This window comes from Ixodes scapularis, unplaced genomic scaffold (genome assembly GCF_016920785.2).
Source record: "Ixodes scapularis isolate PalLabHiFi unplaced genomic scaffold, ASM1692078v2 PGA_scaffold10__122_contigs__length_95168666, whole genome shotgun sequence".
NCBI lineage: Eukaryota > Metazoa > Arthropoda > Arachnida > Ixodida > Ixodidae > Ixodes > Ixodes scapularis.
Genome location: NW_024609836.1, coordinates 63,844,737 through 63,916,036, shown reverse-complemented (window position 1 = coordinate 63,916,036; position 71,300 = coordinate 63,844,737). Strand labels below are relative to the sequence as shown.

Genomic DNA, 71,300 nt, shown 5'->3' with positions numbered 1-71,300 from the left:
CGAACTCGAAATATTAGCCGTTTCGCTCAGCCATTGGGAGAATGGACATATCTTTACCGTTTTTCTTTTTTTTTTTTGTGGTTACAGACGCCGTTAGCTCCGCTCCATGGTATAGTTAATGCTGTCCCATTAAAACTGTCTGCCGACCAGTGATTTTTCTACACACCCCCTCGGGGGTGTACATCGCCCCCCCCCCCCCCCCCCCCCCCCCCACACACACACACACGCACACTTGTTTTTCTGGAGGCCTCTTAATAGACCGATCTCACCAGCCAGTTTGGCTACGCCACCGCTGCGGCAATGCAGTGAGGGAACCTTAGTCTTTCTGCACGTGCGACAATCCCCGCCGGATCTCTGCGCGTGTGGAGCACGAGACGACACGAGCCCTCGTATGCATGGCCGTCTGCCTCCTGTAAACTAAAGGTATGGCGGCTCCACGCATGCGCCGAACGCCTAGTGAGATTGGTCTATTCCACTGATCTCCACTAGAGGGGGCTGGATAGAGCAGTGCTCGAAGCGGAGACTCGAGGCCTGGTGGGCAGTACATTGCTGCAACTAGTGGATACACTCCGCTTTCTAACCTTTTTTTAACTTTTTTATTAATTTTTTTTGGCGTGTCTTTTTAGTAGACGCCCGATTCAAAGAGAATCGTCACATAAATACAATACAATACAATACAGCAAATAGGTATGAAGCCACCGGAAGTAAGCGGCTTGTCCCGGAAGTGAGCGCTTGGCAGGCTTTGCAACCCTTCCCAGTCTTGGTTCGAATAAAGTCACTGGATAAAGGTTCGAAAAGCGTCGACGGCGCTAGATTTTCACTTCTCACCTCAAGAGAGCCTGCTTGTTGTGTAGTACGAGCGCATGCAGACCCGAGAAGTATCATGGGAAGCCATTCATTGTAAACACAATTTTGAGATTCTAGTTGATCAAGTGTGCCTATGTCCCAAGTTCAAATGCCTCATTTTCGTGATTTAATTCGGAGCATGATTATTAAAACCCACTCAAAGACCAAAGACCCCAAAAACCAAAGACCAAAGACCCCCCCCAAAAAAAAAATTAGGCAATGTTTTAATTTCTGGGAAAACCCCCGCTACAGACGTGTTCCAAGCATTCATATGTACGAAGAAAGCATCTTTCAAACATTTCTGAGGCGTGTACGCAGGGATTTCTGTCATTGTGTCTAAAGCGAACACAGTTTTTTAATGATGCATGAGCAGTGCACTTGCGGATTCAGGGAGACGCGTATAGAAGATGACGCCACTGACACATTGCATGTTTTTCTTTTTGAAACGTCCCATCGTGTAAAGCAGCGTTAATAAAACCAATTGCGTCTAGGATTTTTTAGAAACATTTGAATGCGAAGAAATAGATTTGAGGCGCGTAAAGTCTTCTCTGGGAGGCACCTGCCACATGTCCTCAAGTTCGGTCTCGCGAATGGTGTTGGTGGCCATGACCTTCGTCGTTTCGGGTAAAGCAAGGAAAGCTAAACCGATCAGAGAAAATATCAACGCGCTTACCGCCATGGCGAGAGCTCGATTAATCGGCGGGTTGGGCCCCCTGATCAAGAGCAATAGCACGACTCCGCTTCTACCGAACATGGAGCTTAAAGAAAAGCTCGTGGCTCGTAGCACGGTGGGGAATGTCTCCAACAAATAAACGTACAGCGCCACTGAAATCATGTCCAGAACAATTCCCTTAATGATAATAGTGACAATTGGCTGGATGCTGTCGTCCTTTTGCCAAACAAGCCAAGCCTGAAAGGCTAGCACGACCGACATGTGTAACATTGTGACGGAAAGTACCTGGCGCCGGCTCATGTAGTGTAGGACGTACAAGAAAGCTGTCGAAACGGGTAGCCGCGCAACTATTAGGGTTATATGCCCCGTCCGGTTTTCTACCAAGGTCTTGTCAAAATAGGTGTCGTAGTAGTGAAGAATCGTGATGAGCGTACACGAAAAAAGGATGACGGATCGGAAACGCAGAGAGCTGTTCAGCGCAAGGTCAAGGGGGCTCGATTGATGAACGTTCGTTTGCGTGTTGCCCCTCCGCAACGTCTCGTACTTGATCTTGTTCATCTTGACCTTCACCTCGTCCAGGGGATAGCCATTGACCCTGGCAGCGGACATCACGGCGCGCTCGGTGCCTTCGACGTCGCCCAAGCCCAGCAGCCAACAAGGAGACTCTTCAATGGCGTAGGAAGCGAACAGGAGGAAGCATGTCGGCACCATAAGTATCGCCTGAGCCATCCTCCAGTGTCCAGCTACCGCCAGTAAGAGGAAATGGAACAGTGGCAGCGCCGCACATGTGCATGAGACGGCAAAGGCGCAGAAGACGACGCGATGCGTTGTCTTCGTCACCTCAAACAGCAGAACGGACGCCAAGCTCATAACCGTCAAAGATACCGTCGATGTCAGAAAGCGCAAGATGATAAATGTAAGAACCGTGTTGGAGAAGATTGTGGCCGTGCCGGAGGCGACTTGAAGTAAGAGCGCGACCATGAAGACAGGTTTGCGGCCAAGGCTGTCCCCGAAGCACCCGACCACGCTCCCGGCGATGGCTCCTCCGTAGTATACGAGCGAATGGAGCAAAAGGAGCCGGCGTCTGTGGCAAACCAGGTTCCACTCGCTGACGATGGACTTCCCCGTTGTCGCCAGGTCGTAGTCCCACTCGTCGCAGAAGACCACGGTCCGGTTCTCCGTGGCATTTCCCGCGTCCAGTAGAGGCTCGTAGCGGGTGCATTTGCTGAACGTACCGTCCGGTTCCACGGGGATACTCTGGTTCTTCCAGACGTCGGTCTGCATGAAAGCAAGCTCCGGCGGTGGTCTGCACCAGTGTTCCACGGGCCGTGCGAATACCACAGCAGCGAGACCGTTGCTTACTGAGATGAAGATGGAAAGCGTGGCGCACAGCAGTGCCAGCCGCTGGAAAGTGCCGTGTCCGAAAACAAGCGCTGTGTCCAATGGGGCAATTGGGGCGCAGCCGGTGCGGTCTCGGGTCGGAAGAGAAGAAGCCTTCATGTTGCGATGCGTCTGGCAAAGCGTAGAGTCGAATGAAGAACACGCGATCTGAAAGGGCTCGCGACGCTCGCTCCCTGGCATGCTTCTGGCGCTCGAGCTCTGCTTCAGAGCCACTTCAGAGCACTATTGCCAGTATAGACGCCTTGCACACGCGCCAGATTATATGCGATACTGCTGACGTCTTGTTTTACCGAGATTGTGAGCCACTGAAACGGGCGTTGATGAGCCTCCACAAATACTAGTGCTGGGAAGAAGGGCGCAGTATGATCTGTAATGGCAATAACCTTGCCTCTTATAGTAATGATGAAGTGAAGCAGAATGTATAAGAGGAAACAAAACCTGAACGTCGGGTATGGCGGCGCCCATGCAGACATGCTGCGAAGCGTCTATATCGTGCGTGCTTAGTGACGCGACCGGCAGTGAATCTTTCTATTGGTACAATAAAGTAGAATATAAAATATTCTAGTTCACTCAATTGCGAGCATGGCTTCTCACTGGTTCCCCATGCGTGGAAGCATGTGCAGCGTGTGCGTTAACGCAGCTTTGGCAAGTTTGAAATTGTACGCACTTGCCCGCACGAGCAGCGAAATGGCGGAGGTAAGGTGCAGTTGTCTATCAGCGACGAGAATCAGCGTTGCCAGATGGTCCCACAAAAAACCGCCAAACGACTGGGAGGTATAGGAGGTATAGCCCGAATATAGCCAGAGCCGTAAAAAAAATATAGCCCAAATAGCTAAAACTAAAAACAATGTTTTTAGTTTTTCAATTTTTTCAGCAATTATTTTTCACACTCATAGATACACGTTACAATCTTTGTTTCAACCCTCAGATGCACCACCTTTTGAATACATTATGTTACTTGTGAATTTCTCAAAAAAAGCTTCGGAATGATGAAAATTTTTACAAAACTGTCTCTTCCTTCGTAAATTTTCAGAAGTACAAAACACACAAAGACAACTGTATTGTGAAGCCCAGGGGATATGATCATACAGTAAAAGAACGATATACAGAAGGAGAGCAGTCAGAACATTAGATGTTTCAAACCAGAACCCCCATATATCAGGTCCTTACCAATATCCCGCCCGTCTCTTTCTCTTTGTGAAGAATATTAGTGTCACCCCTTCATGTTCACGCTATTTCTGATTTTGTTGTCCTTTCTTAGGGTGGGCAGCACTGGAAGGTAGTCCATTTGCTGAACGTGCCGTCCGGTTTCACGGGGATGCTCTGATTTTTCCAGACGTCGGTCGGCATGTAAGCTAGCTCCGACGGTGGTCTGCACCAGTGTTCCATGGGCCGCTTTAATACCACGGTAATGAGACTGTCGCTTACTGTGATGAAGATGGAAAGCGTGGCACACAGCAGTTCCAGTTGTTGGAAAGTGTCATGTCCTAAAATAAGCGCTGCGTCCAATGGGGCAGTTGGGGCGCTGGCGGTGCGGGCTCGGGTCAGAAGAAAAGAGGCCTTCATCCTGAGACGCCTCTGGGCAAAGCGTAGAGTCGAATAAACAACACGCGATCTCAAAATGATCGTCACGCTCGTTCCCTGGCATGCTTCTGGCGCTCGAACTCGAGCCAGTATGGACACTTTGCACGCGCGCCAAATTATATCCGCCATTGCTGACCTCTTGTTTTACCGATATATTGAGCCAATGAAACAGGCGGTTACGAGCCTCCACAAATGCTAATGCTGGGAGAAGGACAGGGTAGAATCTATAATGCCAATAACCTGGCCCGCTATGGTAACAATGAAGTGAAGCAAATGGAAGAAGGGAAAACATAAGCTGAAGGGCGCTTATGGCTGCGCCCATTCAGGGCTGCTGCGAAGCGTCTCTCTCGTTCTTCCTCAATGAGGCGACCGGAAGTGAATCTTCCTATTGGTGCAGTCAACTAGAATATAATGTATTATATTTCACTCTACTACTGGCGACAAGATCTTTCGGCTTTCGGAGGAAGGAAGTTCCCAAGGAAGGAACAGTAAATTTTATAGATCCAGCATTTTTCACTTTCTCGCCTGTTTCGGGGGGTTATGAACCCAAAAGCCAATGGCAGAATATGGAAACCCTTCCGGCGCTGGACCAAAACATGCCTTGGTCAGCGGGACAAAACCACCAACACAAAAGACCGGAAAAAATACGTCGTCAGACACGGCCGCACCGACAGCCAGGAGAAAGGCCGGTCCAGACACTTGCGCTTGAGTCCGTTTGACTGCGTCTCGTCGAGAACCGACTGCGAGTCGCCGGCACATCTGTGCTTCGTATGAAGCGTGGAATCCAATTCAAGAAATTGTATTGGCACGCGATATAAGCAGCAGGGATGTCCTGGTTTCTCGCAGCCGCAAGGCAGTGAAACGTAGTCAAACGCAACTGTCTGAACCAGGCTTAAGCCTAATGGCGGTAGCTCGCGTAATGACAGCAAATACTGGGAACAACTCACTCTTCGCCTATATCTCCATACTATATAAAAATTATTTTTTTCTCCTCAGGGGCCTTTTAAAAGAGAAAAAAAAAAGGAAAAATGAAAGACCGTGCATGTGTTTCATCCGGCTGACTATCGCTCGTGGTCCACATTCTGAAAAAAAGACGTACCCGCTTAACGAGTAGCAGGGTACTTTAAAAATTACCGCTCTGTAACATTCATATTGCTCAAAAAGTATAATGCCTCTTCACAATAATGGGATCTTATCTAAAGACGGTCCAGCGACGCCGCAGTTACACAGCCACCAAGGCCGTAATCCACTGTCGCACTGTTAATACCACGATCTACTGTATTGCTGACCTGCCCACAGACGAATGTGCCAGCGCACACCTCGTAGAATATGGCCGCGGCCACGCGGTGCTTCACGCTATGACTTCGCGTTGCTGCATAAAGGCTTCTAAGGTGAAAGTCATATGTTCCATTACGCGAAAAGGCGGCGTCGGCGTTGTGCCCGAAGGATGGCCGTAAAAATACGTCATCAAGCACGCGCCGCTCAAGGTCAAAGCGGACGCGCCTCAGAAATGAAAGATAAAGAAATGCACAGCAACGCAGATGCTTCGTCGCGGAAGCCGTGAAGCCGGCGGTGGTGCTCTAGATCAAAGCGAACGCGCCTCATAAATAAAACACAAAGAAAGCACAGCAGCGCAGAGGCTTTGTCAAGGAAGTCGTGAAGTCGGCGGGGGCATCGCACCTGAGCAGTGGGGAAGGGTGGTGCCCCCGCGGGAGCGCCGTGTGCAAAAGGAAGTCATGGCGCGCTGCGTGTAAGAATGCTTTCGCATTCCTACAGGTAAGCACTCTTAAATGTCTTCGCCGTGTTTCCACCAGGAGAATACAAGAACTCTACCCGGCGACTTCACGATTTTTTCACGACTTCACTTTTTTTTTTTCAAGACTTCACGACTTCACTTTTTTTTTTTTCTAAGGTAGCCGCATATCAGTCGAAGGCGTGGCGGCCTTAACTGGTCTTGACCTGCGGGCCTCGCGCGTTCGAGTCGCCAGTCGGTGGTCGCGGGACAGATTCATCACTATAGAGGCGCCGGTTGCCACCACATTTTACGGGTGATCTAAGAACGCGCCTTATTTCAAAGTTAGAGCAAAGAGCAGCCGGAGTTAAAAAATTAGAGCCGTTTACAATTCCCTGTGACGCCGGATTAGTGCCCAGCGTTTGAGGAGGAGGATGGTAGTATACACTCAAAGAAAAAAAGATGGTCTCAAAAGACTAACGGCAGCATTTGGTCCTCTGAACTCCCATTTGCTCCCCGAACAGACCATCTGGTTTGAGCTATGTACCGTGCGCAAATGCTGAGGACTAACTGCACTCGACCGGGACTAACCGAAAGGCGCGCAGGAGCAAACGCAGTCGCGGGAGCAAAAGCGCGCGCGAGAGCAAAAGACGGGTGGACAAGATGGCGGCGTCTGCTGCATCGGCGATGGCCAGCGTTACCGACGCACTTACTGTTTCGGAACGCAGAGGGAGGTATCCACAGACAATCGTATCATCGAAAATTGCAGTAGGGCGATGTTTAAGAGTTGGAACTAACTTTATAGCGATCGTAGCCTCTGTTCCAGCACGTCGTGGAAGCCGACGCTGACCGAGCGCCGCCATTGTTGATGCATTGGCCATGCGGCTTTTGACCGTTGTCGTGGCGTCCTTCCCCTTTGCATGCTCCGAAACGTGCTTTGCAAGCGTTTGTATTTCCTTTTTGGTTTAACTGGGATGAAAATAGCCGCGTAGAACGTTTTAAAAACGTTTGCAAAGACAAAAAGTTAATTCTGTTTTCTTATTTTTTTTGTATTCTATGCAACCTGCTGTTTGTTGTTGTGGTTGTTTTTTTTTCGCAAGAGACGATACGGTTGCCATGGAGACGCGAAAGCGCCAAGTGGGTCAGTCAATGCGGGGAAGCGAGGACAAGGCTGCTGGGAGCCTATGGGGACACCGTTTTATAGACTGTCGCATACAATTACTGTGTGTACCGTTACTTCTTAGTAAGAGTTACACTCATTGAAAAGTTTAGCAACAATATTGGGAAACAATATTGGTGCTAAAGCAGCACCATACTTGTAACATCGCTCACGGTTTATATGGTCACTGACAAAACGATCCTTTCATATGATCAGTATAAAACGCGCATGAGCAGCCTTTGGGGTCGCGATTAAATAGAGTGTGCCGACAAAGGAAACCAAATTGAATTAGTGTGCCATATTGTGTGTGTTGTGTGTGTGTCATCTGTGTTCTAATTCTTTTTCTATGCTAAAATGTATAATACGTGTGCAAGAATACATGTGCAAATGTGAAATAAGCGTTGTTCATATGTGAATGTATTGAGCGTGAAAAAGATCTACCCCAGCGATAACATTATTTTTTTACCAATATTGAATTTGACGTTGACTAGCGCCACTTAGGTGTGTAAGGGCACAATTTAGTAATAAATGAGCTAAAGGCGCAACATTTAATCCCAGTGGCCTAAATGCAAGGGTGCTAATGTTAGTCCTGGGGGTTCATTTTTGAGGGACTAACGGTAAGGGAGCAAAGTTTGCTCCCGTTACCGTTGCTCCCCTAGGGGAGCAATGGTTGTGTCAGCGCATTTGCTCTCGTGAGGGAGAAAGTCACGCTCTCTTTTCTCTTAGAGTGTATAGTGAGGCATAGGTGACTCCTTAAGATCACGTGGCCTCAGGGGGTCGTGTGATGTCAGGGGGGTCACGTGACCTCGGGGAGAAGAGGGTCACGTGACCTCGGGGGGTCGCGTGCCCTCAGGGGGGTTCACATGACCTCAGGGGGTCACGTGACTTCGGGGGTTCACGTGATCTCCGGGAAGCTCACGTGACCTCGGGGGATCACGTGCTCTCACAAGGGTCACGTGATCTCGGGGGGCGTCACGTGATCTCGGGGGACGGGAGGTCATGTGACCTCAGATGGTCATGTGACCTCGGGGGGTCACGTGACTTCAGGGGGTCACGTGGCCTCAGACAGCGACGCCGACGGCGATGCCGCTCAAGCCGGAAACGGGCCCTTAAAGCGTGTTTCACATGCAGCGGCTTCGGCCCTAGAGCGGCGCGATTTCTACCGTCGCAGCGCTCTGGCCAGCACCAGCGGTTCAGCGGCCCAAGCGCCGCGACGGCAGAAATCGCGCCGCTTTAGGGCCAAAATCGCTGCATGTGAAACACGCTTAAGAGCTGCGCTCTAAAACGCCCTTGCGCTTCCCTACCCGACAAACGCGCTCTTTTAGTCCAAACATGAGAGCGAGCCATGCTACAAGCTTCTGCTACACAAGCCTGTGGCGCCACGATACGGTAGGTGTTCCCCAGGAGAGATATCGCCAGCCGCACGCCGTGCGGACTGCGCTCTGGACAGTTTGGGAACCGCGTTTTGGGTCACTGGCAAGCCAGAGACAGTTCTTTAGCGAGTGTCCCCAACAGCAAAACGACGCACTATATCGGCGACATAGGGAGCCATTCTGTAAGAAGGTCCGGACTACAGTAGGTCGTGGTTAATGCATACTACAATAGTCAGTCTGCAGACACTGCCTGAAGGGTGTTCATTTCTTGTTCGAAGTTCCTGTCATGATGCTCATACCAAACCATTCCGAGGACAGCAAAGCACTTCTTATGAGTTGTGAATGCGAAAGCATGAATGACGTTCTTCCTCTCCCTTAATTCGTCTGGAGTGTACTGGCGTGGAGGGCCACGTTTCGTTATTGCCGAGGTTGCAGTCGCCGACGATGTAGTTGCCTCAGGCGGCGCCATGTTCCTCAGCGTCGAGAGGAGCAGGACCGACTTGCTAGAAACAGCGTCTCAGCTGAGAGCAAAGGAAAGAAAGCACTGCCAAAGTTAGACCACGATCTGAGCGGGACTCTTGTCGAGTCTCAAGACGCTCGCGCACCCCAGCCTTTGCAGTGCCTTCTTTCACGGAGGCTGTGTTACAAAATTACTCGATCCGACTCTGGAGCAAACGTTCCGTACCGCGTCGTTTCAAAACCTATTCACGCTTACTCGATGACGTCCGAACTCGCGTTCAGAAACGGGTTGCTTACTCCGGAGTAATTATACTCATGCTGCCCTCCTCGATCGGTGGGAAACGTCAAGTCAAATCGAGTAAATACGTCACGTGATCTGTTCGCCGTCTACTCGCCGTCTGCTTTCTGCCCCAATAGCCGCCAAAGCTTGTTTGTTCCCTTGGCTTTGGAGGCAGACGTTCGAAAGGACAAAAAAATGAGGCGCCGCCATTTATGTGGGGTTATTGAGATTCGTTGTTTCCAACGCAGGAATTGACTGCACCGCATGCTGAACGTCCGCCTTCCTCGAGAAAATATACTTCTTGTCATTAAAGAATTTTAGCAGGTCGTTTCCACGCGAACGGTTCGCCCTCGCACGCATCGGCGACGCCACTGCGCATGCGCGCGCGAGTCGTTCGGGGCGTCGGGAGGCTCTTCTCTTCGTTTCTCCCATTCCGGCCGCCGGAGTCGTCACCGCAACGCAGCCAGCAACCGTTCACGACTCGTGTGAAAAAAAAGATGGCGGTCGGTTCGGCGACTGAGTTCGCCGACACGGACAGCGGGTGGCGATTTTCCATTCTGTTACTATGCTTCATTGAAAAGTCTAAACCAAATCATTTCGAAGACTGCTCAGAATGGTAAGCGATCGTGAATGCTGTGAACTGCGCATGCTAGTAAATATTTGCGATCTGCGGGCAGACTATCTGCCGTGGCGACCGCGGGCAGACGAGATGATTTGGTTCGATGGCACACAACGTGAACCATCGTTCAAGTTCAAGATGAAGGAGACACAGCACATGCCTTTACGCTCGTCCAGATACTTTTTACTCTACTAGCTTCGCCGTTCTTGAAATTCCGACCGGCGAATGTTACGTCGGCCGTCTTGTTTACATCAGGCGTACGCCGGAAACAGGAGCCGCCACGGACTCACACGTTGCAGAATGTTTCACATGTTTACTAGAAGATGTCGCCACCGTTAAGCACTATCATCATCAGCGTTTACACGGTTCCGCCAATCTCACGATTCGCTAAAATATGTCAAATTGCACGTACGGTCTCGCGGAACGGACCAGCTGCACCGTTCGTGATTTCGGGACCGTATGCTCGAAAAACGACTCGCTAAAACTTCCTATTATCAGAGTGCGAACCTAAACAGGAACTTTTCCGCATCCTCGCCCACGGCGTTGGAGGGAACTCTGTATTCTTACGTTCGATGCTGAAAACGTTCGGACACAGTAAAGGATGCGGAAGTATTTTTGATTTCCCAGAGTTTGTGCAATGAGAGGATCACGCTTGTAAAGCAGTGAAGGCTTTGAAGATATTTATATCATGATCAGTCAACGACCCACCCCATCTGCCTCGTTAAGAAATTGCCAGTAGTGGTTTGGAAGCTCGCTCAATGATTTTGTAATCATATTCGCGTCAAGGCGAACGTAAGTTACATATTCTTGTTGAGAAAGCCCCCTTCGTTGAACTGCTACACTGTGTGGAAGCAATTTCTGCAAACCTTATTGGTGCAAATTAGGGCTGGGCAATTGATCGATTAACCTTCCGATTAATCGATTAATGCTTTAATCGCGATCAATTTTTTTAACCAGTTAATCGGTTAAAATGAGGCGAACAAAAGTAAATAAATATACGTTTTTTTCCTTTCTCCTGCTGCCGTTCCCTCTAAAACGAACATACAAACTTGCTCCTTGTTCACCTCGTAGGTAACACCCAACAAACAAATCATTCGTCGTGAGTCACGCGGGATTGGAAGAAAAAAGCGAAAACTGAAGCAGAATGAAAGCAGGCTTTACGGAAGTCCGGTGACCTCGGTCATGAATTTGGACGTTATAGCTACGCGCTCTTTTTGAGCACACGCAGCAGCTTTTTTTTTTTTTTTTTTTGAAGGCACGCAAGCATGTTGGCTTACGGGTTTGCAGCGACAAAGCTAGAGCTCTTCCGAAGGCTGCCTTGATCCCCATTGTGGGTTATGCTCCGTCCTTGCGGTCGCTACAACGTGACCTCGCTCGTCTCTCCGCTCGTTCAGCGTGGTGCAAAGCCGGCCGTGGTCGTGGCTTGCTTCAGTATTCGACCCTGTCTTTTATTTGTGTGGTTGGAATTTCTCTCTCGGCGTCGCTTTTGCCTCTTGACGCAACGAGCTTGGCGGACCTGCACTGCCCGTGGCAAAGTGCTTCCAGATGTTCCCCCGTTCTCTCGTCGTCTTTGACGAGTTGGCGCCGCGCGCAGCCGGATGGGCTCGTTTCCCTTTTCCCCGTAAAAAGGGGCCTTTCCTTCGCCGGGGGTTTTCTGTTTGTTGAAAGCTTCAAGGACGTCGTGGAATTAGAGCGTGCGGGTAAAGGGTGTCGTCCCAATCCGGCTGACGCCTCAATTCGGCTATTGCCTCAATTCGGCTAGAAGTTTCAATTCGGCTGGAAGTTCCAGTTCGGCTACATCCTCAATTCGGCTAGAAGTTTCAATTCGGCTGGACGCTTCAGTTTGGCTAAATCTTCAGTTCGGCTACAAGTTTCAATTCGGCTGCATGCTTCAGTTCGGCTAGATCCTTGCTTCAATTCGGCTGGACGTTCCAAGTTGATCAAGCTAGGCATCCAAGCATAAGGTGCCCCCAATTTTTTTAGAGAGACGTTAACTATATCTCCATCTTGCCTTAACATTGCAACGTGCAAGCTCAGATCAATAAGTTCAAGCAGCTACGAAGGCTTTGGGCACAGAAACATTTGTGTTTGTGTTGTTTGTTCTGTGAAGCTGCTGTGCAAACACCAGGTCTCTGCTTCAAAGAAATTTATTCACTTGCCCAAAGAATGGATTACAGCAGACCAAAGATTGCTTCTTCCAGTGCTGGCCACTGCTCACGTGAAAGGGACAGGACTCCTTGGCAGCTCCTACGTCGAACTGAGTTGAAGAAAAAAAGAAGATACCTGCATCAGTTATGAGACAAAACAATATGGTAGGGGCTCAATCCAGTGATTTACATCTTCAGGAGGCTAAGGAGAATGTAACAGTATACCTGTAATTTTTTTTCAAGGTCACAAATTTGCCTCAAAATTGGCTAAACACACCAGTAGCTATGACTGACCTCGTAACCAAAACCTTACGTCCGCAAAAAATTGTTTGGCGACATTGAATTTTTAAATTCGGTCCTCATCATATTTTCAAAGTGAAAGTTTCTACTGGCAGTATTAAAAATATGGAGGCTCGGGCAAGCTGGTGTTGCATACTCCTCTACAGCGCGAAAAATTCGCAACCAAGCACAAGCACACACAAAAGGAAAAGACATTCATGAAGCTCTGACTTGCAACTCAGTCTTGTATTATTTCTTCTCTGCCTGCGCCTGTCTTTTTAAACAATAAGATTTTTTTTTGTTGTTATTTTTGGTTTTATCTGGATGCAAGATAATCTAATTCTTTTTTGTAATAAATCTGGACAAGGTTTAGTGACAGTTTTCTTCTAACCTCGAAATCTTTTCAGCTTCAATAACTTCCCTAATTAGTTGGTTATTATTTTTACTTATTACGGGGCAATGTTTTTAGTTCTGCTTGACATCTGCAATCTTGGTAATGTATGCCTTAGTGTCCAGAAGTGATTCTGTTTATGTTGTAGTCGTGTTCCCCTTGTCTATGTGACATCAGTATTTGTGACGTCGGGGTGGGGAGGGGTTGGGTTTTGGCAGTAGAACTTGTTTCCAACTGATTAGAAGAATTTCGATGGCAACAAACAAAAGCCTGCGGAACCCCAACAATAGCTCAGCAGCACGAAAGAAATATGTTCCATTCTGTTCTCTGATGTCGTTGTGCTAGCCATGCTCCAAACAAGAGTTTCGAACAAACCATTTGGGCTTCGTAACGTGAAGAGGGCTACAGTTTCTATCATGAAGGAAGCCATTAGCCCGCAGATTTTGTGGGACGAGCGAAGGCGGCGGAACTTTCTAGATTTCAAACTTCACCCCGCACAGCCATGCAGCACCGCACGTTCCCGTGGCACCTACGGCTGCGAGTAGCAAGTATGTCGGGGAGCCTTTAAAAAGGTGGGTAAAACAAAGTTTTTCAGTGACCGAATCGAGGAGACTGATAGCTTAATGTACCGACACTTGGATAAGTAACCCTGTTGTTGTTTACGGGTTTTATGGCGCAAGAGCTCCGACGGCCATACTGCGCCAAACTTGGTAGGATAAGTAACCCTGGTTTGCAAGTTTTGTCGTGGGAGAGTTGGTATTAACTGGGGTGTACTGCGAGTTGTAGAGGATCTAGAGTCACACCGCCATATTCAGCTCAAGAAACCTCGTCTAGGCACAGGCAACTCCTTCCGCAATCATTGAGACTATAAGTTAATTAATACACTTGTGTCTGGTTATTTTTTCTGTTTCTTTTGACTTTCTGAGAATCGAGAAACTCAGCAAGCAAATTTAATATCTAAATTATTCTGAAAAACTGAGAATTTAATCAAAACAAGCTCTGAGAAACATCAAATTTTCCACAAAGGTAAACTCCAGAAAACACCCTCCAATGCCGCAAAGGATTACATTCTTTTCCCCTGTCTTTCTTCTCCGACATTGTTTCCCTGCTTTTATCAGTCTCGGGTTTTCTAGATTATGATCGACAAAGGATTAATTCTGGAAACACGGAATGCCGCTTATAGTGATGCTGCTATATGTCACGCTAGGGCTAGCCAGGCAGGCTCTGGTGCAGCTTGGTTATGACCTTCCTCGCAAAGGGAAGTTTTGGCATTGCATACGAGGCGATACTTGCCCAAGTCTAGAGGTTACCTTGGCAAGGTTATGGAAGCACCCATGCTCACAAGTACGGTAACTGCCCAGGTCACCTTGGAAGGTCTCAGCACACGGCAGGCACCACCGTCTGTCGTAGGTATGATGTGCTGCAATGTCTGATGACACAAACTGCAGCAAAACAAAACATATTTTCCTGTGAAACAGTATCCATAGCTGCAATCTCCGTACCAGCACACTGCATGACTAGCTAATCTCATTGTGCACTTCTTTCTACATTAGAAGCACAGTTTAGCCTGAAGGCGTCGGCACATTTCGGTTCCACGTATAAAGTCACTCATACAGATTTACGTCAAACAAACATATTTCGCCACGTCTGTGGCTGTGGCAGAAAATACTAAGAAAGGCGAGATAAATCTATGATTGCATGCTTGAAATGGTCAGAAACGGGAGGAAAAAGCCCCGAGACACTTTCCTCCCATTTCTCCTCCTGTGAACAGCAAGGTCGAGGGAGCACACCAGTGGTGCAATCGGTGGTTTGTACGCGGTGCTCGAACGCGATTAATTTACGATGTTTGGATACCATCATTTCAGCCATGTTGCGATTACATCGATACCTTAAAAACTGTCAAACGCTGATTGAAAAAAAATTGTACCGGCTCATTCACGACTTTCTTAGCTTTGGTTGCTCCCATTACGGAATAAAGGGTTTGTTCACCAAATAAACAACGCACTCCCGAGCTTCACCCAGTTTGTCACTGAAGGCTTTGTTCGTGTTTGAAGCTAGATCTTTGCTCAAAAAGCACTTCGAAATTACAAACAAATCTACGACTCTCAGCAACCCTCGTCTCATTGAACCGCAGCGCAGTTTTCGCCCAAAGGAGCCGCAAGTAACGACTCTTGAGAACAAAATAATTATCTATAAAAGCAATGCATGGTTCCGGCATTTGAGCACAAGGTATTTGATGTCTTTCGGAGAACGCTACAAAAGCTTAGTATTCCAACAAGAGCTTAAACGTAAAAAAATTTCAGTTTTCCTCGTATCTGCCTGAACTGGGCAGAGCCACCCGAACGATTCGACGTATGCAACATCCAAAACATGTGTCGCAAACTGCTGTGTGCAGCACGCCGGAGCAGCCATCTTTCCGACTGTTTGCAAGCTGGCTCACATCGTTTCGATGACCTGTGTCTTGCGTTTAACGTTTCGATGGCAGCCTTTCAATTTTAAGAACAAAGCGTCAAGTTCTAGCCTGGCTGTCAGTAACACTGTTGCTCAATGCGACAGTGTTCGCATTGAGCACACAGTTGCTCAATGCGAAGTGCAAATAAGTACGCCCATGACATGCTGGAAAGGACAGCCTGGCGCCTAGGCAGTACGGCCACGCAGTCCCAATCAAAGCTCGCAGGATGCTGTACATAGACTGCGCGACACTGTTAAGCACTAGACACAACAAAGAAATAAATGCACCTTGATCCTACGAGAAAACTCTGATGACACAGAGTATAGTAAGACTTGCGAAGCTTGTAACTGGGTTCATGAGCTTTTAATCACTCCCGCGACACACACCTGCACACAATGTGTCATCCGAATTTACCCATTGGATCAAGGTACATTAAATTTTTTTCCGCTGCCAAATGGAAGGGAAGGTGCGACAACATTATCCTTTTGTCTTACCCTAGCATGAACTAGGTGGTAATGGTACAATTACAAGCGAGTTGCTTTCACTGCTGTCCCTCCTGCTCGAGCTCTCGTACAACCAAACCGCAATTAAACGCAAGGCGCTTGCCCGCACTTGTAGCCACTCTGGCTAGTCCATGCTAAGACGCGACAAAGCATGGCAGGAAGCCTGCCACTACAGCACGTCGGCCGCCGGGCATGACTGGTGAGTGCAAGCGCCACGCGAGTCACATGAATGTTCTGCAATAGCTGCGTGACTTAAAAGAACCCAGATGAAACGCCGTTCGTTGTGCCATTCAGTGGTGCAGGGGTAGAACATCGGGCTCCTAATCAAAAGGCTGTGGGCTCGATCCCCCTATAGGGGAGACATATCATTGATCTTCTTTCATTAAGTGAACCCTATCTTTGCTTTTATTCTCTGTTCTTCTCATTCGACGTGCTTCCGTGACCGAATGGGTAATCCATGTTGATCTACAACAACTGGATCGGTCGTTGCATGCTCTCAACCCTAGATATATAACACAGAGCTGCAAACAAAATCACAAAATTTTCAAGAGCCGCAGAGGGAGGGAGGAGGGGGGGGGGGGGGGGGGGGGGGCCGCGGCAGGTTTTTTGTTTAGAGCAATAAACGAAACTCAAACTAATTTCGGTCTATCTTATATGAGTGAAAAGCAGTCCAATTGTGCGTAAGGCAGCAGTAGCACATTTAAAACGCGTTTCATTTCTCTTTTTGGGGAAGTGCACCGGGAGAGAGGGGGGGGTGGGGGAGAGAGAGGAGGGATAAGGGAGGGAGCGGCGAGCCGCACTTTAACACGCGGAGAGCCGCAGCTTGGCCACCCCTCTACTAGGGCATCGCCATGCAGGTTCTCAAGGAGCTTGGGAACGGCCTTTCCCTCTAAATTAATTCCTGGCATTGTATACTAGGCGATACCTGCTGTAGTCTATGGGTTACCTTTGCAGGGAGATGGAGGCATCGATGATCACACGTACGGCAATTGCCCATGTCACACATCATCAAGGAAGGTCTTCATGAAGCAGGCAACTTGTCCTGTCGATGGAGACCCAAACATATCCTGCATATGTGGGTAAAGTGCCTAAAATTTAATTTAATTACAACTACAACTACTTCTCTCCAAAAGCATCATGCCATCAAAGCTTGCCGCTTTCCATAGATGGACTCGCTAGCACAGCCTGGCCTTTTTCGGTCGGCCAGGGTGTCGAGAGTGTTTTGTAGCGACCCGCCACACGCCCTCAAAGTTGAACTTGTGTGTTACGTACTCAAATTTCGGAAGAGAAGCCTACTACCAAGTATGAGAGAATTGTAGCAGGGGATCATGATGTTAGCTCCGTAGCCCCCGCAACCCAACCTCCATTATCGCCAGCCCCTTTGCCGTCTACTTCATCGCCCATCATGACTACCCGTCATCCCTTGTGGTTGACGCTTGTTCGTAGGGAAGGACTGGCTGGCACTGCTGGGCTCTGCGCCGCTACTCATCCCAATTCCCAAATGGAGACTGCAGCTGACCGATGACATCTGTCGTCTGCTTCCTTTCTTCGGTACTTTGCTTCGGTTAAGGAACTGTTTTTTGCAGATAGTATAACGTGTTGAAATCGCTTACCTACTAATTTCAACGGCAATTCATCTTGGAAGTGCCCGCGCAAAGCTGGTGTCGCGATGTGTGGTGATATCAAACGCAGAGAGTGCCTGAAGAATTTTGAGGTTGCTCAAACGATTTGTGGATTTGTTTGGACGCACTTTATGACAAACAAATCAGCGGCAAGCGGCTCATAGTCACATCTTCTAAATTGCTGATTGCGACACTTCCCTGATGACTTGCTAAGTGCTTGGATATGGTAAAAAAACTTCGAGTGAAACCTATTCCTTCAGACTACGGATACGGAAGGCTCCGCTTCTCAGGGCGCGATGACCCAGGTCCCCTCTACAGCCCATCGAGACTTTGGACGGCGCTCGAATGCGTGCTCAGAGTGCAGTCCAGTGTTACTTTACTGCCATCGGACGGCACTCAGATACAACCTGGATTAAAACAGTTCGCTTTTATTGTTATTGCGGTCACTGTGTAGGTCACTCACTGAGGTGAAGAGGAGGTGAGACGGGGTCCAGTCACCGCCGCGATCAACGACCGAAATCCAACGGTTCCGCAACTTGCTGACCCTTGTAAAACCAGGAGAACTGCCCACAAATTCACTTTACTGCGAATTGTATTATGCTGTGGGACTGAACGGTGAAATGTAATGCCTGCGAAAAAATAATCTCAACGGTCCTTGTAGTCGCACACACTGCAAAGCCCCATCCTGGCCCCTCCGACGCGCGATGCCACATACTTTCGATTCCTAGAGTTCGCCTGTTCATCGCAGTTCGCCCAGTCTGCCGCTCACGGCAGCGCTCGCTATATCCCTTCCGTTCTGATAAAACCCACTTGACAGAACGAGTGAACGGGTGTGGTTTCGGAAAACGTAGTGTCTAGAAAACTGTCCGACGGCACTCTTGCAGAGCGTTCAAATGCCATTTGACGGTACTCCACTCGCGCGTGGCGTCCGAAAGTCTCGTATAAAACGAGTTCTCAAAACGACTTTTACAAAGGGGAGTGTGGCGTATTGGTAAGATGTGTCACATAAGCACGTGATCCCGGGTTCGATCCCCACTGCGGGCTTACTTTATTGTTTTTGTTTTCTCTAACATTTTATTTTGCCGACGCATTTGGCGATATGTACATTTATTTTTTTACCATTAACACAGGAAAAAAACGAATGTTGTCGCCGAAATTTCGCTGAACGAAATAGCATGGTACTTGGTTTCCGAAGGTGCATCGGGGAAAGCGGGGCTTGGTTTGGACGCCGCGAAGTGGCGTGTACGACAGGGCCAAATGGGTCAATAGCTTTGTAATTAGCAGCCGCATACTGTCGCCGCGAAGCGGCGTGAACGCAGGCGGGGGTGTGTGTTAACGAGCTACCCAGTGATACACGCGCCGTCCGACTCCCGGACGGCACTTGCAGGCGCGATCGGAGTGCCGTTGGGCGGCACTGTAGACACAGCCTTCGGAAAGTGCTTTGTGGCCCCTTCCCGAACTTGCGCTACCATGCTTTCGTGGATACTCACCCTTGATGAACGAACTGTGAAGTGGGACCGGTCAGTGATGCGGTATTACTTTCGCTGCAATCGGAGGCGTTCATTTGAACCGCTCGTGCCGTCGGGCGGCACTGTAGACACAGCCTTCGGAAAGTGCTTTGTGGCCCCTTCCCGAACTTGCGCTACCATGCTTTCGTGGATACTCACCCTTGATGAACGAACTGTGAAGTGGGACCGGTCAGTAATGCGGTATTACTTTCGCTGCAATCGGAGGCGTTGATTTGAACCGCTCGTTCTCGAAATAGGAGCCTTGTCTTGAACAAAACTATCCAATAACTCAAAGGCCGCAACCACGTCGCACACAACTCTCTACCTGCCCCACATGCGTTGCGCCATCTTGGGTCCCAGTGTTGCCAGGTGAGGAAAAAAAAATCAGTGGATACTAGATAGAACTCAATCGAACTCCCTAAAATCAGTTAATAAAATTATACACTTTTTTTACTCCGAGACTAATCTTTTAGCAAATATCATAAGCTATAAAACAGCAGTTTAGATAAAACTGTATTCCCAAATTGAGCTATAATTAGTATTATTTTTATTGCGTCACTCTGCTGCAATGTCCGACAGAAATGTTTTAACGTCCAAAAGTCGGTTTGATTGTATCAACTATTCCGATGACTTGACTCAACGCTGCAATACAAAAACCCAAACTCCTCTGCGTGAAAACGGAACTACGTGGATGCGAGTTGCAAAACCTCTTCGTGGTCTGGAAACACTGTACGGGCGGCCGTCTTGAGTTTCGTTTTCTCCGCATTTCCTTCTAGGGCATGGACGCTCCGCCACTGAGTGCGATTCGGAAATTTTATTGTTTTCTGACTTACGACCGATCACCCAACGTGGCCGAAGAGCTAGGCCGTCATGCGCTTCATCTCTGAGGGCACTCTTTTTTCGATGCGAACACCGATGAAATCGTACTGTTTAGCGGTAGACTGTCTACCGTGTTACATGCGACTCAATTTTTTTTTTTTATTATTATTGACAAAAGTGTTTTATTATTATTATTTTTTTTTTTTTAGAAAGCTCTGTGTTTCAATGGAAACTGTGCCCTGGGAAATATTTTTCAGACGTTGCAAGAGCTAAATTGGTTTCAGATAGGAAAAATTGGGTTGTGTGTGTGTTTATACAGCCTAGAACTTGGTCTGCCTCACAGGGACGACGAGTCTCCCAGCTGTAGAAGAGCAATTTAGCCAGTGCAGTACAATCGCTAGCCTGGGGTCTTGAACGTGCACCACGCAGTAGTGATACACGACCGCACGCCGGTACGATGCTCATCCAAAAGGTAGCAGTTACCTCAAGCACAGTTGACGGATGTTTCGCTATTATTGAAGATTTGTTCAACCCTGGCAGGATAACTGCATTGACTTTCTCAAGACTAAACAACTTTTTTTTTCACCTCGGCTGCGAAAAAAAAAAAAAAAACGATGTAAAAAAATGAGTGTGAAATGAGGTTGGCACCACCCGTGTTGCTCCACTCGACGTCCGCCACGTAAGTTTTCGCCGCCGCGGCCGTCGAATTTTTAGCCACTGCGATAGCAAAATCCCTTCTCCATGAATGGTGAGCAAACAGACACGTAGTCTGTGTCTGTTATGTTTTCTATTCAAGAATATTTCAACAACAAACTTCTGTTTTGTTTTAGATGTGTTTTACAAACCTCGTTTACCGACGCCAGACAAAGTGTATGGAAATCGCTGCAAAGCAACGAGGTTGTTTTAATGGTCCAGGCTAAGGTGACGGAGGCTGATGGCGCGTGCTCCATTTTGGTTTTCTTAGTTGAAATATTTTTATATTTTTATCCAGTAGCGCGCGTGTATAGAGGCTGTTCTGTCGCTTTATGTAGGCACGCTCGCGTCCTCGCCAGACGACATGGCGCCGCTTTAAGTTCCATCGCCGCTCCGCCATCATTACTAAAGTCCCTCTATCCTGGGAAAAGTGGTGGCATTCATTGCTGTTGAAATGCTCGAGACACGTGACACGCGCCCCTTCTGGGAAGAACATGGCGTCTGAAATCTCTCTCAGTGCTGCGCTGTGCCGCCATGATCTTCCCAAGACCTGCACGTTGCACTTGCCTCGTGCATCGACGCGCTATGCGCTACTTCTAAAATATGAAGGGGCTTTTATCATTACTAAAGACCCTTCATGTTAAAAAAAAGTAGCGCAAGATGCGTCGATACACGCGGCACGTGCAACGTGCAGCCCTTGGGAAGATCATGGCGGCACAGCGCAGCACTGAGCTAGATTTTAGACGACATGTTCTTCACAGAAGGGGCGCGTGGCACGTGTCTCGAGCATTTCCACAACATTGAATGGCACCACTTTTCCCAGGATAGAGGGTAGGGTGCCTTCATACAGTTTCGCCACGTCTGTCTTAGGGTGGCGGCATCTCGGCCATTTCTATGCCCAGAATGCGTGCGCTTCAATCTCGTTCGCAGCGAGCGCTTATCCCTGCCCTGCGCTTTGGCGCAATTTTAAAGGGGCGATGCAACGATATTCAATTGGAATGTTTTTCACTTTACACGAGCTCACTGGCACAAGTGGGACTCAAGGATACTCGCACGCAACGCCACTGACCAAAAACACCTTTGTAGCGCTGTAATTTCGAGGAAAAAACCGAGCGTTTTCATTCATTCTCTCCTTCGCAAAACCTGATGACGTAGCTGGGCGGTGGCAGTCCCACCCAGTGACGATATTTGAATGCGGCTCATAGATTGGACCCGAGCATTGCGTGGGCACTTGATTTGGGCTCGAGAAGCTCGAGCTCGAAAAGCATTAGCTCGAGAAGAATTTGGGTAATATCCTGCGTCCAATCGCTGCAATGACGACAACAGCCTAACCATAACAATGTCTGGAACTCAGCGCGTGTCCTGTGCCTTGCCAACCCCAGCGCACGGCTATGATCAACATTGGCGGCATATAATAGGCTCCAGATCACGTGGCCGCGTGTTATGGTTGCGAGTTGAGGGGGTGAACGGAGCTCGTTTTTCCTTATTTTTTTTTTTCTACGACTTCGATTGCGTGTGGTGAAAGACGAACGGGTATTTCACGGGTCATTAACGTTAGGGATCCGTTTTAAGCGGTATTTGCGCAAATACAAAAATCGTTGCATCGCCCCTTTAAGGTCATTCGGCATGCGCAGGCAGTTTTCAATACAACAATGAGTGTCTTCGCCCTATGACAAACGCACATTGAGGCACCCTAATAGAGGGGTGGTTCGAGCTCCCTCTAGCCGGACAAAGGCGCCCCGCAAAAGATTGCAGCACTGATCTCTAATCGATGACATAGCAGAACTAATAGAGCAACGCTGCTGAGCAGGCAAAAGGCAAAAGTACAAGACAGCGAGATTGAAAATCTTTGAAGCGGATCCGTTCACCAATCATAATTAATCGAGCCGCGCTCAAATTTGATGTCACGTGCAGTTGTTGATCATGAGTCAGACCCACGGGTCAGACCACTGATCAGTGATGAGCTAATGTTCCTTGGTATTCTGTAACCCGTAAAAAAAACGTACTCCCCCCCCCCCCCCCCCTCCGCCCTCCTTCCGCCGCCACTTAATGCTGGATGTAGCTCGTTTCTGGACTGCGAGTGCCGCAAGTTACAAATACAGTCGGCAGAGTCAAGTAAAACGCTGCTGTAGAGGCACACACACCTTCACGCACATTGTACTAGTAAAACACATCCACATGACGTCGAATCTTGATCGGTATGCAAGCGTACGAAGGCACAGAGACGTAGCACTTCGGCGTGACAAGGAAATTTTGATTACGTCGCGAGACCGGTGAAACTTGCTCTCGACGAATTGTGCCTTTTTCGTGCGGCCCTGCACCTTCGTAAAATTTTCCACGTGTTCTCAACAGTAAGTCTCAACGCTTACGCAGGGTCTTGGAAAACCTATTTTGCGAATGACGACGAACGAGTAGAAAACGTTTCTCCAGCACGCTGACGGCTGCCTTTGTAACGCTAGCAAAACCGCAATTTGTTTATTTGCAAGATGGCCGCCCGGTGACTTCACTAGCACTTCAGCGACCAAGCGGGTATGCGCGATCAACAATAGACCTATCGCCAAATTACCCAAGCATCAAGGAGAATGCAGGGATTGGTGTTCCACGCGCCGCACGTGCTGGCCTCACATTAGTAACTTTCCAAAGCAGATGTCTAAAACAAATTGCATCTTACACGCGCGTTCGTCAACGCTTTATTTTGCTTATTTACTTCGAATCTTTTACACGGGGAAGGCATAGGCGTGCGGCGCCTGGAACACCAATCCCTGCATTCTTCTTGATGCTTGGGTAATTTAGTATTAGGTATATTTTCATAGAGATCAATACTGCAAACGTCCCATCTTTTGCGGGGCTCCTTTGTCTGGTCAGAGGGAGTGATGGCGGAGCGGCGGCCGTGTTGTCTGGCGAGGGCGTGAGCGTGCCAATATAAAGCGGCACTACAGCGTCTCCCACGCGCGCTAATGAATAAAAATATTTAAACCAAGAAAACAAAAATGGAGCACGCGCCATCAGCCCCCGTTCGAAATTCTATACTTGGTGTCAATAATTTTTACAGTTGGTCCTGCAGCTAGAGCGCTCGTTTAGCCGTGCCGCTGTCACACTAGGAGCTCGCGCTCGTAGCCTTGGGGCTTTGTCAGCACTAAGATAACACGAATGTATTCCCGGCGAGAAGCACGTAAGGGGCGCTTCAGCGATCCTCACTCTAAAGCCCCTTCACGTTTCAAAAGTAGCGCAAGGTGCGTGGATCCACGAGGCACGTGCCGCACTTGGGAAGATCATGGCTGCACAGCGCAGCAATGATCAATATTTCAGACGTTATGCTCTTCCCAGAAGTAACGCGCGGCACGTGTCTTGAGCATTTCCAAAACAATTAATGACGCCACTTTTCCCAAGATGAGGGACTTTACCTCACTGCGGTGGCTACACGCGCTAATCAAGCGCTGATGTTTTTGTTCCCACATACAGCACCGATGTAGCTTTCATGTTAGAACCGCGAGTCACCTCGGCATGTCCGGCCGTGTCTCGTATACCGCATTTAGGTTGCTCCTGTTGCTGCGCTTCATGCGAAGTACCTATGTCCCTGTTTCTAATGTTGATTCAGTGCTAACGTAGCCAGATAGCCCTGCGTTATCTGTGAAAAAATACATTTAAAAAGGGGAAAAAAAAGAACATCGATTCAATCTTGTTTTGGGATGCGAAAAGGATCCACCTGATAGCGACTCCCAACCCAAACTTCTCGACGTAAGCAGGACTGGTGAAGGCGAGCGGGTTGAACATGAATACATAAAATTGAAAGAATGAAACACAGAGGACAAGCACAGGACAACCACTTTCTTTCACGAAAGAAAGTGGTTGTCCTGTGCTTGTCCTTTGTGTTTTATTCTTTCAATTTTATGTAAGCAGGAACGGGCGTTTTTTCCAGCTTTTTTTAATATTGATATTTTGTTTCACAAATCTTGAGAAAAATTTAGGAAAACAATCAATGACAACGCGAAGAAACATGCGCACGTTATCGCGCGGCGTGAAGCCATTTACAACTGTTAAACTGGGCTATGGTGTACTAGAACTGGGATAACTGGGCTCTAATCTTTTCACGAAGTTGTACCGAACCTCTCTATGAATTTGTTTTTATGCGCGTTGTAGAGTCGTTTTTCTTGATGCGCAAGTAGCTCAATGTGTGCGAAAAATACCGAGAGTTTAAATATTCTACACCACAGAGGTCTTGCTTTAATGTTTTGGAAAGCCAAAAAACAACCTCGTTGCTTTGCAGCGATTTCCATACACTTTGTCTGGCGTCGGTAAACGAGGTTTGTAAAACACATCTAAAACAAAACAGAAGTTTGTTGTTGAAATATTCTTGAATAGAAAACATAACAGACACAGACTACGTGTCTGTTTGCTCACCATTCATGGAGAAGGGATTTTGCTATCGCAGTGGCTAAAAATTCGACGGCCGCGGCGGCGAAAACTTACGTGGCGGACGTCGAGTGGAGCAACACGGGTGGTGCCAAACTCATTTCACACTCATTTTTTTACATCGTTTTTTTTTTTGTTTTTTTTCGCAGCCGAGGTGGAAAAAAAAGTTGTTTAGTCTTGAGAAAGTCAATGCAGTTATCCTGCCAGGGTTGAACAAATCTTCAATAATAGCGAAACATCCGTCAACTGTGCTTGAGGTAAGTGCTATCTTTTGGATGAGCATCGTACCGGCGTGCGGTCGTGTATCACTACTGCGTGGTGCACGTTCAAGACCCCAGGCTAGCGATTGTACTGCACTGGCTAAATTGCTCATCTACAGCTGGGAGACTCGTCGTCCCTGTGAGGCAGACCAAGTTCTAGGCTGTATAAACACACACACAACCCAATTTTTCCTATCTGAAACCAATTTAGCTCTTGCAACGTCTGAAAAATATTTCCCAGGGCACAGTTTCCATTGAAACACAGAGCTTTCTAAAAAAAAAAATAATAATAAAACACTTTTGTCAATAACAAAAAAAAAAAAAAAAAAATTGAGTCGCTTGTAACACGGTAGACAGTCTACCGCTAAACCGTACGATTTCATCGGTGTTCGCATCGAAAAAAGAGTGTCCTCAGAGATGAAGCGCATGACGGCCTAGCTCTTCGGCCACGTTGGGTGATCGGTCGGAAGTCAGAAAACAATAAAATTTCCGAATCGCACTCAGTGGCGGAGCGTCCATGCCCTAGAAGGAAATGCGGAGAAACCGAAACTCAAGACGGCCGCCCGTACAGTGTTTCCAGACCACAAAGAGGTTTTGCAACTCGCATCCACGTAGTTCCGTTTTCACGCAGAGGAGTTTGGGTTTTTGTATTGCAGCGTTGAGTCAAGTCATCGGAATAGTTGATACAATCAAACCGACTTTTGGACGTTAAAATATTTCTGTCGGACATTGCAGCAGAGTGACGCAATAAAAATAATACTAATTATAGCTCAATTTCGGAATACAGTTTTATCTAAACTGCTGTTTTATAGCTTATGATATTTGCTAAAAGATTAGTCTCGGAGTAAAAAAAGTGTATAATTTTATTAACTGATTTTAGGGAGTTCGATTGAATTCTATCCAGTATCCACTTATTTTTGTTTTCCTCACCTGGCAACACTGGGACCCAAGATGGCGCAACGCATGTGGGGCAGGTAGAGAGTTGTGTGCGACGTGGTTGCGGCCTTTGAGTTATTGGATGGTTTTGTTCAAGACAAGGCTCCTATTTCGAGAACGTGCGGTTCAAATCAACGCCTCCTATTGCAGCGAAAGTAATACCGCATCACTGACCGGTCCCACTTCACAGTTCGTTCATCAAGGGCGACTATCCACGAAAGCATGGTAGCACAAGTTCGGGAAGGGGCCACAAAGCACTTTCCGAAGGCTGTGTCTACAGTGCCGCCCGACGGCACGAGCGGTTCAAATCAACGCCTCCGATTGCAGCGAAAGTAATACCGAATCACTGACCGGTCCCACTTCACAGTTCGTTCATCAAGGGTGAGTATCCACGAAAGCATGGTAGCGCAAGTTCGGGAAGGGGCCACAAAGCACTTTCCGAAGGCTGTGTCTACAGTGCCGCCCGACGGCACTCCAATCGCGCCTACAAGTGCCGTCCGGGAGTCGGACGGCGCGTGTATCACTGGGTAGCTCGTTAACACACACCCCCGCCTGCGTTCACGCCGCTTCGCGGCGACAGTATGCGGCTGCTAATTACAAAGCTATTGACCCATTTGGCCCTGTCGTACACGCCGCTTCGCGGCGTCCAAACCAAGCCCCGCTTTCCCCAATGCACCTCCGGAAACCAAGTACCATGCTATTTCGTTCAGCGAAATTTCGGCGACAACATTCGTTTTTTTCCTGTGTTAATGGTAAAAAAATAAATGTACATATCGCCAAATGCGTCGGCAAAATAAAATGTTCGAGAAAACAAAAACAATAAAGTAAGCCCGCAGTGGGGATCGAACCCGGGATCACGTGCTTATGTGACACATCTTACCAATACGCCACACTCCCCTTTGTAAAAGTCGTTTTGAGAACTCGTTTTATACGAGACTTTCGGACGCCACTTGAACGCGCGAGTGGAGTACCGTCGGATGGCATTTGAACGCTCTGCAAGAGTGCCGTCGGACAGTTTTCTAGACACTACGTTTTCCGAAACCACAGCCGTTCACTCGTTCTGTCTAGTGGGTTTTATCAGAACGGAAGCGATATAGCGAGCGCTGCCGTGAGCGGCAGACTGGGCGAACTGCGATGAACAGGCAAACTCTAGGAATCGAAAGTATGTGGCATCGCGCGTCGGAGGTGCCAGGATGGGGCTTTGCAGTGTGTGCGACTACAAGGACCGTTGAGATTATTCTTCCGCAGGCATTACATTTCACCGTTCAGTCCCACAGCATAATACAATTCGCAGTAAAGTGAATTTGTGGGCAGTTCTCCTGGTTTTACAAGGGTCAGCAAGTTGCAGAACCGTTGGATTTCGGTCGTTGATCGCGGCGGTGACTGGACCCCGTCTCACCTCCTCTTCACCTCAGTGAGTGACCTACACAGTGACCGCAATAACAATAAAAGCGAACTGTTTTAATCCAGGTTGTATCTGAGTGCCGTCCGATGGCAGTAAAGTAACACTGGACTGCACTCTGAGCACGCATTCGAGCGCCGTCCAAAGTCTCGATGGGCTGTAGAGGGGACCTGGGTCATCGCGCCCTGAGAAGCGGAGCCTTCCGTATCCGTAGTCTGAAGGAATAGGTTTCACTCGAAGTTTTTTTACCATATCCAAGCACTTAGCAAGTCATCAGGGAAGTGTCGCAATCAGCAATTTAGAAGATGTGACTATGAGCCGCTTGCCGCTGATTTGTTTGTCATAAAGTGCTTCCAAACAAATCCACAAATCGTTTGAGCAACCTCAAAATTCTTCAGGCACTCTCTGCGTTTGATATCACCACACATCGCGACACCAGAGTTGCGTGGGCACTTCCAAGATGAATTGCCGTTGAAATTAGTAGGTAAGCGATTTCAACACGTTATACTATCTGCAAAAAACAGTTCCTAAACCGAAGCAAAGTACCGAAGAAAGGAAGCAGACGACAGATGTCATCGGTCAGCCGCAGTCTCCATTTGGGAATTGGGATGAGTAGCGGCGCAGAGCCCAGCAGTGCCAGCCAGTCCTTCCCTACGAACAAGCGTCAACCACAAGGGATGACGGGTAGTCATGATGGGCGATGAAGTAGACGGCAAAGGGGCTGGCGATAATGGAGGTTGGGTTGCGGGGGCTACGGAGCTAACATCATGATCCCCTGCTACAATTCTATCATACTTGGTAGTAGGCTTCTCTTCCGAAATTTGAGTAACACACAAGTTCAACTTTGAGGGCGTGTGGCGGGTCGCTACAAAACACTCTCGACACCCTGGCCGACCGAAAAAGGCCAGGCTGTGCTAGCGAGTCCATCTATGGAAAGCGGCAAGCTTTGATGGCATGATGCTTTTGGAGAGAAGTAGTTGTAGTTGTAATTAAATTAAATTTTAGGCACTTTACCCACATATGCAGGATATGTTTGGGTCTCCATCGACAGGACAAGTTGCCTGCTTCATGAAGACCTTCCTTGATGATGTGTGACATGGGCAATTGCCGTACGTGTGATCATCGATGCCTCCATCTCCCTGCAAAGGTAACCCATAGACTACAGCAGGTATCGCCTAGTATACAATGCCAGGAATTAATTTAGAGGGAAAGGCCGTTCCCAAGCTCCTTGAGAACCTGCATGGCGATGCCCTAGTAGAGGGGTGGCCAAGCTGCGGCTCTCCGCGTGTTAAAGTGCGGCTCGCCGCTCCCTCCCTTATCCCTCCTCTCTCTCCCCCACCCCCCTCTCTCCCGGAGCACTTCCCCAAAAAGAGAAATGAAACGCGTTTTAAATGTGCTACTGCTGCCTTACGCACAATTGGACTGCTTTTCACTCATATAAGATAGACCGAAATTAGTTTGAGTTTCGTTTATTGCTCTAAACAAAAAACCTGCCGCGGCCCCCCCCCCCCCCCCCCCTCCTCCCTCCCTCTGCGGCTCTTGAAAATTTTGTGATTTTGTTTGCAGCTCTGTGTTATATATCTAGGGTTGAGAGCATGCAACGACCGATCCAGTTGTTGTAGATCAACATGGATTACCCATTCGGTCACGGAAGCACGTCGAATGAGAAGAACAGAGAATAAAAGCAAAGATAGGGTTCACTTAATGAGAGAAGATCAATGATATGTCTCCCCTATAGGGGGATCGAGCCCACAGCCTTTTGATTAGGAGCCCGATGTTCTACCCCTGCACCACTGAATGGCACAACGAACGGCGTTTCATCTGGGTTCTTTTAAGTCACGCAGCTATTGCAGAACATTCATGTGACTCGCGTGGCGCTTGCACTCACCAGTCATGCCCGGCGGCCGACGTGCTGTAGTGGCAGGCTTCCTGCCATGCTTTGTCGCGTCTTAGCATGGACTAGCCAGAGTGGCTACAAGTGCGGGCAAGCGCCTTGCGTTTAATTGCGGTTTGGTTGTACGAGAGCTCGAGCAGGAGGGACAGCAGTGAAAGCAACTCGCTTGTAATTGTACCATTACCACCTAGTTCATGCTAGGGTAAGACAAAAGGATAATGTTGTCGCACCTTCCCTTCCATTTGGCAGCGGAAAAAAATTTAATGTACCTTGATCCAATGGGTAAATTCGGATGACACATTGTGTGCAGGTGTGTGTCGCGGGAGTGATTAAAAGCTCATGAACCCAGTTACAAGCTTCGCAAGTCTTACTATACTCTGTGTCATCAGAGTTTTCTCGTAGGATCAAGGTGCATTTATTTCTTCGTTGTGTCTAGTGCTTAACAGTGTCGCGCAGTCTATGTACAGCATCCTGCGAGCTTTGATTGGGACTGCGTGGCCGTACTGCCTAGGCGCCAGGCTGTCCTTTCCAGCATGTCATGGGCGTACTTATTTGCACTTCGCATTGAGCAACTGTGTGCTCAATGCGAACACTGTCGCATTGAGCAACAGTGTTACTGACAGCCAGGCTAGCACTTGACGCTTTGTTCTTAAAATTGAAAGGCTGCCATCGAAACGTTAAACGCAAGACACATGTGCATCGAAACAATGTGAGCCAGCGTGCAAACAGTCGGAAAGATGGCTGCTCCGGCGTGCTGCACACAGCAGTTTGCGACACATGCTTTGGATCTTGCATACGTCGGGTCGTTCGGGTGGCTCCGCCCAGTTCAGGCAGATACGAAGAAAACTGAAATTTTTTTACGTTTAAGCTCTTGTTGGAATACTAAGCTTTTGTAGCGTTCTCCGAAAGACGTCAAATACCTTGTGCTCAAATGCCGGAACCATGCATTGCTTTTATAGATAATTATTTTGTTCTCAAGAGTCGTTACTTGCGGCTCCTTTGGGCGAAAACTGCGCTGCGGTTCAATGAGACGAGGGTTGCTGAGGGTCGTTGTAGATTTGTTTGTGATTTCGAAGTGCTTTTTGAGCGAAGATCTAGCTTCGAACACAAACAAAGCCTTCAGTGACAAACTGGGTGAAGCTCGGGAGTGCGTTGTTTATTTGGTGAACAAACCCTTTATTCCGTAATGGGAGCAACCAAAGCTAAGAAAGTCGTGAATGAGCCGGTACAATTTTTTTTCAATCAGCGTTTGACAGTTCTTAAGGTATCGATGTAATCGCAACATGGCTGAAATGATGGTATCCAAACATCGTAAATTAATCGCGTTCGAGCACCGCGTACAAACCACCGATTTCACCACTGGTGTGCTCCCTCGACCTTGCTGTTCACAGGAGGAGAAATGGGAGGAAAGTGTCTCGGGGCTTTTTCCTCCCATTTCTGACCATTTCAAGCATGCAATCATAGATTTATCTCGCCTTTCTTAGTATTTTCTGCCACAGCCACAGACGTGGCGAAATATGTTTGTTTGACGTAAATCTGTATGAGTGACTTTATACGTGGAACCGATATATGCCGACACCTTCAGGCTAAACTGTGCTTCTAATGTAGAAAGAAGTGCACAATGAGATTAGCTACTCATGCAGTGTGCTGGTACGGAGATTGCAGCTATGGATACTGTTTCACAGGAAAATATGTTTTGTTTTGCTGCAGTTTGTGTCATCAGACATTGCAGCACATCATACCTACGACAGACGGTGGTGCCTGCCGTGTGCTGAGACCTTCCAAGGTGACCTGGGCAGTTACCGTACTTGTGAGCATGGGTGCTTCCATAGCCTTGCCAAGGTAACCTCTAGACTTGGGCAAGTATCGCCTCGTATGCAATGCCAAAACTTCCCTTTGCGAGGAAGGTCATAACCAAGCTGCACCAGAGCCTGCCTGGCTACCCCTAGCGTGACATATAGCAGCATCACTATAAGCGGCATTCCGTGTTTCCAGAATTAATCCTTTGTCGATCATAATCTAGAGAACCCGAGACTGATAAAAGCAGGGAAACAATGTCGGAGAAGAAAGACGGGAAAAGAATGTAATCCTTTGCGGCATTGGAGGGTGCTTTCTGGAGTTTACCTTTGTGGAAAATTTGATGTTTCTCAGAGCTTGTTTTGATTAAATTCTCAGTTTTTCAGAATTTAGATATTAAATTTGCTTGCTGAGTTTCTCGATTCTCAGAAAGTCAAAAGAAACAGAAAAAATAACCAGACACAAGTGTATTAATTAATTTATAGTCTCAATGATTGCGGAAGGAGTTGCCTGTGCCTAGACGAGGTTTCTTGAGCTGAATATGGCGGTGTGACTCTAGATCCTCTACAACTCGCAGTACACCCCAGTTAATACCAACTCTCCCACGACAAAACTTGCAAACCAGGGTTACTTATCCTACCTAGTTTGGCGCAGTATGGCCGTCGGAGCTCTTGCGCCATAAAACCCGTAAACAACAACAGGGTTACTTATCCAGGTGTCGGTACATTAAGCTATCAGTCTCCTCGATTCGGTCACTGAAAAACTTTGTTTTACCCACCTTTTTAAAGGCTCCCGACATACTTGCTACTCGCAGCCGTAGGTGCCACGGGAACGTGCCATGCTGCATGGCTGTGCGGGGTGAAGTGTGAAATCTAGAAAGTTCCGCCGCCTTCGCTCGTCCCACAAAATCTGCGGGCTAATGGCTTCCTTCATGATAGAAACTGTACCCCTCTTCACGTTACGAAGCCCAAATGGTTTGTTCGAAACTCTTGTTTGTTTGGAGCATGGCTAGCACAACCACATCAGAGAGCAGAATGGAACATATTTCTTTCGTGCTGCTGAGCTATTGTTGGGGTTCCGCAGGCTTTATTTGTTGCCATCGAAATTCTTCTAATCAGTTGGAAACAAGTTCTACTGCCAAAACCCAACCCCTCCCCACCCCGACGTCACAAATACTGATGTCACATAGACAAGGGGAACACGACTACAACATAAACAGAATCACTTCTGGACACTAAGGCATACATTGCCAAGATTGCAGATGTCAAGCAGAACTAAAAACATTGCCCCGTAATGAGTAAAAATAATAACCAACTAATTAGGGAAGTTATTGAAGCTGAAAAGATTTCGAGGTTAGAAGAAAACTGTCACTAAACCTTGTCCAGATTTATTACAAAAAAGAATTAGATAATCTTGCATCCAGATAAAACCAAAAATAACCAAAAAAAAATCTTATTGTTTAAAAAGACAGGCGCAGGCAGAGAAGAAATAATACAAGTCTGAGTTGCAAGTCGGAGCTTCATGAATGTCTTTTCCTTTTGTGTGTGCCTGTGCTTGGTTGCGAATTTTTCGCGCTGTAGAGGAGTATGCAACACCAGCTTGCCCGAGCCTCCATATTTTTAATACTGCCAGTAGAAACTTTCACTTTGAAAATATGATGAGGACCGAATTTGAAAATTAAATGTCGCCAAACAATTTTTAGCGGACGTAAGGTTTTGGTTACGAGGTCAGTCAAAGCTACTGGTGTGTTTAGCCAATTTTGAGGCAGATTTGTGACCTTGAAAAAAATTACAGGTATACTGTTACATTCACCTTAGCCTCCTGAAGATGTAAATCACTGGATTGAACCCCTACCATATTGTTTTGTCTCATAACTGATGCAGGTATCTTCTTTTTTTCTTCAACTCAGTTCGACGTTGGAGCTGCCAAGGCGTCCTGTGCCTTTCACGTGAACAGTGGCCAGCACTGGAAGAAGCAATCTTTGGACTGCTGTAATCCATTCTTTGGGCAAGTGAATAAATTTCTTTGAAGCAGAGACCTGGTGTTTGCACAGCAGCTCCACAGAACAAACAACACAAACACAAATGTTTCTTTGCCCAAAGCCTTCGTAGCTGCTTGAACTTATTGATCTGAGCTTGCACGTTGCAATGTTAAGGCAAGATGCAGATATAGTTAACGTCTCTCTAAAAAAATTGGGGGCACCTTATGCTTGGATGTCTAGCTTGATCAACTTGGAACGTCCAGCCGAATTGAAACAAGGATCTAGCCGAACTGAAGCATGCAGCCGAATTGAAACTTGTAGCCGAACTGAAGATTTAGCCAAACTGAAGCGTCCAGCCGAATTGAAACTTCTAGCCGAATTGAGGATGTAGCCGAACTGGAACTTCCAGCCGAATTGAAACTTCTAGCCGAATTGAGGCAATAGCCGAATTGAGGCATCAGCCGGATTGGGACGTAACCCGGGTAAAGTTACATGAATGACGAAGATGTTTCATCCTGTTTTTGTCCTTCATGTACTAACTCCTATAACACCTTCAGGAACGTCCTCGACGGATCGACGCTCCCCAATTATCCCCGTCTCCCTTGCCCCCGTCTTTCCTCTTCCCTTCATGTCGCGCCGCAGTCACTTGTTTGAGAAGTATCTCATCACAACACCCTGCGCAGGCATGGACGAATACAGGAGTATGAAGGGCAACCTTTCAGGGAAATTCGGGTTTAGAGTAAAATCCGCGGGCGAAGTTTTTGACTTAAAGAAAGTTCACTGCCTCATCTGCAAAAAAGCTTTAGCATATAGCGGAAGTGTAAGCTCGCTTCAATACTATCTCAGAGCTAAGTACCCAAGCATCTCGCTGCAACAAGAATCATCTGCAAAAAAGCAGACGACTATCGACGTTTTCTCTTCGAGGCCGGTTTCTCTGAAGAAAGAAGAAACTATTGCACAAGCCCTTACATCTTGGCTTGTTTCTCTAGCCGGCCTCTCAACATTGTGGAAGATCACGGACTAGCGAAAGTTCTTCAGATTGCCTTGGATTCTCCGTCTTACCAGCCGCCGTCCCGTCGCGCAGTGAGTGCCAAGGTGGATGCCCTGTATACCTCGAGACGGGAGCGTCTTCAAGCAGAACTCTCGGCAGCCAGCTTCATCAGCTTAACAGCGGACTTCTGGACCTCCATCGCCAATGACGCCTACCTCGGGATAACGGCGCATTGGATCGACGACGACTGGATGCTTCGATCGGCAACATTGCAGGTGAGAAACGTACCTGAGCGCCATACAGCGGAACAATGTGCCAGTGAGGTATTGGAGATTGCTACAGATTGGGGAATCGTTGAAAAGGTAAAAGCTGTCTGTGCCGATAACGCCCGCAACATCTGTCTTGGGGTGGAGAGAGCAAACTTTCAGAGTCTGAAGTGCGCAGCTCACACGCTTCAGCTGTGCGTCCACAAGGCGCTCAGCGTGACGGGTGTGGAGCGACTGCTAGTCGCCTGTCGTCGTACTGTGGGTCACTTTAAGCACAGTTCGAACAACCAGGCCGTCCTTTCAAAACATGCCGCTGAACTCGGAGCACCTAAGAAGAAGCTTCAGCAGGACATCACAACACGGTGGAACAGCACGTACATAATGATAACCAGCCTGCTTGAACTGAAGGAGCCTTTGCGCCGCTCCATGGAGGACAGCAGTACCATTAAATCGTCGATTCCCCACCTCACAGACGTCGATTGGGACATGTTGGAGCAGCTTCGGGAAGTTTTGAGGCCCCTGCTCGACATTACTGAGCTCCTTGGAGGGGACAAGTACGTTACTCGGTCTGTACTTATCCCAGCCTTAAAACTGCTAAAGAATAAAATGAAGACGAATGACTGTGACCCTGCCTTCATCTGCCGCTTCAAGGCCATGCTGGTGGACTCTATCGATGAGAGGCTTCGCGCGTGGCCGCAATACAACGACTATGAACTGGCAACGTGTCTCGATCCTCGTTTCAAGAGCCTCGCATGCATCGAAAAAGATCGCCGCGAACTTGTGTGGGAAAGGCTTTCCCAGCTAACACATGCGTCTTCGGACGATTCTACTGATCTAACGCCCAAGAAAAAAAGAAAATACGTTTTCTCGGAGGAAAATGAAGAACCCACCATCTCCTGCCAAGTGTCGCTTTATCGATCGATGGCCGAGGTGACGGACGATGAACTGGACCCACTACAGTGGTGGCGAGCTCAGGGCTCCCTGTTTCCTCAAATTGTGCCAATTGCGAAGAGTGTGATGTGTGTCCCAGTCACCTCAACGCCCTGCGAGCGTCTGTTCAGCGCAGCAGGGATGATCGTCAACAAACAAAGAAACTCGCTCCTGCCGGAAAATGTCAACAAACTTCTTTGCCTCCGCAGCTGGGGTTGTGATCTGTGAGTGCGTTACATCAACGCTTATTCTCAATACATGCCTTGCACGTACGTCACATTATGACGTCAAACACCGGTGTCTACCATGCTGGTGGTTGACTCAACGGCCCTTCGCAGCGAGAGCAATGGTAAACTGCGCTGCGCTCGGGCTGTAGCAATTACCCCGTATCCCGATGGTCGTCCGATCGTTTCGTCGGCATGCACCGCGAGACAGAGTAGCCGTCAAGTTAGAGAAAGTACGAGCGGCAGGAAAAGGATGCGGCCGCGGATTATCGAGTTTGCAGGACGCATTTCATAGCGGCGAACGACGGCACTTTTCTACCGTTGTTTACGTTCGTGCACGCCTTTGCATCGGCTTTTGCTCGTTCGTGGTGTGTATGGCCTTTGACCTTCGTTGCATAACGCCATTTTCACGCTTCGAGCGCACCGGGGCTCCCGCCCGAATCCGGGCGAGTGTCGCGCCGCGAGCCCGGCCCGACGGCGATCGGTCGGCGGCGGCCCACGTGTCCAAGCTCGCCCAGCCGCCGCCGCCGGGTCATCGGTTTGTGCCGTCCGCGAGACGGTAACCTTTGCAAGGAGCGAAAGTATGCAGAGCAGCCGGTTAGGATAACATCATAATATAAGCCCTGAAAGACGATGAGAGTTTCTTGTCCGTTATTTGATTTATCCTTTTCTCGGGGTTAAGGTTATGACGGTAACATTGCGTTGTTTACCAATATTTCGCAAAATCGTAACAATTTTTCTACAAGCGACTCCTAGAGCCACTCGTCAAATAATGAAGCGTGCAGTTAAGCTGTGTTCTTTTCTTGGCGACACGGCAGCCCTTCGCGTCAAAACTTCGTCGGCGGCATTTCGAAACTTTTTGCTCGTAGGGCAATCGCACAAATGCCGAAAAATTCCGCACGTACAGGATAAACGTCATCATCGTAAGCTCAGCACGTTTTTCTAAGTTCACGGTACCTTTGTTGAAAATGTGGTGTATTTTAGCGCATGTCTGGACCGATAGCGGCATCCTACGCCTTGGTAAGCGCATCCGCGCGGTGTGAAGTCAACCACCAGTATGGTGCGGGGTCCCGTCCTTCCCTAGATGTTCCCTAGCGCGACGTCACTTGCAAGGCATGTATTAAGTTTGTATATATGCGCCGTTTATCATACAATAAAACAAATTGTAGGGACAAAATGTCTACTTTTGCTTTTTACTAAAGTCAACCGATTAATCGATTAATTAATCGATTAAAGGGTAGCGATTAATCGGGTTAAAATTTTTAATCGACGCCCAGCCCTAGTGCAAATTACGATGCGTGGAACTTAAACATTTAGGGCAGTTGGACTAAACTTACAGCGATCGCGTTGATTAATAAAAACGCATTTTTGATGTTTAAGAGACCCTTTCCGGAATTCAATCTGGCCACTTTGATCGCTATCATCATCATCTGAAAACGGGCCTTCTGTTTACAGATGAAGGAAGAAGTTGAAGATGCCCCTAAGCAGATGATTCGATGCCTTTACATTCTCTACGTTAGCGCATTCTCTACGTTAGCGTGAAGTGAAGCAGGAATTGGACGCAAGAGCTGCGTAAGCGTTCATTCCACACTCGGTCCCAGTCAATCTCTTAGTAGCACTCACTCGGCTTCAAAGTACCTTGATGTAAAAGACTCTATCAAGGCGTCTAAATGGGTTGGCGCACCGTTCCGACTGGCTGCACTTGTTTCGCCATCGACACTAAAAGAGATTGAAAAATATTTGTAGTGAAGTGCACATTCTCGTTTACCGTTGACCTTTATGTGACGGTGCCCCATTAAATACTGCAGACCACAGGTTAATTGCAGCCATTAGTATAGTACAAGATAAACTGCCATTTGAGTCACCAGATGGCACTGAATTCAGGAAAGGGTCTATCGAAAAGAGAAAGTAATTTTGATCTCAATAACAGCCCAAAAGGAAAGTTTGCAAAAGGAGCTGGTGGAGCCACCTCAGAAAGCACCGTGTCGTTACTGTCAAAGAAACACTTCGCAACGGTTAATATTCTTCATATCTTCGAGTGCTTTCTCTACGATCAAGAGAGATCGTCTATTATCCGCCATCGATGCTGTTTTCTTTTTGCCATAGCCCAAGACGAAGCCAATCCGCGTAGTATCCAGGTGATTATCCCGACCGTTCCAAAATCGAGTGACGGATCGTTTGCTCGCGATGCCCCGTGGTATTTCCCGCTGAAGTAGGAGACAAGCTACCAGGGTCAGATTCGGAACGTAGCCCGAGTCTCAGCTGAGACGGTATTCTAGCAAGCCGGCCCAGAAACGGCCGAAAGCAACCCCCCCTTTTCCGGCAACGCCTGACACGAGAGCGACGGCTGAGCGCGCGCTCTCGTGAAGCGGCCGCCAACGGCTATCTGTTGGCTTAATTCGGGTGGTCATTTCCCTGCAAAATATTTTGCCATATCTTCGGCAAGGGCGTTCGCCTGGTCAAAGGCTGGCAGGTGCAAGCTGTTCTGCTGGATGAGCATCGTACCGGCGTGCGATCGTGTACTGCGCAATGCACGTTAAAAACCCCGGGCTAGCAGTCGTACTGCACTGGCTAAATTGCTTATCTACAGTGGGTAACAATGTCGCCATGTTCAGGCAGACTAACCTTCTGTGTAAATGTGCTGTGTAAATAACAAACGACAAATTTTACTTTTTGACTATATTTGACTGCGTTAGTGCAACATCTCTCGTGCTGCACGAGAAAGAAAAAAATGTTCCTTCTGTGGTTAAATTTGCGGTGAAGTAGGAAGCAAAAAAGAAGAAAAGAGAATATTTCCCTCAAGTTGGGTTCGTAGTAGAAGAGGGGGAAGAAGAAAATCAGTTGTTAGTCCCACGGTGTGTATGGTCTTTTCTTTATGTGTATGCTTATTCTAGTTCAGCTGGCCGGATCTGAAGAAGTTATTTTAAAATAAAGCATATATATCTCTCTCTCTACCTGAAGTATGAACGAACTAGCTCAACTTAAGCCTGTTACCTTTGCTTGCTTGGCTTTTCGCTCAGCCAAATTGCTTATATGGGGTGCACTCAAATGAAAACACAATCGTGTTAAATCGTGTAAGAGTATTTAGAATATTTATCGATAACGCCGCTGAACTTGCATCGCTCCAAGAACTTCCTTTTTGTGAGCGCCTTCTCTGCTTGAGTTTGTTGGAAACACAGCCACTTCGATCCGAGGCAATCGATGATAGCGTTGGTGCCATCACCAAGTACGGGACTCACAGAGCACTGCTGAACACCAATGTTTTCGTCGCTCCCGACGGTTCCCTCGAAGCCGCCAGCGGCGTAAAAGCGTAGAGCTGCGAGGACTTGTTGTTCGACCGTCAGCATACGGGGCCCTTCGAGACAACGCTGGAGCTTTCCGCGAAGCTGGTCACACAGCCAGCGAGTCACCCCTTTGGTCAACCGGTTTTTCGACCACAAACCTCACATCGCTCGGCTCGAAAGCATCCCGGTGATCTCTAAACACTCGATGCGCTGGCGAACCCCACAGTCGGAGCACGTGGAGCGAAAGCTCGCGCTGTAGAACCCAGGGATCCTGGGTTCGAGCCCTACCCCCTGCCCGTTTCGATCTGGATGAGCATCGTACCGGCGTGCGGTCGTGTATCACTACTGCGTGATGCACGTTAAAGACCCCAGGCTAGCGGCTGTACCGCACTGGCTAAATTTCTCATCTACAGCTGGGAGACTCGTCGCCCCTGTGAGGCAGACCAAGTTCTAGGCTGTATAAACACACACACAACCCAATTATTATTAGAGATGCATATGTTAGGGTCGCCATGTTTTACGATGCAGATTGATCTTCGGCTTCGCATCGACCAATCAGTTAGCTGCATCGTCAAAGTGCATCGTGACGACATTTTGACGTCACCGCCAACTGCATCATTTTACGAGCATAGCTCGAACTGCATAGGGAAAAACTACATTTCAACTCATGTCACGTGACCCCAGAGATGAGCCGATCAGTGCCTGATGCAGTTATCTACATCATTCAGTTTGCGTTCCAGCATAGATAGACAGAAGAAACAATGTTTGCCGAAAGCTGCGAATAGCGGGTTCGAGTGGCAAGCGAAGCTATCGAGACCGACACCCATTTGTGCTCCGAGACAAGATTGCAAAAAAAACGAAGATAAAGATAATTTATGTTTCAAAGAAAGCCAATATTTTTGGAAGAATATTTCCAGCTTGCGCAAGGTCAGTTTGCTCTGAGACACGGGCTGCATGATACATTACTTTGTTTTACAGCTGTGTAATAACACGTTATTAGAGTGGTGAAAAAAAAGTGTATGCATAGTGATGCAGTTCAACACTCGAATACTCACTTCAATTTCAAGGAAGGTGGACGCAATAAGAAAACTGAGGATTCCAGAAGAGGCAATGACAATAAACAGAATATGAAAATCGACCCTGGTAAGTTTCCATGGGGCCCTTGTAATATGGCGACAGTTCTTTGGAAATCCAAACACTGGTAATAGAAATTTCACGCGTCTGCGGACGGCCCCACACCGAATTATAAATCTTCCTTTCATTTAACTTTATAATTTAAGATCCTCCAAGCTGTGCGGACCGTGGTAATGTTAATAATTCGAAAACTATTCTGAAGCCGCCTGTGTTTACACACATCTCAAGGGGTCAGATTTTATATTGTTGACACATACAGCGTTCCTATTGTACCATAAAATAATCGAGGAAGAAGTTAACAAAGCTCAGGCGCGACCCGGGCAAATAAAAATGCCAGTTGCCGGCGCTTTGTGTTCAAGTGAAGAGGGTCATGTGTTGCACCACTGGCGCGTTTTTGGTCGCCGGTGCCACCGGCAAGGCTCGCCGGCAATAGACCCTTTCCGAAATTCAGTGCCATCTGGTGGTTTGTAAAGCAGTTTAGGTTTTGCCATATCAATGGCGAAAATGAACTTGTATCGGCACCGTCACTTTCGCAAGTCAACGGCACGCGAGGAATTGTTCGGTGTGAGTTCTTTCTCGATCACTTTCAGTTTGTTGGTGACCAAGAACCAGCATTCATAATTAAGCTAGAAGCCACTCAGATGCCTCGAGAAAATTCCATACACCAAAGTGCTGTAAAGCCGATTGTGTGCCGCCCACAAATTGATTGAATCTGAGTTATTAGAAATAAACGCTTACTTGGCTCTTGTGTTCCACTCCATTGTCGCGTCGTACTGACCCCCCGAATGTACAGGCCTCGCAAGATCCGCTTAGGAGCATCTTCAACGTCTTCCTTTATCAGTCACTAGAAGGCTGCCATTGGTATGGCACAGATGCCGTTCCAGAGATGATGATAGTGATCGAAGTGGCCAGACTGAATTTCGGAAAGGGTCTATTCACCGTGCACCGAATTCGCAATATGAGCCGTTTTGCTCAGCCAGTGAGAGAATAGGCATTTCTTTAGCGTTTTTTTGTTTTTGTTTTTTGCGAATACAGACGTCACCGGCTCCACTCCATAGTATAGTTAGTGCTTTCCCATTAAGACTGTCTACAGACGAGTGATTTCTCTACACACCCCCTAGGGGATGTACACCCCTCCCCCCCCTAATTTCAATTTCTGGGAAAACCCCTGGTACATACGTGTTTGAATCATTCATATGTCTGAAGAGAACATTTTTCAGACATTTTTTGGGCGTGTACGCAGTGATTTCTGTTATTGTGTCTGAAGCGAACACAGTTTTTTGTATAATGCATGAGCAGTGCACTTGCGGATTCAGGGCAGACGCGTACAGACGATGACGCCACTGACACATTGCACGTTTTTCTTTTATAAAACGTCACATCATGAAAAGCGGCGTTAATAAAAACAAATGGCGTCTAGGACTTCTTAGAAACATCCGGACGCGTAGGAATAGTTCTGAGACGCTTAAAGTTTTCTCTGGCAGGCACTTGCCACATGTCCTCAAGTTCTGTCTCGCGAATGGTGTTGGTGGCCATTACCCTCCTTGTTTCGGGTAAAGCAAGAAAAGCTAAACCGATCAAAGTGAACATCACCGCGCTTACCGCCATGGCAAGAGCTCGATTAATTGGCGGGTTGGGCCCCGTGATCAAGAGCACTAGCACGCTTCCGCTCCTAGCGAACATGGTGCCTAAGGAAAAGCTCGTGGCTCGAAGCACAGTGGGGAATATCTCCAACAAATACACAAATATCGTCATTGAAATCATTTCCAGAACAATTACCTTAATGATAATTGTGACAATGGGCAGGATGCTGTCGTCCTTTTGCCAATCCAGCCAAGTCTGAAAGCCTAGCACGACCGACATGTGTAACATGGCGACGCAAATCATCTTGCGCCGGCTCAGGTAGTGCACGATATACAAGAAAGCTATCGAACCAAGTAGCCGCGCAACTATTAGGGTTATGTGCACTGTCCGGTTTTCTATCAAGGTTTTGTTAAGATTGGTGTCGTAGAGGTGAAGGAGCGTCATGAATGCACTCGAAAAAAGGGTGACGGATCGGAAACGCAGAGAACTGTTCAGGACAAGGTCTAAGGGGCTCGCTTGTTGAACGTTCGTTTGCGTGTTGCCCCTCCGCAACATCACGTACTTGATGTGATTCATCTTGGCCTTCACGTCGTCTAGGGGGTAGCGGTTTACCTTTGCAGCCGAGAGCACTGCGCGCTCGGTACCTTGGATGTCGCCCAAGGCCAGCAGCCAACAAGGAGACTCTTCAATGGCGTAGGAAGCGAACAGGAGGATGCTTGTCGCCACCATAAGTATCGCTTGAGCCAGCCTCCAGTGTCCACCTACCGCCAGTAAGAGGAATTGGAACAGTGTCAGCCCCGCGGATGTGCACGAGGAGGCAAAGGAGCAGAAGACGACGCGATGCGTTGTCTCCGTCACCTCGAACAGCATAACTGCCGCCATGTTCAAAACCGTCAAAGATGTCACCGATGTCAGAAAGCGCAAGATGATAAACGTGAGCACCGTGTTGGAGACGATTATGGCCGTGCCAGAGGCGACTAGCAGTAACAGCGCGACCACGAAAACTGGTTTGCGGCCAAAGCTGTCCCCAAAGTACCCGATCACGCTCCCGGCGACGGCTCCTCCGAAGTATACGAGCGAATGGAGCAAAAGGAGCCGGTGTCTGTGGCAAACCAGGTTCCACTCGCTGATGATGGACTTCCCCGTGGTCGCCAGAGCGTAGTCCCACTCGTCGCAAAAGACCACGGTTCGGTTCTCCGTCGCATTTTTCGCGTCCAGTGGAGGCTCGTAGCGCGTGCATTTGCTGAACGTGCCGTCCGGTTCCACGGGGATACTCTGATTCTTCCAGACGTCGGTCGGCATGTAAGCTAGCTCCGGCGGTGGCCTGCACCAGTGTTCGATGGGCTTTCCGAATACCACGGTAACGAGGCTTTCGCTTACTGCGATGAAGATGGAAATCGCGGTGCACAGCAGTGCCAGTTGTTGGAAAGTGCCATGTCCGAAAATAAGCGCTGCGTCTAATGCGGCAGCTGGGGCGCTGGCGGTGCAGGCTTGGGTCAGAAGAGAAGAGCCCTTCATCTTGAGATGCGTCTGGGCAAAGCGTAGAGTCGAATGAAGAACACGCGATGTTAAGATGCTCGCGACGCTCGTTCCCTGACATGCTTCTGGCGCTCGAGCTCGAGCCAGTATAGACGCTTTGCACGCGCGCCAGATTATATCCGCCATTGTTGACCTCTTGTTTTACCGATATAATGAGCCACTGAAACGGGCGGTTACGAGCCTCCACAAATGATAATGCTGGGAGAAGGACAAGGTAGAATCTATAATGCCAATAACCTGGCCTGCTATGGTAATAATGAAGTGAAGCGAACGGAAGAAGAGGAAACAAAAGCTGGCGGGCTGTTATAACGGCGCCTATTCAGGGCTGCTGCGAAGCGTCTCTATCGTTCTTGCTCAGTGAGGCTACCGTTAGTAAACCAGAATATAAAACGTTATATTTCACTCTACTATTGGCGACGAGATCTTTCGGCTTTCGGATGAAGAAATTTCCTAAGGTAGGAGCAGTAAATTTTATAGCTCGAATATTTTTCACTTTTTCGCCTGTTTCGAGGAGTTATGGCCCACCAAAAGCCAATAGCAGAATATGGAAACTCTTGCGGCACTGGACAAAAGCATCCCTTGGTCACCGGTAGAAAACCACCAACACAAAAGGCCGGAAAAAAAGACATGGCCAGCCACGGCCGCACCGACAGCCAGGATAAAGGCCGGTTCAGACACTTGCGTTTGAGTCCGTTTCACTGCGTTGCGTCGAGAACCGAAAGCGAGTCACCGGCACATCTGTGCTTCGTATGAAGCGTTAAACCCAATTCAAGGGATCATCTGTAATAGAAAAACTGGATGGTTTCTTTGGGAACAGTTATTGGTACAAACTTTGAAGCTTGGGTGCGAGCCGGATGCCCATCCGACCGTATCGATTTTCTCGATAAAACACAATATGGCGAATACTAAAAAAAAAAGGCGTGATGTCCATCACGCTAATGCTGACGCTAACACATACTTCGTGGGATCACGAAAAGCTTCCGTGAGCTTGGGGGATCGGTGGCCGAGTGGGCTGAGCCATTGGCTGAGCGCACACCCAGCTCGACGCGCGTGGAGCGAAAGCTCGCGCTGCAGAACCCAGGGATCCTGGGTTCGAGCCCCACCCCTGCCCGTTTCGATCTGGATGAGCATCGTACCGGCGTGCGGTCGTGTATCACTACTGCGTGAGCACGTTAAAAACCCCAGGCTAGCGGTTGTACTGCACTGGCTAAATTGCTCATCTACAGTGGGTAACAATGTCGCCATGTTCTGGCAGACTAAACTCCTGCTATATAAACAACTAACGACCAATTTGTTTGTTTGTTTTCCGTGAGCTTGTTCCGCTTTGGAGCTGGTAGTACAAGATTCCCTGGCGCACTTCGAAATTGTGCACTTGAGATTTTTCCGACGAACAGGTCTTGCTTTCACAACGCACAATTATCATAAAGGTTATAGAGACGACCGACCAGGTTGATGTCCGAAATCCAACTGGGCTTTTTATTCTAATCCCCTCGCGCTTCAACCTTCCCTTCTTTTTCTAGAGATCTCATTGTGGCGCGTGGCCACAGGATTCCCCCCCCCCCCCCCCCCCCCCCCCCCCCCCAGGAATCAAGGCTAGTAGGCTTGTATTTTGATGAAGGCAGGACAGTTCTGGCGAAGGTGGCGCGAGGGAGGTGCGCATGGTGTTTAGTGGGAATCCAAGTCGTGGGCTATGAATGATGGAGTCCCAAAGTTGCGAGCTGAACAACGGTTATCTATTGGCTAATTCGGGTAGTCATTTCCCGGCAAAATACTTTGCCATATCTTCGGCAAGGGCGTTTGCGTGGTCAAAGGCTGGAGGGTGCAAGCTGTTCGGGTGGTGCTTCTCAGGCGTGTGTGGCAAATTAACAGCACAATTTTTGCCCGAGCTTCAAGAGGTCGGGCAGCTTGTCTCCAAGACTGTAACCGGTACCGTCACATCCGATTGGGAAAAGGGAACCAAACGAAACAATAGGGAGTTTTCGTAGATCGTTCTGGCGTCTCCGCTACACCTCCGCTACGTTATCCGCTACGCTTCCGCAACTACTGCGCATGTGCCAATCTAGCGCAGACCTTGCGGAGTTGCAGACGTGGTTGCGGAGGCGCCTTACGATATAGCGGATCTCGACATACGCTGGCCGTTCGATTGTGTGTCTTTTTATCTATCTTATTTTATTTGTACATATATACGTATATCAATAAAAAACACAACGACGACGACGTTGAGAGGATGACACACCGGGCGACGGCGGTGTCTCAAGGCTCTGTTATACTCCGACGTAACGCGCGCGCAAGCGAACGCTGGCCGAAGTCGGCTACGTCACGTCAGTCACGCCGCGCGCGTCAAAAATTCGACCTCTCTATACTCCGGCGGCCCTGGCGACTCCCGCGGCGCGCGTCGGTGGGTCGTCAGCGCGGCGCATGCGCAGAATATGGCTACGAGGGCGCGCTTCCTGCGAGAGTGCGCCATTTCCGGTTCTTCTTCGTTTCGAATAGCAGACGAGAATTCTCGCGCTTCTTGAGCGCCAAGTTTGAGCGATGGCGTGGACGTACCTTGCCCGACGAAAACTCGCGCTTGCACTGTTGGTGCACCGCCTGCGATGCAAGCGTAGGTGGTAAATGTTTATACGCTACATCTTTGACAAGCGCACGGTCTACGGTACTCAAGCTTCCTCGTGTCGTAGAAACACAGGTGAGGACGAATTCCCTCGATCAGCTTCTCGACCCCCGACCGAGTCCGATTCTTCGAACATGGCGCCACACGAAGTGCTCCCGTCGTCTGCTATTGCTCGTATTCGCCGCGCTTCCCGCGCGAGGACTGCCGAGAGCCAGCGCGTGATGCATCCTGGTCCGGCGTCGCTGGCGCGGCCGGCGCGGAATACGGCATGCTCCATTTTGGCGTCGAGGTGGTCAGGCTGCGTCGAACGCCGCCGGTCGCGTCGGTTACGCCACGACGCCGGAGTATAGAGTGTCGGGTTTTCGCCGACGTGACGTCGCTGTGACGCGCTCGCGCGCGCGCACGCGTTACGTCGGAGTATAACCGAGCCTTTAGTCTCGGCCCTGGTGCCTCGGAAGCGGAAGCTTGTACTTCGACTGGGCTACCTCCTTGGAGTCTGATGCTTCGACCGCAGTGGGCCCCTGTGAGCAACACCGCCATAATGTTCTGGAGGCTCCCTCATGCACCGATTGAACGGTGTGCCAGATCCCCCAGCTCGCTTCTCACCCGCCCAACCCGCCTCCACGAAATTCGGACTTCTGCGAATCGGACTGCCATCGTCCTCAATACTAACAATCCATGTCGTCGTCACTGTGCATGTATATATTCATGAGATTATCGTGTTTACTAGACGCGGCACCACGAGCCCCCATGGTACGAGCTGGTGCCTTTCCGCGGTGCCGCGGCTCTCCAGTGCCAAATAAATAAAGTCTAAAGACCAAAGACAAAATTCTTTGCTGATCAACAGTCAATAGCGCCTTTAAATAAAAAAACATTAGTGTTTTCTTGTTTATAGAATACAAATTCCAAAACTACACCATACCAGTGGCGCACATCAGCGAAATAACATAACACCGCTTTGGCGGTTCTGAAAACATCAAGTACACATCCTCCATTTCCCTCTAACTTAAACTGAACAATAAATGTTGGTCCTCAAAAACGCTGAGCCGCTGCATCTTCGGAAATTGGCGGAGAACGCGTCCACGACTATAAAAGAGCGCGAGATGACGAGGAGGGGATTGGCTTGGCCGAACTGAATCTGGCTTTAAAGCAAAGCGCGATTACCACAAGCTGGCAAGATGTGCTACGAAGAATTTATCCAGAAAAAAGATCAACATTCATAATCGTAAATTAACCATGTGTTCTGTTCGAAATCAGGCACTCTGATAAAACAAATCCGTGGTTGCAGTAATAGTACCCGTTTAATGTTTTATATAGTGTTTTCTAATGACCGCTAGCGGCGCTGTCGTAATCGCAGTGCTAGAGTTCCTCCCTATGGGAACCAGAGTTGCGCGTTCATCCCCGTAGCCCCGTCTTTGCTGCACGGCATGTTGATCCTGCTCCTCACGTGACTGAATTAGGCGAATGGCGACGCCGCGCGTTCGAGGCGCGCGGCGCGGTCAAAAGCAGGGGAACGTACTGTCGGGGCGCGTGCAACGTTTACTTTCCTGCACGGCATTTGAACCGGATCCTCACGTGATCGGATCTCTTCGAATAGCGGCGCGGCGGCACGTGGAAAAACAGACGCGCAACTCTGACTCCCGTAGGGAGCCTATACAGGAACTCTACACGACTAGATTGGCTTGTCTTTACTTGGCTAGATGTAGCTTGCAGCTGCATTTCTGTAATTTCTGAAACTTATAAAACTTAATTGATATTTTTTTTTAATTGTAATTAATGTGAGCACTATTATTTTTTCTTCAGTGAAACATCTTTCTTTTAATTTGTTATTTTTCATTTTGGAAAGTGCAAATCGTTTCCACTAGGGAGCGCCCCAGCGTCTCAAGCGACCGTATCCGATGTATCGCCTTCAAAATGGTCTACGCGCACTCCTGTTCTCTGTATCGGTATCGCATGGTTATCGTATCGTGATAGGGTACCGTTAAAAGAACGATCTACTAAAACTCTCTGATCTGCCTTTCCTTTAACTTTATAATTTAAGATCCTCCAAGCTGTGCGAACCGCGTTAATATTAATAATTTGAAAACTATTGTAAAGCCGCTTGTGTTTACACAGATCTCAAGGAGTCAGATTTTATATTGTTGACACATGCAGCGTTCTTATTGTAACAGAGTGTAACCGAGGAAGAAGTTAACAAAGCTCACGCGCGACCCAGGTAAATAAAAACGCCATTTGCCGGCACTTTGTGTTTAGGTGGAGAAGGTCACATGGTGCACCGCTGCGCGTTTTTGGTCACCGGTACCACCATGAAGGGCTCGCCGGCAATTCACTACCGAACTCGAAATATTAGCCGTTTCGCTGAGCCAGTGGGAAAATAAGCATATCTTAAGCGTTTTTTCTTTTTTTTTGTTTGTTGTGGTTACAGACGCCGTTAGCTCCGCTCCATGGTATAGTTAATGCTGTCCCATTAAAACTGTCTGCCGACCAATGATATCCCTACACACCCCCTCGGGGGTGTACATCGCCCCCCCCCCCCCCCCCCCCCCCACACACACACACACACACGCACACTTGTTTTTCTGGAGGCCTCTTAATAGACCGATCTCACCAGCCAGTTCGGCTACGCCACCGCTGCCGCAATGCAGTGAGGGAACCTAAAGGCCCGTTCACACTCTTGCGACAACTTAAACCTAAGTTCCTTAAAACTTCTTAAACCAGAAAACACACTGGCGCCATCTATTGGGAAGAAGTGTAAACTCGGCGGTCCGGCATATTTTGTTTATTTCTCGCGCATTATCCTTTCTTTCTTGGCTCGAAAAACTTTTGTCAATGTTATAAACGAGCCTTTCTATGGGTATTACGCACATTTGACCTCGGAAATCCCGCAAAACTTTCGCTCTTGTGAAATGCAGTTCCAGGGTCACCGTATAGATGGCGCCACAATGCCAGTGTGTTCCCTCATTCTAAAAACATTTAAGAAGTTTAAGAGATCTCGTCTCTCTCAGTCGGACTCGGTCGCAAGAGTGTGAACGGGCCTTTAGTCTTTCTGCACGTGCGACAACCCCGCCGGAGCTCCGCGCGTGTGGAGCACGAGACGACACGAGCCCTCGTATGCATGGCCGTCTGCCTCCTGTAAACTAAAGGTATGGCGGCTCCACGCATGCGCCGAACGCCTAGTGAGATTGGTCTATTTCACTGATCTCCACTAGAGGGGGCTGGATAGAGCATTGAGCAAACAGGTATGAAGCCACCGGAAGTAAGCGGCTTGTCCCGGAAGTGAGCACTTGGCAGGCTTTGCAACCTTTCCCAGTGTTGGTTCGAATAAAGTCACTGGATAAAGGTTCGAAAGGCGTCGACGGCGCTGGATTTTCGCTTCTCACCTCAAGAGAGCCTGCTTGTGTAGTACGAGCGCATGCACACCCGAGAAGTATCATGGGAAGCCATTCATTGTAAACACAATTTTGAGATTCTAGTTGATCAAGTGTGCCTATGTCCCAAGTTCAAATGCCTCATTTTCGTGATTTAATTCGGAGCATGATTATTAAAACCCACTCAAAGACCAAAGACCCCAAAAACCAAAAACCAAACCCCCCCCCCCCCCCCCCAAAAAAAAAAAAAAATTAGGCAACCCTACCGAAAAATCCGGTATAAATTTTCGCTATCCGGATTATGGAACTGGAAATCTATCCGGATTCTATCTGGATTCTATCTGGAATTTGGGTTTTCAGAAATGATACCTTTGTCTACAATCTGGATTTCGGGTTTCCAGAAACAAATTTCCGGTTCCATAATCCGGATGGTGAGAAGTTATACCGGATTTTTCGGTAGGGAATGTTTTAATTTCTGGGAAAACCCCCGCTACAGACGTGTTCGAAGCATTCATATGTACGAAGAAAGCATCTTTCAAACATTTCTGAGGCGTGTACGCATGGATTTCGTTCATTGTGTCTGAAGCGAACACAGTTTTTTAATGATGCATGAGCAGTGCACTTGCGGATTCAGGGAGACGCGTATAGGAGATGACGCCACTAACACATTGCATGTTTTTCTTTTTGAAACGTCCCATCGTGTAAAGCAGCGTTAATAAAACAAATTGCGTCTAGGATTTTTTAGAAACATTTGAATGCGAAGAAATAGATTTGAGGCGCGTAAAGTCTTCACTGGGAGGCACCTGCCACATGTCCTCAAGTTCTGTCTCGCGAATGGTGTTGGTGGCCATGACCCTCGTCGTTTCGGGTAAAGCAAGGAAAGCTAAACCGATCAGAGAAAATATCAACGCGCTTACCGCCATGGCGAGAGCTCGATTAATCGGCGGGTTGGGCCCCCTGATCAAGAGCAATAGCACGACTCCGCTTCTACCGAACATGGAGCTTAAAGAAAAGCTCGTGGCTCGTAGCACGGTGGGGAATGTCTCCAACAAATAAACGTACAGCGCCACTGAAATCATGTCCAGAACAATTCCCTTAATGATAATAGTGACAATTGGCTGGATGCTGTCGTCCTTTTGCCAAACCAGCCAAGCCTGAAAGGCTAGCACGACCGACATGTGTAACATTGTGACGGAAAGTACCTGGCGCCGGCTCATGTAGTGTAGGACGTACAAGAAAGCTGTCGAAACGGGTAGCCGCGCAACAATTAGGGTTATATGCCCCGTCCGGTTTTCTACCAAGGTCTTGTCAAAATAGGTGTCGTAGTAGTGAAGAATCGTGATGAGCGTACACGAAAAAAGGATGACGGATCGGAAACGCAGAGAGCTGTTCAGCGCAAGGTCAAGGGGGCTCGATTGATGAACGTTCGTTTGCGTGTTGCCCCTCCGCAACGTCTCGTACTTGATCTTATTCATCTTGACCTTCACCTCGTCCGGGGGATAGCCATTGACCCTGGCCGCTGATATCACGGCGCGCTCGGTGCCTTCGACGTCGCCCAAGCCCAGCAGCCAACAAGGAGACTCTTCAATGGCGTAGGAAGCGAACAGGAGGAAGCATGTCGGCACCATAAGTATCGCCTGAGCCACCCTCCAGTGTCCACCTACCGCCAGTAAGAGGAAATGGAACAGTGGCAGCGCCGCACATGTGCATGAGATGGCAAAGGCGCAGAAGACGACGCGATGCGTTGTCTTCGTCACCTCAAACAGCAGAACGGACGCCAAGCTCATAACCGTCAAAGATACCGTCGATGTCAGAAAGCGCAAGATGATAAATGTGAGAACCGTGTTGGAGAAGATTGTGGCCGTGCCGGAGGCGACTTGAAGTAAGAGCGCGACCATGAAGACAGGTTTGCGGCCAAGGCTGTCCCCGAAGCACCCGACCACGCTCCCGGCGATGGCTCCTCCGTAGTATACGAGCGAATGGAGCAAAAGGAGCCAGTGTCTGTGGCAAACAAGGTTCCACTCGCTGACGATGGACTTCCCCGAGGTCGCCAGGTCGTAGTCCCACTCGTCGCAGAAGACCACGGTCCGGTTCTCCGTGGCATTTCCCGCGTCCAGTAGAGGCTCGTAGCGGGTGCATTTGCTGAACGTACCGTCCGGTTCCACGGGGATACTCTGGTTCTTCCAGTGGTCGGTCTGCATGAAAGCAAGCTCCGGTGGTGGTCTGCACCAGTGTTCCACGGGCCGTGCGAATACCACAGCGGCGAGACCGTTGCTTACTGAGATGAAGATGGAAAGCGTGGCGCACAGCAGTGCCAGCCGTTGGAAAGTGCCGTGTCCGAAAACAAGCGCTGTGTCCAATGGGGCAGTTGGGGCGCAGCCGGTGCGGTCTCGGGTCGGAAGAGAAGAAGCCTTCATGTTGCGATGCGTCTGGGCAAAGCGTAGAGTCGAATGAAGAACACGCGATCTGAAAGGGCTCGCGACGCTCGCTCCCTGGCATGCTTCTGGCGCTCGAGCTCTGCTTCAGAGCCAGTTAGAGCCACTTCAGAGCACTAGAGCCGGTATAGACGCCTTGCACACGCGCCAGATTATATGCGACACTGCTGACGTCTTGTTTTACCGAGATTGTGAGCCACTGAAACGGGCGTTGATGAGCCTCCACAAATACTAGTGCTGGGAAGAAGGGCGCAGTATGATCTGTAATGGCAATAACCTTGCCTGTTATAGTAGTGATGAAGTGAAGCAGAAGGTATAAGAGGAAACAAAAGCTGAACGTCGCGTATGGCGGCGCCCTTGCAGACATGTTGCGAAGCGTCTATATCGTGCGTGCTTAGTGACGCGACCGGCAGTGAATCTTTCTATTGGTACAATAAAGTAGAATATAAAATATTCTAGTTCACTCAATTGCGAGCATGGCTTCTCACTGGTTCCCCATGCGTGGAAGCATGTGCAGCATGTGCGTGAACGCAGCTTTGGCAAGTTTGAAATTGTACGCACTTGCCCGCACGAGCAGCGAAATGGCGGAGGTAAGATGCAGTTGTCTATCAGCGACGAGAATCAGCGTTGCCAGATGGTCCCACAAAAAACCGCCAAACGACTGGGAGGTATAGGAGGTATAGCCCGAATATAGCCAGAGCCGTAAAAAAAATATAGCCCAAATAGCCAAAACTAAAAACAATGTTTTTAGTTTTTCAATTTTTTCAACAATTATTTTTCACACTCATAGATACACGTTACAATCTTTGTTTCAACCCTCAGATGCACCACCATTTGAATACATTATGTTACTTGTGAATGTCTCAAAAAAAGCTTCGGAATGATGAAAATTTGCTCAAAACTGTCTCTTCCTTCGTAAATTTTCAGAAGTACAAAACACACAAAGACAACTTTATTGTGAAGCCCAGGGGATATGATCATACAGTAAAAGAACGAAATACAGAAGGAGAGCAGTCAGAACATTATATGTTTCAAACCAGAACCCCCATATATCAGGTCCTTACCAATATCCCGCCCGTCTCTTTCTCTTTGTGAAGAATATTAGTGTCACCCCTTCATGTTCACGCTATTTCTGATTTTGTTGTCCTTTCTTAGGGTGGCCAGCGACTGGAAGGTAGTCAATATTTTAGCGGTGAAACTGCCGACCTCTCATTTTCGCAAACCTGGGTGTCTAAGGATTCTCACTATGGGCACCAAAGCAGCATTTGGAGAGTTCAGTCTACGTCCGGGCGAAGCCATATGCGTCCGGGTTGAAGGCGCGCTACCGGGCCCGTGGTAATAGTGCAATCTGTTTGGTTTGCTCCACTGCGCTGTAGGGAGACCGCTCGAACTCTGCAAGCATTGCTTTACTGCGCATTGTGAAAGCACAGAAGTTTGTAGAAGTTTAAAGTCTTTCTCCTTCCTCTTTCTCCTCTCAACTAGCCAAAAGAGAAACATTTTTTTTTTTTCGAAATCGATCAAAAGTTTGAAAATTGGCAAGCCGAACCTCAAAGTTCGGCGTCGAACCTGAGGTTCGAGAAAAGGTCGCCGTATTTTTAGAAATAGCCCAAAATAGCCACATAGCCAACTACGAAATCTTGATGCCAACTAGAAAAAAATGTAGCTCAATTTGGCTATATATAGCCCAATCTGGCAACACTGACGATAATCTCGTCGCTAATAGGCAACTAAGCGGATTGGGGCTTCTTTTTCACTGAGTCGCTGGTAGATTTTCCAGTCGCTTGTCGCGTTTTTTTTGGCTTATTCGCATTTTTCCTGCAAATATTGTTATTTTAGTGTTCGTCGTGCTCACTGACAGCGCGTTTGTCGTCAAAAACGCGAAAAACAGCATGACCGTTTGGCGCAGCGGTTAGGTGGCGCAAGCTACCGTCCGTCACAAAGTACAAAAATATTACTATTCATTCACCAATGTTTTGGCACTTTGTCCATCTTACCAATCGGCAGTTGCGGTCAACGTTATTAGAACTGATTAGAACCAACTCAGTTCTGGAACTCCACTCCGGAGGGGGGTCCCTTTGCGTGGCGCCTGTTAGAGGGAGCGCGCTCCGCATTAACACTCGCTATCATCATCATTGACGGCGCGCTTGTGGCCGTTGCATCTGGCCTACTGAGAATCAGGCGTGCTGAACCTAGCTCGTCCATCAAATCAGCGTGCCCAAGATAATAACGGCGACAGAACGAAAGCAATGGCCATAACGCAATCGAAGCGTTCGGATGCTTACGCGATCACGGCCAGGAATGGAATTGCCTTGGTAAGACGGCACATCTACTATTACAGTATGTACAATTTGCCCTGATTGAAGACACCGGATTGTGGCGCCGACGAATTTGGGTTGTTCGAAACGCTTCGCGCTGTCAGCACAGCTAAGGCGGCGGTATTTTGAAATAATGCAAAGCGTATGCCATCATGGTCCTACCGCTTATCATGCTCCAGTTGTATTTTTACTGGCGAAAAGGCGAAAACCAACCGTAAACCATGCTGGTCGCCAAGGAGTCGGGTTGGGACTCGCAAACATTTGCAGCGGTTGGCAGCCGCGGAGCAGTAGCAGACGAAAATGCGCGGATTAATGCGCCGGCAACGCCACCTCGCCGCGAAAGAATCGGACACGGTTTCGAACCCCCTCCAATGTACGGCGTCTATGGAAAGTTCCACAACTGAGTTGATACAGTAAAGGTGGTTGCGGTCGTCGTGTCTAGTTGCCATTGTATTTTGCGCAGAATGGCTTCGAAGTGGTCGAAGTAGAGCAAAAGATATTGCACTCGAGCTCGAGCTGGCATGTTACCAAGCGTGCCATGCCACTATATCCGCTCTGTGGATAGTGGCATGGCACGCTGCGTATTCGCCTTCGTATTTGAGCGAGTTCTCTTTTTCATTTTATTGTTATTAATCTATTTTCAAGAATGTGTACATTTATTGAACTTCCGCTTGTTTTGGGCTTCTTCACGAAGGTCACGCCGCTTTTTTCAGGCTTGGCTGGGGACGACTGTCCGCTTGTTCGCTCGGCCGCATCTGGCCACCCTGGACGAGATCTTTCGGTGGCGCCACCTCGCGGGAGCACTCCTTTGACGTAGCGAATAGACGATTGCAAACTGGGCGACTGGCCGCCGCCGTGTCTCTGCTCGAGCAGGCACGCCCGTGCGATTACGAGCTTGCCAAAGCTACGTTCACCCGCGCGTTGCACGCGCTTGCACGCATGGGGCACCACTTGTGGCGCCATGCTTGCAATTGTCTATAGGATTCTAGCAGACGACGCGCCAAGTAGTCCCACAGTGTAATTATGCTCGCTCGCCTGCGTGGCGGTGTACAAAGTTGGGTGCACTGATACACCTAATGTTTTTAAGGAAGAGGAGGATGCTTATTGTCGGTGTACAAGTACACTGGCTGGGTAGCGGTGGGTGCATCTTCCAGGAAAGGGGTGCATGTGCGCCAGATACCCCCGACTACACCCTTTTTTTTCTTAGTGTAAAAGCAAATACCCCTAATAACTCCTGCGAACTGGACAGCTTGGAACATTTCTAAGTCAGGCAGACAAAACGATTGGTCACTTACGGCGGTTTTCTTTCCAATACATTGCATTAAAAACGGTACTAAAACCGCTTCGTACATGTATTTATGTTCACTATGGGACACTGTTAGAGAAAAAACGATGTCGGACCTTTCAGTATGGGGTATATACGTGCCACACGAACGATGGACCTCTGAAGAACCAAGCAATACGGCAAAGACTGTACACTAACACAGGGTAACTAACTCCCTGTGCAGGTACGATAAATTAAATTGACTGCCACGTAATAAAATCCTATTTTTAATAAGTACTGCTTGATTCTTTCTGCTCTGCGCGAAGATGCTAGTTCTACGTTCAAAACATCACCCGCACGCTCAAACCCTTTGAGAACTTGTGCCTCAAAAAAGCTGCCCGGCATAGAAAATAATAAAAAAAGAGAGACCTTTCATAGCCCACGTACTTTATTCTTTTGGTTTCGAGTGTTTTTATCCGCTTATAAAGACGCAAGCTGTTGTGGTCATTTTCATATAGTGACAGGACTGGCATATTAGCAGTATACATATAAGCGTCACCGGAATGCTGGAGAACCTTAAACACATTCTATAGAATGTGTTTAAGGTTGGCCAGCATTCCGGTGACGCTTATATCAAAATATCAATAGAACTGAATGTATACATTCAGTTCCATTGATATTTCGCTTTGAAAATTGTCGCTTGTCTTTATACACCTGCTATGGAAGAGACTTTTGGGCCTGAAATACAGCGAAGTTAAACATCGTTCATTGATGAAGAGAGAGACGCTAACTAGCGTAATAACACTTTTACATTGTTAATAAAGGTTCAAAATATTCAGTGCGACCCAAATACCAAAAGTGATCCATGTTATTTTCCGGCAAAGAGACAAAATGCACGCAAGTTTTCGCATAGGAATACACAGGAGCACCGCAAAAGTAGACCGGTTGCTGTCCGCTTCAACTTGCCTCCCGGAAGTCGCATAGACACTACCGCCAATGGAACATATAGCGTACATTACAATAGCGGTAAGCCAGTTCAGGCGAATCGAACACACCTGGTTGAATATTATCACAGATTTTAACATACACAAAGCGATGCGAAGGTGCATTCGGGGAATTGCGAAGCCACTAAGGGTGATTATGGTATGTCTGCTCAAATCGGCCAGAAAGTTCTGAAATATAATGTTCTGTCCGAGTTCAGAGGAGTTCCGGGCCTCTAAACTCGTCAAACACAAAGTTGGGGCCGAAGTTGACGAAGAGCACCGATTGGCCTGTTACGACGATGACTTCGCGCTTTTTTCACCAACGTCCCATCGGCATGTTTCGCGAACTTTCAGCTCCAACTTTGTGTTTGTAGAGTTTAGGGCCCCAGGAGTCGTGCAGCGGCGGCGTAGAACCAGTGCTGCCACCGTGTTAGGACTGCGCTGTGATCGACTTCCGAAGTACCGAAAAAACGGATGCGCAAGGTGTCTGTTTTTGCCATCTACTCTGTATGTCGCCATGGAAATTCGTCTGCTAGCGCTTGGATGAGAGCATTTCCGTTTATCTCATATCAGTTTTTTAACGAAATATTTTACATGCATGTTTCTTTACACCATGTATTAAAAAGTACGTGCAGCATTCAATCAAACATGTCTGCATTTTAATGGTTACCGTCTGGTTTCGTGCTGCGATTGCTTTCATAGACATTTCATCGGCCTCGTACACCCGAACACCTTGGCCAAATCAAGACGGCGATGACCCGTCAGAACCTACTGGCGGCTGCAATAGCGCTTATTGAAGACGTGAGTGACGATGAGCTCGACGACGTCATCGCCCTCGCCTCGATTTTTTCGGCACGGACCGAGAGGAACAGGGTTCCATTGTTCAACAACAAGGTGATCGACACCTACATCGACTTCTAGTTGATGCGCTTGTTCAGGCTTTCAGGAGAAACACACTCGGAGCTGGCTGGCCGCTATGTAGCTTCGGCGTTTTACCCGGATCCTGTTGGTGGGCGACCGCAGATTTCGGCGGAGAAGACGTTGCTGATCGTGCTTAGTTACTTAGGCACGAGAGCCACACTCAGTATACCAGATTGGGGACCGCTTTGGCATAACGCAGTCGTTCGTTCACCTCTGCATTAAAAGAGTGCTGAACTTTCCGAACGGCATTAGCGCGCGAATAATCACCCAACCTGATTAGGAATGACGTCGGAGGAGCCAAGCCGGCTTCCTGGAAGGCTAAAAGGAAAGGAACCCACAAAACGATCGGGGCGATTGGTGGTTGCCATGGGGTGAATCCTGCGACCAACGCAGTCTCCGAGCTCCTGCTGCGATCGGAGCATGTTTCATTCTATTGTCCTGCAGGGAATCTGCGATGATCAAAATCGATTCATGGGCGCCTACATTCGGTTCCTAGGTTCAGCGTACGACGCCCTCATATTGAAGGAGAGCCCCTTCTTCGAGGACGCGGAAACCAAGCGTGCGGGTGGTTACCAGCCATGGGATTCGACTTATCTCCTGATGCCGTAAGTCATCATCACCTTCAACTCTTCAAAAGCGCCTCTGCCGAGCTGGAAGACTACGTATAACAGCAAGCACGGTCAACAGAGAGTGACAATCGTAGTAAACACTTTCGGGCTCTTGAAGCAGCGATTTCAAGAATTCGACTTGCTCGACAGCGCAAGCATCAGACAATGCGACCTCGTCGTTATGGGCTACAGCGTTCTTCACAACCTCTGTAATGCAGAGAGAGACGTCTTCGATGATTTGAACTACGGTCGCCCTTTTGGCCAAGTCGCCAACGACGACGACCACGCGATCCAAGCGGACAACGCCACGAGGAGTCTCACCGAGTCGATCCGAGAGGACCGACTCGGTGAGACTAAGACGGAATGTTAGGAAGTGATATCTACACTTGCTCCTAAAAAAAAAAAAAAGTTTAGTCGTCTTTTTTTTTACTTTTTTTGTGTGTCTGAACGTACGATTATTGCATGTTAGCTTTGGAAAATGAAACGTGATTCTATGAAACCACGATTAAACAAAGTAACGCGTTTCTTGTTCCTTACTTTCCGTGTACAGTATTATTTCGATCCAATTTCCTACTACATTCGAATCGCAGTTCACATATGTGGGTATGCACAGGTAGTCAGTCCATTGCAGACGTGATGCCTTATTTTCCCTCGATCTTTTTTTTTATATTAACCTGGAAATATCGTAATGCTATAATGTAGCATTGCTGCCCAAGCTATATTCATAATAACAATTAAAAAAAACTTAAGAGAACAAAACTAGTGATGTGGCGGTAAACAGAACAAAAAAAGTACGTGCTGTAGAAGTGCGACATATTTCTAAGAACTAAGAATAAATCAAGGAACTACAGGGGAGAGGCCAACAAACTTAACAATGTCATTTCAACGAATTTATTCGTACGGCACAATTGTGTAATGTACCCATGTTCACCTTAAGAAAAAAACAAGGTGTTGTATTCTTTGAATGAAAAAAGAGATGGCGCTACCGGTCTCAGGCCGACCGGCGCAACGTACGACGTAATAAACATGAGCAAATGGCACGCGCCTGGGGCTGGCCGGAAAAAGAAGAACAGATGCTCGCTGACCCTTGACTTTGCTGGACTGCTTCTTTACGCCTCCGGGCTTTTGCTTCGGTCACCGGACGGTAACCACCTTTCCAACTTAAGATATTACACAAGGTTTGCTCATTGTCCTTACGCAGCATGAAGTTCTTCCGAGATTTGGTTCTCGAAAAAAAAAAAGCGATGCTCTTGGCGTTTGGAACGTGTACGTCTCGAGAAGAAAACATGTATCTAATCTAAAATGCACCTACACATATCTTAATTAATCCCATAAAGGGGGAAATCAGTAATGCTCCACGAGGAGCCGAACTCGTTCTGCTACGGTTCTTGAGGTGAAATCCGGTATAGTTTATGAAATAAAATTAACACAATAGAACGGCCAGTGAAATAGTCGAAAAGCACTATTCAAACTGAAGCACGCCTACTGTGCCAGTGTGCTCTTTTCAACGGCAGTCACGAGGCGCCCGAGCAGAGCCATTCTGTCGTCTCGTCGCTGCTTCCGACTGGTCCCCAGGTCGGCGAACACTTTGAGCAGCGAGCCAAGGGCGGTTTCCCTCTTCCTCTTGCTGGATGGGCCGGCCGAAGCCGCCGAAGCACGCTGGATGGAGGCAACGTCCCCTAGAAATAAGGCCATAGCGCTCTTCTCGTGGCGTCGCAACGGAAGGCCATCGGGGGCGCGTGTCGAAGCGAAGGGAAAGCGCGTGGATCGACTGTCGTAACGCGCTTTCGAGTAGCAGGGACAATTTCAAATGTTACCACGATATAACCACACATACTCCTCAAAAAGTATAATGCCTCTTCCAATAATGGTATCTTATCTAAAGACGGTCGAGCGACGCCGCATTTACACAGCCACCAATGCATACATCCACGGTGACACTGTTAATACCACGATCTACTGTAATCCTGACCTGCCCGGGCTGCCCCCAGAAGAATCTCCCAGTACTGCACCTCGTAGTTTATGGCCGCGGCCGCCGCGTTTCTTCACGCTATGACTTCGCGGCGCTGCATAAAGGCTTTTAAGGTAAAAGCTTTATATGTTCTATTACGCCACAAGGCTGCGTCGGCGTCGTGCCTGAAAGATGGCCATAAAAATAGGTCATCAAGCACGCGCCGCTTAAGGTTAAAGGCCCGTTCATACTCTTGCAACCGAGTACGAACGAGAGAGACTTCTTAGGATCGGATGCGCTAGAGCGGAGCTGGGGGGCTATGTTGCGCTTTTTGCACTCCCAGGAGTCTAGGGAGAGGGAAGTGACGTCAACGACACAGCAAATGCAGATTGGGTGTTGATTTCGTTTTCTTCTGTCAACATCCAATCTGCGTTTGCGCTAGCCGTTGACGTCACTTCCCTCTTCCAAGTCTCCTGGGAGTGCAAAAAGCGCAACATAGCACTCCTGGATAGCTAGGTTCGACATTGTACATGTACCTTTTTTTAGTACACGGAAGTGACGTCATCACGTCTGATTGGTTGGAAACAAAAGTGACGTAATTTCCCTAGAAAAATGTGGGCGGAGTCGGCAAAACTGGGCGGAGTCGGCTACCGGACGTGACAACAAAATGACGTTTCGTTTTGTACCGAGTACGTTTCAAAAGGTACTTGCTCGGAACTAGGTGTCATTGGCAGCATGTGTTCGGCGGCGAGGCGTCGCCGTCTCGTCAATTCGTCTTTTTCTTTAATAGAGCTTTTTTTTTTCGCCAGAAAGGCTGTATCGGGAACACCGCGATGCATTCGAGCTCGCGGAGGAGATCTTTTGGAAGCAATGCCGCCTGCCCAAGATCGTGGTGCGGTGGTTGTGCGACGAACTTCGCGAGGAACCGGAGGTGGGGAGAGTGCGTACCTCGTGGACGGTCATGACTGTGGAGCTTCAAGTGTTGTGTGCACTGCGCTTCTACGGCACGGGGAGCTTCCAAGGCATGGTGGCGAGCGACGAACACGTAGCGCGGGACCATAAGACAGTCAGCGTTGCGGTCCGCGCCGTGTCCGTCGCTATCGTGCGTCGTCTCGGGGTCCAGCGTGGTTGGATCCACTTCCCCGAGACGCCGAGCGAGATGTTCGACGCGGAGAAGGGCTTCAGGCTGTTCGGCAGGATACCCGGCGTCATCGGTTTCGTGGACGGGACCATGGTCTCCATCGTCGGCCCGTCCAAGAGCGACCCCATCGTCACGAAGGCGGCGTACTGGTGCCGCAAGTACTTCTACGCCCTCAACGTGATGGTGGTAAGTACACTCATGTTACGTTGTCAAAACGCGCCCCAAATCTCTAGAAAAAAAAAACGTATTGCCGATACGGTTTAAGTATGCCGTTTTATGGCTGTGGGGTCTCACGACTGCGCGAGCGTGTGCTCTACGTAGCATGTGAGCTTCCGTAAAAAAAAAAACAAAAAAAAAAGAAACATTATTTTTGTTTAAAGGTAGTTAGTTGTACCTTGCATCCAGGAAGGTGTGTTGACATGCATGTGTCAGACAAACTAACTTAAAAGGTTCTGAAATTGCGACTGCTTTGTGAACCATAAGTACAATCTACTACTTGTGGATTCAGGTAATTACATGTCAATATCTCTCTCACTTTCAGGTGTGTGACGCCGACTGCCGGATAATGTGCATCGACCCACGGTATCCCGGGTCGGTGCACGACTCCTTCGTGTGGCAATTTTCCTGGCTCCGAAGCCAACTCGAGCAAGGGCAGGTGCCACGCGACGGCCGGTTCCTGCTTGGTGAGCATACTAAATTCATTCCTTACGCACGCGGTGGCTCCCACTGCTTGAAAGCCACAATACCACACGTACTGTGCTTGTTGTGAACACAGAGACACAGTTGCTGGAACTCCCTGAAGTGAGCCCACTTCAACACCCAAAGTTTGGCCATTAATCTCTGTTTATGTCCACATAACTCTCACACTCTGCAGGCTACGAAAGCCACACTAGACCAATCTCACGACAGTGATAGACTATGCAAGGCATGCAACCGCAGTGCGAGTCGTTGTCCGGTTCGGCCCACTCACTGTTACTGTCGGCCTGTACCCTCTTGCTGGTTGGTTTTTGCATGAAGTTGGAGCTCTTTCGCCGATCCCTGAGGGCTCGCCTGGTCGCTTTGACGGTCGTCAGTTTGTACGGAATGGGATCAATTCCTCCTTGGCCACTTGGGGCTCGCCAAATCTGTCCTCGGGTCGTCTTTGTCCCACACACTGGATTCTTTTCCCTGACCCTTCTTCTTCGGTCTGCCTATATAGCTCCTCCTATTAGACCCTCCGTGTCCCAACAGGACCTGACTCCTTTCTAATCTAACCACCCCCTCTCCTTTCCCCATCTCCAACTCCACCGAGGATTAGGAAAGAGGTTCGTCAAACTGGCGCCTTATCCCCTTGCTTGCCAAAGACAAGGCCAGCGTGTTCTGCTCTGCCCGTGCCTAAGGTCACGGCCACACTCCCAAAAGCAACAGAGCTTTTATCTGTCGGATGCAAGGGCCTAATAATGCACTTGCATACAACACAGCACCCCTAAGGAATCGTGCACACATCCCATACAACCCACCAGGAAAACACATAGTTACATGAAATAACAGGGAGTTTGCAGGCAAGCTGGTACTAATTAATCATAATGTAAACTGATGCTGTAGTGCAGAAATATTAACACACTTTTAAGTCACACTTAAGTTACATTATAATTGACATAGTTGCACACAGCTGTTTTCTTTCCTTTTATTTTAAAAAGTAAAGAATGTAATATGTTCCATCCTCTACATGTGCAGGTGACAGCGGCTACCCCTTGGAGCCTTGACTCATCACCCCTGTCCCCGGGAACCACGCGACCTCCACCGCTTGCGGCCGGTTTAATAAGGCGCATTCCTCGATCAGGTCTGTTGTGGAGCGCTGCATCGGGCTGTTGAAAAACAGATTCCGGTGTCTGCAAAGGCACCGGGCTCTGTATTACCACCCTTCAACAGCCACCGCCATTATTTCGGCATGTGCAGTGCTCCACTACATCTGCCTTGCATCGAGCGAGCCAGAACCGGAGTCAGACTCCGACCTTGAAGAGTCAGAGTTGGAGTCTGAGCCGAGCTCGGACGGTTCTGAGCCGAGCTCGGAGAGGTCAGCGACGGCTCCCGAGAGGCTGGCTCATGCCGGCCCTCCGGTCGGCCTTCCGGTCGGCCTCTCGGACAGGGGGAAGGCTCTGAGGCAGCGCCTTGTCGCCCGGTTCGGAACCCGCCGCAGACGTGCCCGTGCGGAGCGCCACACGCAAGGGGTCCGCCGCCACGACAGTAGTCCCGACCACCAGGGACTCCGTCGGAAAGCCCCTCAGCGCCCTCGCTGCGGTGGTGCCCAGCACGGACGCCGCCAGCGACAGGGAACCTCTCGCCACCACGACTGAGGTCCTGACCACCAAGGACCCCGTCACATTCTTGCCCTCAGTGAAGCCCTCCCCGTGGAAGCCGTAAAGTGCACACTTCGCTTCCTGCTCCACAGTCATGGCCGTCCACAAGCTACATACTCTCTTCAGCTCCTACACCTTGTGAAGTTCGTCGCACAGCCAGCGTGCTGCCTCCGGATACGTGTCGAGTGCATCGCGGTGAAATCGATACAGCCTTTTTTTATTTTTATGAGCAGAAGGCACGAGACGCAGTCGACAGTGACAGAAAAGGTTCGGAGGTTTAGTTGCCAGACCAACAGGTCATCTGGATTGCCCCTGCAAAGAACTCAGAAGTAATTTAGACTACCTATAGAAAGAAATGCTTGCTTTTGCAGAGATTGCTTTCTTAGTTGCTGATTGAACCAGGGATATTGTTGTCATGGACATTGTTTCATTTTACAAATGCTTCAAAGCGTCTTGCCTTCTGCTCCATTTTATTATCTCTCTTATGGTACTTCATCAAAGTTAGGTGATTGTGTTATCTCAAGACAGTGCACATGTAGTTCGTTTTGAAAATTGCTTTATTTCTTAAAGAAAAACCTGTGACTTCATGAATAAAAGTGTGATAACATGGAATGTAATATTTCATTCTTGGAAGTAAAAGTGAGCATCGACTGGAACCATGTAAGCAATTGGGCAATCTTAAGTATATATCACAGATATCTTGTTGAACACTCTGGTCTTATTTGAGCACAATAGTTAAATTTCGAAAGGAAAAAAAAATATATATATATTCTCTAACTAGCATACCACCATATAAACACTGGACCACTTTGAAAGAATTATCACAGATGTTGCGCCAAACATTCTTATTTGAGCACAGCAATAGCAAGTTCTCGAAAGATAAAAAAATTGTTTCTGACTAAAGCAGCCGTCACTCGCGCGCTCCCCGTTGGTTCCGCCGACCCCTCCGCTGCCCCCGGCACACCCGGCTCCTCGTGGTTCGACATTTTGGTTTGAAGAAGGCGCGTAGCGCACATCCCGCATAATATTGGAACAACTTTCTCTCCAATTAATTGTTAAATTTATTGCAAAAGGGTACGAAAAAGCGGTTTGTTTTAACAACGCCCAAAAGGTTTTGATTGTTTTTCAATACTTTTACCTGTACTAGAACAGATGCGACGGCCAGCGACGCACAGGATTGGTTGCCGTTCCTTCGCTAAACGCAGGAACTGCTCCCCGCGTCGTAGTAAATCCTACCCCGTATCCCGCGCGTAGGGACGCCTCAGGGAATGCGTAGCTACTTCCGCTCGTCGGTGGTTGGATCCGGACGTCGCTGAAACGGGTGACGGGTGTCAAGTTTGCGATGACGTAGCGGCGTCAAAGTGGGCAGAGCCGCCACGTGAGTGTTGCTAGGATACGCTCCTCCTTTGCATTACGTCACTTCCATGTACCTTTTCTCAAATGTCCAACCTAGCGATCCTGGTCCTAAGAGATCGCAAGAGGCTTAAAAACCGGTCGGGTCTCTCTCGGTCTTGCTCGGTCGCAAGAGTGCGAACGGGCCTTTAAGCTTACCTGCCTCAGAAATGAAACACAAAACGCACAGCAGTGCAGAGGCTTCGTCAAGGACGCCGTGAAGTCGGCGGGGGCACCGCACCTGAGCAGTGGGGGAAGCGTGATGCCACCGCCGGAGCGACGTGTGCTAAAGAAAGAAATGGCGCACTGCTTGTTGTAGAGGTCGCCATCTATTGACTTTGTAAATAGTCTGCCGCATTCCTGTGGCGCCCCCTCTCGCTGTACTTACTTGTTGTCGCTTGATTAAATTCATTCCTCTGTTGTGTTCTGAAACGTGTCGGTCGTATCCTGGCTCGCTACACCCTGTCCTCACGGTACGGGCCCTCAATCCATCAAACATGGTGTCAGAAGTGAACCGACCTCGACGCTAGACTTCAGGACACTACAATCATGTCCAAGGAATCCAGCCCGCAGTGGGTCGGCGTCAATCTGCGGCAGCCGGACGCGTTCGACTTTTCGAACGTCGGGACTTGGCCGACGTGGCGAGACCGCTACGACGACCATGTCACCGTGTCTGGGCTTGGACAAGCGCCTCAAGACGTCCAGGTACGCTCCCTACTCTACTGTATGGGTCCAGAAGCTCGTCCGCTGCTCAACACGTTCTCGCTCGACGCGGCGTCCCTCGCCTCGTACACCGCAGTGGTTGCTCGCTTTACGGCGCACTTCGTGCATCCAGCCAACGAGCTCTACGAGTCTTCGCGTTTCCACAAACGCATCCAGCAACCTGACGAAAGCGTGGATGCCTATTACGCGGAGCTGTGTAAGCTCGTGAAGCGCTGCAACTACCTGTCAGCGGCGATAGAAGAGCGTCTAGTTCGTGACAGGTTTGTAGTCGGCCTGCGTGACACGCGTCTCTCGGAGCAGCTGTGTCGGAACGCTAAGTTAACTCTCACTGAAGCCTGGACCCAGGCACGTCAGTCCGAAGACGCCGATAAAGAGAAAGCGTCTGCGCGGCCAAGCAACGAGAGTTCCCGTGCAATCCAAGTCGACGCTACGAAAAAAGATCCATCCCGTCGGCGCTCCGACGCCAAAGCAGCTCGTGCAAGCGGAGCCCAAGCCAGAGCAGGGCACCCCCGTGAGTCATCGGCCTGTTCGTTTTGCGGTCGCGCGCCTCACGCACGTTCAGACTGCCCAGCACGGGACTCGCTCTGCAACTACTGCAGAAAGAAGGGACACTTCGCTGAGGTGTGCCGTGCAAAGAAAGTCAAGCAAGGCAAGCTCGGCTCTATGCAGCTGCACGCTGTGGGAACATCAGCTAAATCTAGGTACGTGGACGTCACCGTGAATAACTACCCCGCGGAATTCAAGGTGGACTCTGGAGCGGAAGTGTCTGCCGTACCGAGTGACTTTCCCAACGTGCCGGCCAAGCTTGACAAGGTGGAAAGCCTGCTGACAGGACCCAGAGGTCAACCGCTGCGTGTTCTGGGGTCGTATCTGGCACGACTGCAGTGGCAAGGGAAGACAAGCTCTCAGCGGCTCTATGTGATCGACTCCCTTTCCGTACCTCTTCTGGGTCTTCCGGCGATTGAGGCTCTCAAGGTTGTACAATTCCTAGGTGCTGTGGATGCTCCCGAGACAACAATACATGCCGAATTGTTTCGCGGACTGGGCACACTCAAGGACGAGTACACCATTCGCCTGAAGCCAGACGCCGTGGCATTTTCACTCAGCGCACCTCGTCGGATTCCCATCCCGCTGCGAGAGGTCGTCAGGCACGAGTTAGATAAGTTGGAGAGCGACGGAGTGATTCGTCGTGTCGACAAACCAACCCCATGGTGCTCCGGACTCGTCGTCGTCCCAAAGCCTATACCGGAGCGTATCGACTCTGCGTCGACCTGACACGGCTCAACGAAGTGGTGCTCAGAGAGCGCCACATCCTGCCGACAGTCGAGCAGGTCCTTGGTCTCCTGGGCGACGCGGCCATCTTCTCGAAGTTGGACGCCACAGCAAGCTTCCATCAGGTCAGGCTGGCAGCCGGCTCGCAGGAGCTCACGACCTTCATCACTCCTTTCGGCCGTTATTGTTTCTGTAGACTCCCCTTCGGCATCACCTCGGCGCCGGAGTACTTTCAAAAACAAATGGCCAGAATCCTTGAAGGTCAAGAAGGCGTCGCCAATATGATCGACGATATTCTCGTTTTTGGACGTAACCAGGAGGAACACGACGCTCGGCTCAAGCAGGTGTTGTCTCGGCTAGCAGGAGCTGGCATCACGTTGATCAAAGACAAGTGCCGGTTTGGAGTCTCCGAGGTCTCCTTCCTGGGAGTTATTGTTTCGGCAGAAGGCATCAGGCCGGATCCCAGCAAAGTGGAAGCCATCCGGACCATGGATCCACCGAGTGACATCGCTGGCGTCAGACGCCTCCTTGGGATGGTAAACTACCTAGCAAGATTCCTCCCTCACATCTCTGACGTCACTGCCCCAATTCGAGTCCTCTTGAACAAAACTACGAGCTGGACTTGGCAGCATGAACAAGAAGCAGCGTTCGCTAAGGTCAAGGAGCTGCTCACTTCAGACCGGTGCATGGCCAAGTACCACCTGGCGTATGCCACGACGGTTTCTGCAGACGCAAGCTCTTTTGGACTCGGTGCCGTCTTGCTGCAGACTCAGCCGTCAGGAGAACGTCGACCGGTCGCCTTCGCTTCGCGGTCAATGACAGACACCGAGCAACGATACAGTCAAACGGAAAAGGAGGCATTCGCGACGGCGTGGGCCATCCAGCGGTTCGACGAGTTCGTTCGTGGTATAAACTTCGACGTAGAGACGGACCACCAGCCCCTTGTTTCGCTGTTTGGAAAGATGGAGCTTGACATGCTACCTCCGCGGGTACAGAGACTTAGGCTCAAGACTATGCGCTATCAGTTCCAGATGCTCTATGTGCCTGGAAAGCTGCTGGCTACAGCAGACACCTTGCGCGGATTCCTCCAAAGGCGCCGTGTCCTTTGGACACTGTGGAACTTTTTGCCACAGAGGTAGTTGACAGCACCTCCGAAGAACTGCCTGTCAGCTTGGAGGATATGAGGAAAGCACAAGGCTCTGATGGCGAGTGCAGTGCACTGATCTCCTTTTGCCAGCGTGGGTGGCCGCAGAAGTCAAAGTTACCGCTACATCTCGGAAAGTATGCTGCCGTGATGGATGAACTATCTGTTTGCAACGGTGTTCTTCTTAAGGGTGCCTGCTTAGTCATCCCCTCTTCACTGAGGCAGCAAGTGCTGACGTTGCTGCACGAGGGACATCAGGGAATTAACCGTAGCAAAGCCCGGCCTCGAGAATCGGTATGGTGGCCAGGCATAACTGCGGAGATCACTTCCATGGTTACCAATTGTGAGCAGTGCGCCTCCACTCGTGTGAACTTGTCGGAGCCGCTGGTCTCCACCCCTCTCCCCGGTCGTCCGTGGGAAATGCTCGGCATGGACCTATTCCACCTCAACGGACAAACCTTCATCCTGGTGGTGGACTACTACTCCCAATTCCCGGAGGTTGTAACGCTAAGAAGCACGACAGCTCAGGTTGTCATCGACGTGATCAAGAGCATCTTCGCTCGCCATGGAATTCCTCAGCGCGTAAGGTCTGACAACGGTCCACCATTTTCTTCGAGAGAGTTCACATATTTCGCTAAATCTTACGGGTTTGACCACATGACCAGCAGCCCTCACTTCGCCCAGTCTAATGGAGAAGCTGAGAGAATGATCCGGACGGTAAAAGACCTCTTTCGGAAGGCAGATGACCCCCATCTCGCCCTCCTCAGCTACCGAGACACCCCGGGAGCGAACGGTTTCAGCCCAGCCCAGCTTTTGATGGGGAGGCAGCTGAAGACCCGAGTTCCTAAGCGCGACGAGCAGCTCCGTTCAAACTGGCCAGTGAAAGACAAGGTTGCCAGCAATGATTTAGCCTACAAAAGACAACAGGCTGCAGACTACAACCGGCGTCACGCGGCCAGGGACCTGCCGTCACTTCGAACCGGAGAGCAAATCTGGGTGAGACCTGATCAAGTGCGCGCTACAGTGTTGAGTCCTGCTCAACGTCCACGAAGTTATATCGTGGAAACAGAACAGGGTGGTGTTCTTCAGCGAAACCGCCGCCATCTCGTACCTTTCGGTGGAGAGGCACAACTACAAGATCAGCCCGAATCAGCGCAACACATCTTGGTTCCTGAACAACCACGACCTGCAAGCCCAACAGGGCCGCCTCCTGCCACTGAGCCGGTCCCGGTCCCAACCGACAGCGACGGTGTTGTGCGAACTCGTAGTGGCCGACGTGTTGTTCGGCCGACCCGTTTAAATTTGTGAAATTTTATGTAGTGGGCTTCCTCCATCTTTCATCTTTCATACAGGGGGGAGATGTAGAGGTCGCCACCTATTGACTTCGTAAATAGTCTGCCGCATTCCTGTGGCGCCCCCTCTCGCTGTACTTACTTGTTGTCGCTTGATTAAATTCATTCCTCTGTTGTGTTCTGAAACGTGTCGGTCGTATCCTGGCTCGCTACACCCTGTCCTCACGGTACCGGCCCTCAATCCATCAAACACTTGTAGGACTGCTTTCGCATTTCTACACGTAACGCAGATGATTCGTCAAGGAAGCCGTGAAGTTGGCGGGGGCACCGCACCTGAGCAGTGGGGGAAGCGTGATGTCACCGCCAGAGCGACGTATGCTAAAAGAAGACATGGCGCAGTGCTTGTAGGAATGCTTTTGCATTCTTACACGTAATGCTGATGATGCGTCAAGGAAGCCGTTAAGTCGGCGGGGGCACCGCACCTGAGCAGTGGGGGAAGCGTGACGTCACCGCCGGAACGACGAGTGCTAAAGGAAGACATGGCGCACACCTTGTAGGAATGCTTTCGCATTCTTACACGTAAACACTTTTAAATGCCTTCGGCGTGTTTTTTCTTTTCCTTAGGTATTCGCATATTGATCGATAGCGCGCAAGGCGCGGCGGCCTTATCTGATCCTGACCTGCTCTCCTCGCGGGCCTTGCGTGTTCGAGTCGATAGTCGGTGGTTGCGTGACAGATTTTTCACTAGAGGCGCCGGCTGCAGTCACAGTGGCTATATACGGGTGATCTGAGAGCGCGCCTTATTTCGACGTTAGCACAAGAGCAGTCGGAGTTCGAAAACGCCCTTGTGCTTCCGTGCCCGAGAAAAGCGCTCTTTCGAGCCAAGCAAACTTGAGACCGATGCAGCCTGCAACGTGCTTCTGCTACAGCATCCTGTTGGCGCCACGACACGGAAGGTGTTCCCGAGGAACAGATATCCGCAGCAGCACGCCGTGCGGACCGTGCTCTAGACATCTAGACAGTATGTGTGAATCACGTTTGGGTCGCAGGCAACCCAGAGAAACAAACCTTTACCGAGCGCCCCCAACGGCAAAACGACGCACTTCATCGGCGACATAGGGAGCCATTCTGTAAGAAGGTCAGGACTACAGTAGGTCGAGGTTAATACATCTACAATAGTCAGTCTGCAGACGCTGAGGTGTGTTCATTTCTTGTTCGACGATCCTGTCATGATGCTCATGCCAAAAAATTTCCGAGGACCGCTAGCACTTCTTATGAGTTGTGAATGCGAAAGCATGAATGACGTTCTTCTGCTCCGTTAGTTTCTTCTACAGTGTATTGACGTGGAGGGCCACGTTTTGCTACCGCCGAGGTTGCGGCCGCCGGCGATGTAGATGGCTCAGGCGGCGCCATGTCCCTCGGCGCCGAGAGGAGCAGGGTTGACTTGCTAGAAACAGCGTCTCAGCTCGGACAATGAGCTGCTGTAAATAAAGTATGTTCCTGAGAGTGGAGGGAAGAAAGCACTGCCAAGGTTAGACCAGAGCTGAACGGGACACTTGCCGGGTCTCGAGACGCTCGCGCGCCCCAGCCTTTGCAGTGCCTTCTTTCACGGAGGCAGTGTTTCAAAATTTACTCGATCCGACTGCGGAGTAAAGGTTCCGTACCGTGGCGTTTCAAAACTTATTCATGCTTACTGGATGACGTCAGAACTCGCGTTGCAGAAGTGGGTTGTTTACTCCGGAGTAATTACTCACGCTACCCTCCTCTATCGGTGGGGAACGTCAAGTCAAATCGAGTAAATACGCCACGTGATCTGTTCGCCGTCTGCTCGTCGTCTGCTTTCTGCGCCGACAGCCGTCAAAGCTCGTTGGTTTCCTTGGCACTGGAGGGACACGTTCGAAATGACAGAAAATGAGGCGCCGCCATTTATGTGTGGTCATAGATATTTTCTCTTTTTAACGCAGGAATAGACCGATCTCACCAGCTAGTTTGAGTACGCCACCGCTGCCGACATGCATCGTGGGAGCTGTAGCGCGACAACCCTGCTGGAGGTCTGCGGGAGCAGAGCACGACCCGACATGAGCTATCTTGTGAACTGGTGTCTGCCTCGTACGAAGTACTGTTATGGCGGCGTCACGCATGCGTGGAACGCTTGGTGAGATCGATGTATTGACTGCACCACATCCTGAACGTGAACCTTCCCCGAGAAGGTATACATCACAGTGCGGGTGTAAAAGGCACTTCTCCGCATCCTCGTTCACGGCGTTGGAGGGAACTCCGTTTTCTTACGTTCAAGGTTGAAAACGTTCGACCGCAGTAGAGGATATGGAAGTATTTTTGTTTTCCCAGAGTGTGTGCAATGA

General features: G+C 49.1%; 4 protein-coding genes across 4 annotated transcripts; 1 reads left to right on the top strand and 3 right to left on the bottom strand.

Moving 5' to 3' along the window:
* Window positions 1–1,333: 1,333 nt before the first annotated feature.
* On the bottom strand, window positions 1,334–3,019 carry LOC120839550 (solute carrier family 22 member 6-B-like). The gene has a single exon (XM_040223646.1). It carries the CDS (start codon window positions 3,017–3,019, stop codon window positions 1,334–1,336), a length of 1,686 nt encoding a protein of 561 aa, XP_040079580.1.
* Window positions 3,020–34,736: 31,717 nt separating this feature from the next.
* Window positions 34,737–35,638, top strand: LOC115309384 (zinc finger BED domain-containing protein 4-like). The gene has a single exon (XM_029967640.2). The coding sequence runs from the start codon at window positions 34,862–34,864 to the stop codon at window positions 35,636–35,638; it is 777 nt and encodes a 258-aa protein (XP_029823500.2). The 5' UTR covers window positions 34,737–34,861.
* A 5,830-nt stretch (window positions 35,639–41,468) lies between these two features.
* On the bottom strand, window positions 41,469–43,154 carry LOC120851093 (solute carrier family 22 member 7-like). Its single transcript, XM_040223645.1, has one exon. It carries the CDS (start codon window positions 43,152–43,154, stop codon window positions 41,469–41,471), a length of 1,686 nt encoding a protein of 561 aa, XP_040079579.1.
* A 6,734-nt stretch (window positions 43,155–49,888) lies between these two features.
* On the bottom strand, window positions 49,889–51,574 carry LOC120851092 (solute carrier family 22 member 6-B-like). Its single transcript, XM_040223644.1, has one exon. The coding sequence runs from the start codon at window positions 51,572–51,574 to the stop codon at window positions 49,889–49,891; it is 1,686 nt and encodes a 561-aa protein (XP_040079578.1).
* Between the last annotated feature and the right edge of the window lie 19,726 nt (window positions 51,575–71,300).

Excerpts from the sequence above, each read along its gene's own strand:
- LOC120839550 (XM_040223646.1), bottom strand. The coding sequence starts at position 3,019 with ATGAAGGCTTCTTCTCTTCCGACCCGAGACCGCACCGGCTGCGCCCCA.
- LOC115309384 (XM_029967640.2), top strand. The coding sequence starts at position 34,862 with ATGATAACCAGCCTGCTTGAACTGAAGGAGCCTTTGCGCCGCTCCATG.
- LOC120851093 (XM_040223645.1), bottom strand. The coding sequence starts at position 43,154 with ATGAAGGGCTCTTCTCTTCTGACCCAAGCCTGCACCGCCAGCGCCCCA.
- LOC120851092 (XM_040223644.1), bottom strand. The coding sequence starts at position 51,574 with ATGAAGGCTTCTTCTCTTCCGACCCGAGACCGCACCGGCTGCGCCCCA.